Source organism: Pholcus phalangioides, unplaced genomic scaffold (genome assembly GCF_987345545.1).
Source record: "Pholcus phalangioides strain wild (caught in Gottingen) unplaced genomic scaffold, Ppha-v1.0 ptg000172l_1, whole genome shotgun sequence".
Taxonomy (NCBI): Eukaryota; Metazoa; Arthropoda; class Arachnida; order Araneae; family Pholcidae; genus Pholcus; species Pholcus phalangioides.
The window spans coordinates 2,526,901-2,591,261 of NW_028301637.1; the positions used below are offsets into that span (position 1 = coordinate 2,526,901).

Below are 64,361 nucleotides of genomic sequence, written 5' to 3' on the forward strand. Positions count from 1 at the left end.
ATCATTACACTTCAGTCATAGTTAGAAAAATTGATGGCAGTACTACATATAACAAAAAAAAGTATTACACAGAAACAAGCTTTGTTAGGTTCACAACATGTATACTCCATGTACCAGTTTGTTAGAAGTTCCGCAGATGAATATGGATGAGGTACATGTGTGGTGTAGTAGCAGTAGTAGCTCATGAAATGTTATGCTCAATGTTTGTCATAATCAAACTCAACACGGCATCAAATTTTTCTGCTGGATGTCTTGTGGGTGGTACTCACATCTTTGACCACTTTCCTGTCCATCATTGAACTTGAACAACCAGTGGAAGGCAGTTCACCTTGACTGCTTTTTCTCTGCACACCGACACCATATGACAATGGATATCACCTCCTGAAACCTCCTCTTCCACAAAATCTATAATATCCATCGCTGGCTGTGATAATCGCCTTCCATCTTTGCTGTCTATGCTTGCAATGATGGCGACAGGAAAAATGACCATGCTCTTTAATTGGTCCTCAGCTGGTAGCCCCATTTGTACATTCGGCATAGCTCACAACCCCCCTGGTGTCTATTTTTCAGTCTTTCGTTGTCATGTGGAGTTTGGCAAAAGCCCTCTCAAATCGTAAACAATCATTTCTGTATGACCCAAATATAATATCTGCTTGGGATTGGTTAACACATGGTTCGACATATTGAATTTTTGGCTTTAACTAGCTCTTTAATCCCCACCTGTAGGCTCTGGGCCTTTCATTTCCCCCTTTATTTTATGGAATCCACTTTTTATCTTTAGTTACTATGCTGTATATTTTACTCCCATGTTTACTTAATTTATTTAGATTGGAGTGGCCTGTCAGAACAATCAGCTTCAGTTGCGACGGCTGTATGCTTGCCTCAGCCTCGGAAGATCACTTCATCGATATTGCAGATATCGCAACAGGTTTGTACCTCTTTTTTTATACAAGGGAAAATTTTTTGTCTGTTAAAAAAAACTAAATGATCAATGTAATTGTAGACCCCTAAAGCAGAATGTTTTACATTGTTTTGCAACATGCCCTTTCTCTCCATATACATGGGACACACTTGAGTCCCATGTGTATGGGATGACTGGCAACTTTCAGTCACCCACCCTTCTTCTAATGTGTTCTTTCATGTTGGTGCCTCATCAGTTGGGTTTCCTGGATGCAGTCTTCTGGTATCTTAGCCAGTCACCATGATGGACCGCCATTGTTCGAATCCAGGTTTGAGCCCTGTTGACAGCATAGTGGTGGTCAACTGAAGTTGATTTCTGTAGTTTTCCAACTTGAGATTTTCAAATGGGAGACCGGCTTGCATTCTCACTTTAAAGTCCCTCTGGAGAGAGCAGGCAAACCATCAATACAATACTTACATGAAAATTCAGCTTTCAAAATGTGTATGGCAGATGGCAGCATCAGCAAAAACACTAATCATACTCTGATAGCATAAATACATTAGGGACCAAACGCACATTCCTGCAGGGGCATATTGTTAAAATTCTGCAGAGAAATGTGTACGAGGTGCATGTACTGGTAGTTTAAGATACTAATGTACAAATACAACGCCACAACAGGCAAATTGCCCAACGAGGTGGCTGACCCAAGAACATCATGGATCCCCGAGCCATTTTTTGGAGGCCCTACCTACTACTACTACACCACACATGCACCCCCTCCCCCGGAACCCCCCAACGAATCGGTACATGCGGGAATGTGCGTGTACATATAGTGAAACCTGACGTGAAGTTTTGTTGTTTCTCTGTAATGCTTGTTATGTGTAGTGCTGCCATCTGCCACTAGTTTTTCTAACTATGAGTGAAATGTTATGATTGAATGATTTATCTTTGTAGGACTGTTGCTCTCTGTGGCGAGACTTTTTAACGGGGAGATCGGCTCGCATTTGCGCCTTGAAGTTGGGAACCACAAAAAACCAACTTCAGCCGACCACCACTGTGAGGTTCGAACCCGGATCCTCGCATTGCGAGTCCGTCACTATAACCACTCGACCACCACAGTGGCAGTGTAAAAGTAGCCAAACCAGTGGTTCTCTCAAACTTTTATCACCAACAATATCTCTCCCCACGGTTCATCGGGGACTCCCCAGAATAGTTTAGATTTTTTCACGTATAAAACATCACTTTGTAACATAAATAGGCGCACAAATCAATATCTCCTGCTCGCCATGACATCTCTGACAAAGGTTGACAATGCACACTTTAAGAAACACTGATCTGAACAATATCAGATTCTCCTCTCTCACCCCCCCCCCCCCTTCCAATATCTGAACTATCAAATTACACTGCCTGGATAGTCTTCTGGTATCTAGGCAATGTCAGTATCTTCCTGTATTGCTAAAAACCTGCTGAAAAGTGGGAGCATTTTACTTGCTTTGTGAAATGGTCGAAGGAAGCTTGAACTAATAAATTAATTTTTTTTAATGCATAGGTGAAAAAATCACAGAAATTCCCTGCGAAGCTCCGACATTCACAGTCTCGTGGCATCCAAAGAGATACTTGTTGGCATTCGCTTGTGATGACAAAGACAAGCACATGAAGGAAAAAGATGCTGGAACCATCAAGTTATTCGGACTTCCGTCATCTTCCAGCGAAGCCATGCAGTCATAGCTTCGAGGATGAATGATGTTTGCATTTGTATAGATATCATTAAATAACATCATTTTCGTAAAAAGTTATTCAGTCACTTTTTTTAGCATCAACTGGAACTAATGACAATTTCGAGGACAGGGAGTCAGAGAAACTAAGCTTTGACAACAATGGAAATTAATTATGTAACTTCATCACTGGCTAGCAGTTGTCATGGTCCATGTCACAAACATATCAAATTCAAATTAAATCAAAACATACTCATTGAATACATTCTTACTCTTGCGTTATGTGCTGCTTCTATACTTTATTCAATTATTAACCATTCAAACAAATTTAAAATAATTAATTTAAACTCTTCAATCAAATCTCTTTAAACACTTAAACTGCTAACTTCGATTGTGGTACAGTAATTTAAACCAAGGCAAAATTCACAATACGAAAGAAAATTATCTTATAAGCTGCAGAGAAAATAGTAGTCATAGTAAAAGTTGTCAAGCAAAACTGAAAGATAATTTAGCCAAAAGCCACTCAAAATACAAAAAAAAAACCACAACAATCTCGCCTACCATCATCTTCTACAAGGGTTTTCTTGCCATGAGCAAGAAAATCTTTACTTCATTTTTTAAGCTGAACTTCAAAGCAACCCATGGTCATCAAAATTGTTGGTATTGCTACTTGCTCTGTGCGATGCTAAAGTGCAATACTGTAAACTTCACTGGGGCAATGCATCTCAATGAATTTCATTAATCAAGAACTTAGTTTTTTGTTGTGAATAAATACTTCAAAGCACGTTTTCTGAGAGTTGTTACAGATTTAGAAAATATGCCAAAAGCAGCATAAATTTTGGTGGCATAATGACAATGTTGCCTCTCGATATAATGATAATCCCTATACAACCATATTTTTTGTTGGCCTATTATTATATCAAAGTTTCACTATAATTAGTATCATACAGGGGGGAAAAAATAAGATTTACATGTCACTTTATATTTGAATTCATGATTTTTAACGTGAAGTACTGAGAAACATTTTTTTACATTTATTTTGAACTTGAACAACCCATGCTGCCATTGCATTTAATTAAGAATTCAATATTTCAAAATCTAATTATTTTTATAGTTATAAATATATACTGTGAAGAACGTCAGCTTTGATGATTTTATAAAAAATTTAAAAATATATATTTTAATAGCTTCTAATTCCCAAAGAAAGGGACACCACAGGTAGCACAGAGAAATTAATTGTCCAGGTGACTGGTTAATTCCAGCAAATGTAGCCAAACAAGCAGTCAGATATTGCTTCCCTATGAATTTTCTCTACTATATTGTTAAATAGCAAATCTTGATCCTCAGTTCTGAAACTTCGAATTTTGTTTTTTTAACTATTAACTCTACCTAAAATTAGTTTTTGCCAGCATATTGTCATGTGATGTGGAGATCCCATTTAAAAGATATTATTTTGATATGCCATGGGTGATGAAGGAAAATGGGTTGGAATTATAATATTTACATGTCACATTAAATTTCCTCAATCAACATGTGCCCCACATGGTTAGAAACACTATACATGTTGCCTTTGCATGCTTTTAATAGGTTTTTCTCATTTTTAAAATACTGTTTCTGGCACGTTTAACTTGCAAGTATAGTAATAAGTAGAGCCCGGATTATATGCACTAAAAAAGTGGCAAAATATGCTCTAAAAATATGCAAATATGCACTGAAAAATGAAAAAATATGCACTTAAAACTACAAAAATATGCACTTAAAACTACAAAAATATGCACTTAAAATACAAAATGTGCACTTAAAATACAAAAATAAGCACTTAAAATACAAAAATAAGCTCTTAAAATACAAAAATAAGCACTTAAAATGCCAAAATGTGCACTTAAAATGATAAAAAGGGGAACTCAAAATCCCAAAATATGCATTAAATACTCCAGAATATGCACTAGGAATCTTGAAAAAGTCAAAAATTCCGAAGTATGTACAAAAAATGAGAAAATATGCATTAAAAAAATTACCATGCAAAAAAAAAGCAGATGTGTTTTTAAAATGCATCTTTTCTACTTTTAGTTCGTTGTAGTTGCTCAATAACGAAAATACCAGTAACAAAAAATTTCGACACTATTTCTAAAAAAAATTTAACACTACGTATCTCTAGAAATAGCCTTACAATAAAACGGCTAATATTCGTAAAATACTTTATAAATATGTATTAATTCACTAAATTTCCCCTGCGGGAAAAAAATCGATATTATAAAAATATTTATTTGAACAATATATTATTTATATGAATAATATTTATTTGAAAAATTATAAAAAAAAATTGGATTAAATAAACCTTCAAAATATGCACTTATACTGAAAATTCTTTGATTTTATGCATTTATATGCATTAATGCTAAAAAAGGTCAAAATATGCAAAAGCATATGCACATATGCATTTGCATATAATCCGGGCTCTAGTAATAAGAAATACCATCTTAGGGTGTCCTTTTCTCTAAGTCATGGTTGACCTTCACACGTAGGCCAGTGTACTTTTCTATACAGATATTCATAATTCTTTCTGACCAATTTGCATGAACTCTTTTCCCTTAATTTTTCAAATTTTGAGTGCCCCTCTCTTTGTTTCAAAGCTCTTGGTTTTGGTAGGATGTAGTTGCTTCTGAGCAGCTTCCTCTGGGAGCCGGCTTGAGTACCACCCTTAAATTTTAGTTACTTTTTATATAATTCCCGTGTTATGATTTATTTCGAGTTAAATCTGTAAAGTTCAATCTAGTTTATCGAGAAAGTAGTTACGTGAACGTAATCTAGGCAGTTGACTCAAAGTCAAAAAAGACCTTCAATCCCAGCAAACTCAAGAAATCCTATACATGTTCAAGAAAAGGAAAAAAATGCCAAGACCCATTGGCTCACAAGAAGAGCCTGGCCAGCTTTCGGTTTCTACTCGATGACAGCGAGCTCGCCAAAGTTAGATCAGGTTGGTCCAGAACCAGGGCCTGGTGGTATCTACATCCTATCCGTCATCACGCAGGTCGTCAACCTTCATTCTCTCGCTCCCGGATTTGCCAGCCAACTCAAGGACTACGATTTCTCCCGATCGACCTCGTTCCTAAAGATCAGCTCCAGTCGTCCACTTCTCTCGCAACCATAAGTGAACTTGTTTAAAAACTAAATCATTTGTTTAATGAATTCTCACATCTAAATTAACACTTATTTTGATAAAAATCAAGATCTCTCCGAAGGGATGTTTTCAGTTCACCCCTACCATGCTCAAATCCCATTGTTCAATTGTTTCTTTTTTCACGTTAATATTTGTAGTCGAGTATTGTTTGATTTTCTTTCTTTCTTAATAGGGCCCCCCCCCCCCCTCAAGAGAGAGAATTCAGAATAATTAAATCTCTTAAAAATTTGTGATAACTGAAATGTGGTGTCAATCCATTTTGTCAAAGTTGTTGAGATCTTGATTTCTACTTAATAATGGTAAATTTTTGTGAACGTGAACCTAGGTAATGAAAATTTCCCCCTCTTTTCATGGGCTCCCCCTCCCAGTCTGAATTCTTAATTAAATTAATAAAATGTTTAAACGATAGCTAATTAAAAATAACATAATATAATTGAGAATCGATTTCTACAAAATTTTAACAAGACCTGTGATCATTGAATACATTTTGAAACAAAGTCCTAAACATACTTTGGATTTTCTTTTTTTGGCATCAGAGTTCAGCAACTAACTTTGAGAAAAAAGTTACAGGTGTTGATTTAAATTCCTAAAAAATGTCATCCGTTCCGAATGAGCTAAATAAAAGTGCTTGAGTTCGGATAATCAAAGGTGCTCAAATTTTGCAAAATTCCTTCTCAAACTACTCCCTTTTTGTTTTTTTACCAAGACCACACTTTATTTTGATTCTTACAATAAATGAGAGTAGATTAAATATTTATGAGTCTTGATCCATAAGCTGCTAGACTCCCATATTTTTCCACTCTAATATTATATAGGTTCAAGATACATGAAAACCATCTTTAACCTCCCTGATGAGGGCCATCAGTCTTGGCATTCCAAATCCTAATGAATTGAGTGGTTAAATTTAAAACAAAATATATAGGTAAGACTAAGTACTAGTACAAAAGTATAAGCCGCCCCCCCCCCCATAAAAGTCAATTTCTATTGTTTTTTCAATAATACAAGTTTTCAGTAAACTGAGGTACCTTTTTACCATGGATTATCCAGACTAATAAACACAGTGGAAATCACTAAACCCTATGTAAAATGCCACACCTTTTGCCAAGAAACTTTTTTTCCAATTCTCAGGGAATAATAACATATACCAAGGAAGAGAAGTACTCTCACATATTCCTAGACGCCACAAAGGGAAAGAGAAAAAATAGTCTTATCAAATTTTGAACAAATGCTGACTGCCAAAAGCTCCTCGTCAATGTCATTTTAAGAGTTAAAAGCATGGTTGAAAAGTTCTAGTGATGCCAGTACCAGAACAGTAGAATGTGATAGCTAAGAGATCTATTACAGTAAAACCCCTCTTAACGATCACCCCTCATTTACAGGCAAATAAGAAACTTTTTGTCAGGAATTTATTCCTGACAAAAAAGCTTATTTAAATACAGCAGACTCGATAATCTGACCCATCCAGTAATTTGGTGTTTTTCTTCAAGTGGAGAGGAAAAAATGTCAGAGGATGTCATTCTCCACTATCCAAAGGTTTTTAATAGCTTGCTGTGCAAAGATGAATTTAGAAAAGAATGAAAATTCAACTGCCCTTGCGGGGTACCAACCCCGTGTCGATTTACTTGCCAGGTGAGCACACTAGGTTACAAAAAGACAATGCATTTCAATCTTTACTTAAGAGCTTCGTATGCACTGAACAGTCAGTCTAGTGCGCTCACCCCGCAAGTGAGGATGTGGGTTCAAGGGCAGTTGAATTTTTATCCTTTCCTAAATTCATCTTTTCACACAGCCAGTTATTGAGCCTTTGTATATAAGAAAACATGTCGCTGCATGTCTGTACGCAGAAGTTTATATTAAATGGTATTTTTTTTCAATTGACTTCCATTAATCCGGCATACTTTGGTGTGATATGTGCTGTAATATATTTCTATATAATTCATTTAACCGGTCACTTTCAAACACGATCAGATACTATTGGTATCGTTCACCCCATTGGACTAAAACCACTGAACAGACAGATAGTTGCAATTTTATTTCAAATTGTATTCATTAGATGGCAGCACAAATTCTAATATTTGATCCACTACTTATAAATGAAATTTTCATTTACCTAAGTTTGTTAATGTTTTGCTAAGAAGTAGAGTGTAAGGAGCAAGAAAGTACTGTCAAAAATTATTCAGACATCTTTAAAGTACTGGGTGGAATGGATGATTACATTTTTCTGTGAACACAATGACCGAAAGACATATCATATTTAGTCTTGCAACGTAAAATACATTTTGAAGGAATTGAAACACTCAACAAAATACACCAAAATTTTAGGAATGTTCAAAAGCACAAAGCATTTTCTATTTGAAGGTTTTTTAACAACTGGCTGTTGCGAAGATATATTTTGGAAAGAGAAAAAATTCAAATGCCTCTGCTGGGAAACAAACCCACATCCTTTCACTTTCTGGGTGAATGCCCTAGACTACAGAGGCACAAAATCTCTCAATCTTTCCTTGGAGCTCGTGTACACTGGAAGGGACGGTCGGACCAGACTCAGGCCAAGCTCAACTGCTGACGCTGCCACCAGATGGCGACTTATACAAGGATGACGTCACTCTCCGCTACCATACGAAGGTTTTTTAACAACTGACTGTTGAATTTTCTCTTTCCAAAATATATCTTAGCAACAGCCAGTTGTTAAAAAATAGGGTGACCATACGTCCCGTATTTCCCGGGACAGTCCCGGTATTTCCTGTTTTTTTGGCCGTCCCGACTTTTTGGCAAAAGTGTCCCGGTTTTTCCCGTATTTTACACGAAGCCTACTTGAATTTTTATTCTTTATTGAAGTCAAAGATTGACATTATTTTTCAACTCATAAATTATTTTATGATAATTACAACTATATATGAGAATATTAATTAATAATATTAATATTATTAATCTCCCACATTTGCCTTGGTCAAAGTTTTTTTTTTCGTGGAATACATTTTGATCCACTGCAATTTGCAGTAATGCATCATTTCCCGCCATTGTAATTTCCCGTAATTTTCGCAATATTTGGCAACTTTGTTTGATTTTGGCGTCGTTTTTGGCGATAATTGGCGATGTCCCGTATTTTCCCGTATTTGGAATTCCAATGTCCCGTATTTCTCTCGAAGAAATATGGTCAGCCTATTAAAAAACCTTCGTATAGTGGCGGAGAGTGACGTCATCCTTGCATTTTCTATTGCTGTCAAAATTGAAAGTTGGTTAAGACAAAAAGTGTGGCATCACAGAAATTCAGAATTACACAAAATTTGTTATTCATGATTTTAAAGAGGAAGTGAAGAGAAATTCTAATTCAGAGAGAAGAATTTGATGGTGATCTAAACATATGTAAGAAGAGACTCAGAGGAGGAACTCGCAATGATTCAGAGGCAGCTCTTGCATTGTTTGAAAAAAGTGAGAACAAAATAATAGAACATATGCATAGTGACCTTACTAAAAGAAAAGACTTCACACTATGCGATAGGGTGGAACGAAAAAGGGTGTTTTTTTTCATTTTTCTTGGAAATTGATGTTGCCTTAGTAAGTTTAAGATGTTATACCAAAATCTAGGAAAATATTTTAATATCTTGAGGTTCCTCACGGATCCTAAAGGTCGAGCAAAAAGACTTTTCTAAGTGCACATTATAAAAATCTTTTTAAACATTATACATATATAAAATATACCTTTTTTTTGGGGGGGGGGGGGGACAAAACTATAACCATGTTCCAAATTATAAAAACAAACAAAAAAACCGTAGTTTGACGATATAGGTGTCAGGAGAATGCCTCCATTGCTTCCTCTATTATCACACTGTTATTACATTTCACTTTAATGCAAAATAGTCTGCTTTTTTTCAAACAATGGAAGAGTACTCCTTGATTTTATTCTGGCTTGAATGAAGCCTTCACGACTCTCAGTTGTTGATACAGCAAGAGATGCTTCAGCTATGAGTCGTACGCACCATTCAACTGCTTTTTTTTTACACGGAAAATTTCATATAGATGGAAAAGCAGATTCAGATCATTTTTGTGGGTCTAGTTCCTGATTTTTTATAATAGGTGGTTCAATCACTCGCACTTGATCACATGCAATTAGTTCCGAACAGTGCTTAGCAGAAAAGTTTATTTTCGGAACATGGAATGTACGGATTTCTGCTTCTGATAATCCTTCATTTCTAATTTTTAGAATTCTCTTGATTCCCAGTTCTTTGCCCGTACTATTTCCACAAGATATCTCTGATCTGCACTTAAATCACTGGAAGGTTATTAGAGATTGCCTATCGTGAAATTTAAACCAATCTTTCACAATTTTCCGATATCACCTTGAAGCCTGTGTGTGTGGACTCATCTAGATGCTTCACAAGATGCCTTAGAGATAACTCATTGAAGTGAAAAAGACAAATAACCCATTGCAAGGGAGATGGTCTATTTCTTTCTCTATTAATCTGAAAACACCATTTTTATAACCAGTTTGAAAGAATCACCTTCGTTGACATTAGATAAGGTTTTGTCTTTTCGACCATCAAAATATATTCCTTGCACATTTTGTTCTAGGAATTCTATCTTGCAAAAGAACTCTCTCTGATGCTCATTCACACCTTATTTTCATCCGGTCTATTGTCATATTTGGCTTCTCTTTTGTCAATAACCCAACATCTTCCAGCACAGCATTCGCAATAATTGCAGCTGATCGATCAAACCATAGACTTAAGATATAAATAGACCGTGCACGCTATTCATAAAACTTGTCGAACGTGAAGAAAAGATGAGCAGTATTGTCGGGGGAAGAACAGGTTCTGCGCTATTACATTTGGCTCGTTTTCGCAGAACATAGTGATTTCGTGTTAATGCTAGGATGTTGTTGTAACGAAATTTGACTCGATTGAGTTGATGAAAACTTTCCTTCATTTGTTCAATGAATTTCATTCATTATTTTGTAAAATATTTAGGGAATGTGGGATTTGAAAAAAAAAAAATCAATTCTATAATATAAACAAATATTGAAAAACGAATTTTTTTATATTCCTAATAATTTAAGACTTTTGAGTTTTTAAATATTATTATATATATAACCTATCTCTTATATATACAGCCTATTTCATTTATATTTTTAAGTATTCTCTTCTCATTCACTTTGTCACTTTTAATTTCGAAAATTTATTTTAACTAGGGGTTATTAAAACATAAAAATGATCTTCCAAGAACATTAAAATTACTCTAATCATACATTTATTTTGAGTATATAATTATAATGCATCATATTATGTTATGTAATGTAACACATTCACACTCGTACCATATTCATGAAATATTTAACTAATAAGCAAAAGTTTCATTTCCAACATTCCTGAAAAACCTTTTATAACCTTATCACACAAAAATATGAACACTTACATAATATTTCAGGAATAAAATGAATTTTTCAAGAAAATTGCAATACCTCATCGTTAGTACTTTTCTAAATTATAAGAAATGAAATTTCGTGTAGCGTATATATGTAATAATTTAGAGTACGTAAATGTATGTTACATGTGACATATGTGTAACCTCTTCGCTCCAGAAGTATACATATGTGAATCTTCATTTTTTTTAGGCATTAAGTAGTTTTTAGAATGATTCTTTCCTCAAGTTAACATCTGAGGTACACACGGTGACTTCAGATCTTAACTCAGACGGTCCTAATAAAGATATTGACTGAATATTAACTAATCAATTAATTGATTGATTTTTCTTGTTTGAGGGCAATTTCACACATACAACGCAAACACAAATTAATCAATAAAAAAATTTCTTTTCTGTAATAGTTTTATCTCAAGCGTGAAGAGAGGTAAAAATACTATTTTTAGAGGTAGTTATACATTTTTATGCAAAACTGCCATTGTCTAGAGGGTGAGTTTTCATTACATTCTATTTAAATAAAATATTTGCCATAAATTCCTCATTCTGAAAAGCATATTTTCTTCAAGTTGAGCGAAACTCGAATAAATTCACTAGCTCGCCAAATCTCGCCAAATCTTGCGGAGACGTACATTTCAGTTAAAAGTTAATAAAACTCATTATTTCAATCATCTATTACCAAAAATTATATTAAAACATTTAATAATGGCTCATGACATTTGAATTTTACCAAAACTTGGAACTTTAATTGAATTAAATCCAAAATGGAATCGTTAAAAACTGAGACTACGTGAGAAATCCATTGAATCGTCAATTTAATATTCCAATTTTTAATTTATAAGAAGGGGAATAAGCAAAAAAGTATTCCCTTGTGAAATGATACTGGCCCCTCCTTTCCTAAACCGTTCAGCACATCCGAAAGCTGCGCAAGTGTTGACCATTCTAATCAAAAATAAGACAGCACGTGTAGGTCGTCATACGAATAGCCATAAGGAAAGCATTGTTAGTGAGATTCCCTGACCAGCCTTTTGACCGGAGTCACGTGACTCCGGATCTTTGCTTCACATTGTAACCCCTCGCGCACGCTCTATATTATTCTTACTCTGTGGATCAAACACACCAGTTCTATCACAAGCAAGAGTAACATTTGGTAATTTAGTTCTCATCTGTGAGGATGATGGTAGAACTTCAAAAGTGAATGCAGTCCTTGCTTTGGCACTGATTGATAGACCAGCTACAGGTACTGGTAGATGGAAATGCTAACTTCAACTGCAAACAGTGTTTTTGCTCATATAGATCACTTTCCTCAGAATCGTTGGATATAGATTGTTTTCAGTGATTGATGAACTGGTTTCCGCAGTTTCTTCTTGAGATGACTTGAACAGGGTTCATACAAAATTTTCAACATGAAAAGTAAGGAGTTTTTGAGGACTTTTTAAGGAGTTTCAAGCAGTTTTTAAGGAGTCATGGCAAACTTCATAACTTACAAGTTTTACAGCAAAAAAAGGGCGGGCACATATGCAAATTTATTTTTAATTTGCAAACAAACTTTCCCTCTTCTCAAAAATATAGATGTAGAAGTGGTTCAAAAATTACAAGTTTTGATTTGTTACCCAGCATCATAAGAATTCATAAAATAATCAATCCACATGAATGCTTTCTGTTGTCAGCAAAGTGTTCTAAAACCTTCAAGTATTAGTCAAAAATATAACTCATAACAGCATCACATAAATTCTAAAAGTGATATTCATTCCCCCTCCAATTATTCAAAATAAAAACCACAGCCGACAAAGATTTTTCTTACAAAATTATTTATATTTGCAGCAACTCTTCAGGGTTCATACAAAATTTTCAAAATGAAAAGTAAGGAGTTTTTAAGGTGTCATGGGGCCACGCTCCCTCCGAAAAAAAAAAAATTGCACTCCTAGACAATAAAAGAAGCCCACACGTGAATTGATTTTCATTTAAATGTCTTTTTTCTTTCATTTCTATTTCAATGTTTCCAAGATTTCAACTTTCAGAATAAATGGGTAGGAATTTCAGCTGAAAAGGAAGAGATATACCGTGACTGTATGCGCGAGTAACAAGCGAACACAAATTCGAACAGTAACAGAGCATAATGATCAAGATTAGGTATTGAGAAGTGTAGTAAGAAAGAAGAGAGAGAGTTGCGGTAGTATATAGTATTAAAATGATTTAAAGAAATCGGAAGTGATGTACTGAGTTTGCAATAAATTTTGTTTTTATCTTGCTTGAGCTGTGGCCACTTCTGCCAGAGAGAGATACAAATACAACGCCACAACAGGCAAAATGCCCAACGAGGTGGCTGAGAAAAAGATGCCCATAAAAATATGGACGTCATATATTTCAAAAATACAGCAACCCAATCAAAAATGCAATTAATAAAAATTATAAACAATATATGCACGTGATAAAATATTATATAATGCCCATAAAGAATGGGTAGATGTTAACCAAATAAGAGTTAAATTAGTTTATGAACATAGCTATACTGGGAGGAGGGGCAAAGCCTTCCTGCACCCTTTGACGGCAACACCTTTTTCTCTTCACATCATATCTTGTTTATTTTGTCCCACTTCATCAGAGTGATATGAAAAGTGGCATTTGAAAGCACCAGCTTACTGTGGAATTTTACAATCTTAAAGCAACAAAAAAACCAATGAGATTCATCAAGCACCCTTCCAAAATGGGTCAACTTCCCTCACGAGGGTCCCCAGCCTGAAGTCCTCACCCCATAAGTACCACAAAAAATTTTAATTCATATTCATTTTACCAACGACTAAAATCCAAGAGCCCCCAACCAAGGAGCTGGAAGTCTATGCAGATTTTTTTATGGGCCCGATACATTGATTTATAGCAAACTTTTACTGCTAAAATTACAAAAGGTTGAAGTTGGTTTTCTGTGGTTCCCAACTTCAAGGCGCGAATGCGAGCTGATCTCCACTTTAAAAAGTCTCTCCATAGAGAGCAAGAGACCTACAAAGCAGGGGCGTAGCCAGAAATTTCGTTCGGGGGGGGGACCAAAGTGACATAACAATGGATTTGGCCATCTTTTTCCCTTTTTTCGGTCATTTTCTCACATTTCGGGGGGGGGGGGGCCAGACCCCCCAAGTCCCCCCCCCCAACCTCGCTACAAAGGAGTACAAATGTAATTCAATCATAACACATCACTAACTTCACTTCTGAAATATAGATGGCAGCACTGAAAAATCAAACACTACATATGCACTCAGACTGTTAAGCACACACACACTTCCAGCACAACTCCCTAGATAGTAAATTGCCCATAGATGGTAATGACCTGAGTTGTGCTTGGTTTGAAAGAAAGCCCCCCCCCCCTTCCCCCAGAAATCACTCTCAATCTGGGAATGTGCCGCAGGCCGCTCAATTGAAGTAAGAATTTGCCACGAGCCACTTAATTCATCTGTAAGTGTACCGGTGCCACTTGAGACAAGCCACATTTAGGCCATGTGTTGAGCACATGTATGCTTTAAAATAAGGGGCTGTTCAAATATTAGGTCAGCAAATTTTCAGCAATTTTTGACTCGCCCCTCTTGTCAGAAAAAATCAGCAAAATTCTCACCCTCCCCCTGTCAGCGCTCTGCCCCCTTCCTCCTAACGCTTATTGGTGGAATCTGAATCCGGAACTACCCCCCCCCCCCCCAGATGATCAAAAATTTATTTTTTTAATCCACAAAATATTTTCGAAACAAAATATCTTTATATGTTATTATAATCACTTTTTGTTAATTTCAATGCTATTTGAAGGCTAAGAACCCAAAATTGCGACCCTACCTTTCTAAGCCCTTGGTAACCCTTGACCCGCGGTAAACATTCGGCCTGTGCAGATCAAATGTGGCCCTGGCGTTATGATGTGGCCAGTCCCTAAATCTATTTTTGTAACAATGAACCAAGTGACACATTTACAGATCGCTTAAGTGACTCGTGGCACAATTCCAGACCATTTAAGTGATCTGTGGCACATTAAGCGATCCCTCGAGTGACATGTGACAAAGTTTTAGAGCATTGGTCCTGCCACCAGTGCGGTTCTACATCACTCAAGTTATCCGCGGCACATTCCCAGATTACTTAAGTGATCTGCGGCATAATCACGGATCACTTATATGACGCGCGGCACAGCTCCAGAGCATTTGGATCCGCTAAGTATTTGAAGATCACTATAGTGGCTCTGTAGGGGACTCGATAGGAAGAATGTTAGTTCAGGTGCCCACAAACTAGTGAAAAGTTTTACTCGTTTTTCGCGCACCGAGTAAGACGCCATTAAGACTATTTCATATTTTTTTATAAAGGGTGGTTGATGACGTAAGAATCATCCACCCCCCTCCACGTCATCAAGTCAGCAAATCGAAAATCCCCCCCATCCATGCTGACGTAATACTTAAATGACCCCTAACATAAAGATACCGGAAAGTTATTTTCTGAAGGTTAAAAAAAGTGCGTTCAGCTATAGCGGCTCATCGGCTCGTCCTTTCCCCCCCCCCTCCTGTAAAACCAGACGTGGCTCGGGCTGTCACTTTTAAAAGCCGGGTTTTACTAGCAGGTTTTCTATGCCGCACGCAACGTGAATCACCCAGCGCGACACGCCGTCTATTCATCAATATGAAAAGCAGTACGACTGTTTTCCTACAGAGCGCAATACGGCTCACGACAGCGCTTTACGTCGGGCGTGATTGGCAGACTGCTTCTGGAGGAGTTAAGCGTCGTGTGCCGCGCGTTTCAGCGATCTTCCCTTCATTTTCGTGTTGTCTCTTCCCTTTAAACCGGAGCATGCAGCCGATAGAGTAGATGACGCCAGGGTCATATACTATATAGCCGTCCTGAGCCGATGCGCCACGCTTGGAAAACGCAAATGCGTAACGCCATTATGTAACTCATTTCTGCCGACACGAAATGATCCAGTTAGGTTCACGCGGCGCAAAAAGCCTACTGCTAGGAAAACCTGGCTTCAGGGATGAACGCTCGTTACGGGATCCCAAGAGAGATAAACCCATTGTCTCTCTCATGGAATCTCTTGTGTCTCTTGTGTGTAAATAGAGCCTGTTCCTCTTTTTTTTTTTTTTGCGCAAAGCAGTGACATTTTGCGGTTTCTCGGAATTTTCGTAGTGAGATATTGGCTGTAAGCAAATGGGAAGGAGGGATAAAATAGGAATAATAGGAGAGAATTGCGGCGAAAGTAGGAAAATAGTAGGAAAAATAGGAAAGCTTCGAGGTCTGCACTCAGTATACTGCGTAATATAGGACGTTCGAGACATCGTTTCGCCGCATAAGTAAAAACTTAAAAAAACTTTCTCACCACTGGGCATGGGGGAATTTTCGGCTACTGGTTCCGCGGAGTGATGTCGTTCTACGGACAATCGATTTCCAACGCTGACCAGTTTGCGACATAGGCAGGAAAACACGTCAAAACTAGGGATTCGGTAAAAAATCGTATTTTTAGAAGCAAAAGCGTATAATAGTATTAATTTACTAAATACGACAAAATCGTAACGGTTGGCAGGTATGCACAACCATTGGATGTTCCAATCCCATCCCCTGCTTTCACATTTCCTATTACAAAGGGAGAGCGCGTTTTTTTTTCTCTTTTCTTCCTCTTTATATTCGGGGGAAGCTTCCTCTTATTTTTCTAGGCAATGCTATTCATCACCATGGGGAATGCCTATTCTAAGAAAGATCATCCCTTCAGAGAAAAAAAAAAAGGACTTTTTAGGAGTGGCTGCAAAAAGTAAGGAGCTATAAGGGCCATTCCAGAGGGAAATGAAAAGTTAGGAGTTTGTAAAGGCCGGTTTACACGCACCGTTTTGTCGTCTGTTTTGGGGAAAAGAGGGAGTGATACGTTTTTGGTGTCTGCGATAAGATCAGTGATGGTAAGCTCAAGTGAAATTTCCCTCGAAAATTTCCCTTTTGACTAAATTTTTCCCACACATTCCGAAATTCGTGCTGCCATCTATCGGTGGAAATATTTGGTCACTAGAAAAGCATTGTTTTGATTTATATTTTTTTTTTCAACAAAAATTCTTTTGTTTTATGACCTCTCAAAATTTCCCACAAACGCCAAGAAATTTCTCATGAGGACCAATTTTGGCCAATTTTTCCCACGAATATGGGAAATTTCCCACGAGTTACCATCACTGGATAAGATGGTGTCGTGTAGACGGAAAAAATCGAAGGTCAAGTGATTCAAGGTCGCGTCAAAAAATCTGGTGGCCGAGCAATAGTTTTCCGTGAAATCCTACGATAAAAGGGTGCGTGTAAACGCGTTTCCGTTTTGTCGTCAGTTTTTTCCCTCTTCGCACCCTTTTTGATGGAATGAATTTTCGTGTACAGTCGATCCCGGTTATAACGTTCCCATTTATAACGTTTTCCCGCTTGATGCAACTAATTTTGGGGGTCTAGGTAATTCTAATTGAGATTTCCCGTTAAAAGCGTTTTCCCGCTTACAACGTTTCCTCATGGCGGTTTTTTTAAAAACGTTATAAGCGGGCTCCACTGTATTTTATTTTAATTTCCTGAATTTATTTTTCCCAGTCAGACTTATTTATAACGATCGCGGTTTTAATGACAATTTTTCTATAACAACAATTCTTGGCGGAATGACTAATTCCCATACAGAAGAATTTTCATGAACGTTGCTTACAACGTTGAAGAAATTCAACGCCCTCGGTTACAACGATTCATTTTTTTGTCACTCTTTCTTTTGTTTTTATGGCATGTCTTTTTAAGAAAATTCCCCATTTTTCCCAATTTTCGATAATTCTACCTACAATCGGTTATATTTTTAGCAAAAATTGGTGATGTCTCGTATTTATGATCCCAATTCACCGTACTGTTCTAGATCAATTATGGTCAATGAACACTTTATTTACATTATATTTGATTTCATCTGATTACATTTTTGATCCAAAAAATAAGTACGTCAGTCTCGCTTGTAATGACTAGAGCCCGGAAGTTTAGGCACTAAAGATGGTCGAAATAGGCAGGCAAAAAGGCACTAAAAATGAATAAAATAGGCACAAAAAAAAGACAATTTTAATGAAAAAAAAAACTACAAATAACTAAAAACTAAGGTATTGAGGGCCCAAAAAATAACTGAAAAATCGATTGTACTTAATCTGTCTATTATTTTAATTACAATGTATAATAACTGCATTATTATTTAAGTTAAATGGATTTCAAGTAAAAAATATAATGTTACTAGACCGTCAGGATTAGGCCAATTCCAGGGCCACGATTACCAGACGCGGGGTCGGTAGGGATAATGATCTGTGGAGCTATCTCGAGTTGCGAATGATTCTCGTTTATTTGTCGTATCATTTTGAATAATCATTATCATTTCTATAGTTGAAGTATGGCTATCGTGTTCTATTTTTGTAAAAAGAAAAAAATATTTTTTATATTACTACGTATACAAGACTACTTCAAGCGTGGGGCCCTGCATGACAGCATCTGTCACACACCCATGAGGGGGAACTCTTGTCAATTTAATCGATTTTAAATGTGCATGTTTAATAACCATGGTTGTTTGCTGCGCATTTATGGTGCAAAAAATTAAGCCAAACAACATGGGCCCCAGAGCCCTGTTTGCTCCTATTCCGCCTTCCGTAAGCCATGTTGCCAATTCAAGACCTTTTCGGACAATCATCGGTCCACTATACACATACAACGCAGTCCAATGCCTGAGCGAGACATATTATATGAACCCTTGAGGAGAAACAAATTTCTAACTTTCCTCCGCTTTTCTAACACGGACTGCGTTCATCTGAAACAAAATCATTCACGGCTAATATCATCCGGTAAAAGCAAAATTAATACATGCCAACACCAATCTCTCAGATCACTTAGTTGTGTCTAAATGGGGCTGGGGAGACTTTTTGCACATCTCTCGGCGACCCCCGAAAGTTAAAAAGGTCTGCGTCCATTCAAAAGGAGTCTATAAAATCCACGTATCAGAAGACATATTTCAGGGCACTTTTTGCCTTTTACCAACCTCAGTTGTACGTATTTTTCTTACCCTGCGCATAGGCGGTGTTAGACTTTGAAGTCTGGGGGAGAAGGGACATGATGATAATGTCAATTCATATATACGCATATACATTATATCTGTCGACTTCAATTTTGACGCTGGGGGGGGGGGGGGGGGGAGTGCATTCCCCCCCAGGCGTATCTCCACCCATGGCAGTGCGGCAACATTTTTTTATTGGGTAATTTTCGTTTTTTGTGAATAGTTTTTTTTTTTTTTGTATTTTGATTTTATATTATGTTCCCTCCACTTCATCGATTCTTTAATATAGTAAATTATGTCTCTGACCTGCGATTTCTTTTATTTTTCTTCCTGCTCTTCTGCAACTGATATAATTGGTAAAGAGTGAATAGCAAGAGCGCATCTTCCATTGTGGACATCCATCAACAGTCACAAGCTGGATCGCAAGATAAAACGGTTGAAAAATTGTTGCGTGTAGACACCCCCAAAAAACGACACGATTTTCAGACCGGTTTGGTCCCCCCCAGAACGTACGATAAAACGGTGTGTGTAAACGGGCCTTAAGGATGTACGAACCCTGTTGAAATGGGATACCATTCCCATTTTCCCTTGTTCATTGTTTTTCAATTTCTTTGTTGTTAGGACATTACTCGACCAATCGCCGTCTTGCATGTACTTTGATCTTGCAAGAAATCTCGCTCTAAATTTGGGACCTTCCTCAACTTGTCACACAGTCTTCAAAATCACATTTGCATGCTGCAATGTCGAACAATTTCTGTGCTTCGTACTGAAAAGATTTCAAGTTCAACTTGAAAGTTTGAGAGTCTTTCCTTGCTTTCATATTTTTCTGAAGCTTCTTGTATTTACAGTAAAGTCTGAAAATTTTACATATCCGTTGGTGAGAAACCGTAGGAATTAAAGACGTTTTCCAAATATTTTCTATCCTTGGCACGATAATTTCAAGAATGTCTGCAATAGCTGGATTTTTTCTTGATTGTTGTGCCTTCATATTGCGTTGAATCAGCAAATAACAAAGTATAACATCGCCATAGGTGGGCAAGATCCGAGAATCCCACTCTTTAGGATTTCCTAAAATGTCACAACGATAAAAGCTTCTGGTCATCATTTTGACTGCTATACACCCTCTCAGTTAAGGGGTAAGATTGCAAATGAATACTGAAATAAGGGAATAAGGTCGAGGTCACTGAACGAATCATGTGTTCAGGGGAATGGGAAAGCCTCCTCCGCGGTGTCATGTTACAGAATTAAGAATGGCATTTCTTCACATAAAGCCATATTTTAAATTCTATTACGATGGCAATTTCAAAAAAAAAAAATTTCGTTCCACTCTACTATGCAATTATGTTTTTAACACAAAACATTCAACATCCAAAATCATATCAAGGAAAAATAAACTAGTAACGATTAACATTTTTGTTCACCTATTCAATTACGTAAAATTTCATTTTTTTTAAAAAAAATTCAGAATTAATTTTTATAACGTACTTATATTATTAAAAAATGGGCATGTGCTTGTAAATTATGTTTAATTTTACATAATCGTACCATTTTCCAAACCAGTAGGGATATAACTAAGTTTGCTTATAATGAACAAATTCTGTTATTTTCGACTTCATTATAAGCGGGTAAGACTTTCTTTTGTAATTTTAATTGCATAAATCTGCGCGCACGCACAATATCTATGTACTTTCATGATTTAAATGCATCTTAGATTGTTGGAGAGAATTCCTTTCATTTTCAAATATTCAACCATTTCAGTTGTTTTAATACTGGATTTTACAATTTAAACAGAAACCTCATCAGATACGGTCACCCCCTCTTTCACAGACAAATTAGTGTCCACAGAAGACTGGTTTTACTGTAACTAATTTTCTGGGAATATTGATTGTGTTGACTTTTGAAGTCATTTTACAAATCCAGTATAGATGGCGAATAATTCAAACTCTTTTTACTGTGAATGGACTTCAAATTAACCAACAATACAAATGTTTGTCAAATACACACAGTATTAAAAAAGGAAATGACTTTCAGAAATGAAAGCTACACAATGGAAAGAAAAAAACACGTGAGCCATGTTCACTCAATTTATTGTACATGGTATGTTGCAAAAAAAAAATATCTGTTCACCTAAGATTTCTCAAGAGTGATATTACCTACTTAATTTAATTTCTTGTTCGACAAATGTCCCTTCACTGTTTACACATCCTAATTTTTTTTAATAATTTTATATGATTAACTCTTGTGTGCAAAGTCTTCACCTTTCTTGATGCTGGCTTTCAGTTCCGGTATAGCTTTTTCCACCAAATCTTTTTCGTAAGAAGATAATTTTCCTAATCCCAAATTCTTGGCTAAACCATTGGGCTGGTGAAAGAAAAAATGTGAAAATGTCTATGTTGAGTGAGAAAATATAAAGTATTTATGAAAGTATCACAGAAAATCTGAGTATGAAGCAGGAATTTGTTTTTTAACCGTGTTCTCGCCCAACAACAGGGTTTTGGTATATTCGCAAATTTTACTTGAGATAATATGACAATCATAGTAATTAAATTAACTAAAATTAATCATACTTACTCCTAACTGAATTGGAGTGGCGAAATATGGCGACTCTGTCTCTGATGATTTCACAAAAGCACATTCCACAACATTCTTGCCCTGCATAGCATTCAGCAGCTGAATCGAAAAAGAGGAAAATTCATACAATTCCATTAATCTCTGATATACACTGTGTAAAGTTCATGTGTGTGCGCTCTGAGTTTTTCCCAAAAACTGCTTATCCAAATACAACCAAATTTTCAGGATATCTTAATGAGACCATAGGGGAGAGAGAGATGTAATAAATTTTTATTAACAGGTGAAAAAAAAAGTGGCACTTTATTAATTTCATTTTTTCCATATAGTGTATATACCACGTTTCAATGAGATATGTCCACTAGAACAGGTGCTACATAGGCCTGAGTATTGTCAGTATACTGATGGGCGCTACATTGGTGTGAGCAGTTTCAGATACTAAAACTACTCAGACCTTTATTGCATCCTTTCTGGTGGATGCATCCCATTGAAACTATCATGGACCAAGGAAAATGCAATTAAAAAAATGTAATTTTTTCACCTGGCAGTCAAAAATTTGACTTTTTTCATAAATTTCTCTCCCATGGTTTCATTAAGATATCCTGAAAATTTGGCTGTGTTTGGATGAGCAAGTTTTGAGAAAACTATTCAGAGTAAAGGAACTTCAATTATAATCACCCTGTATGTATTTTTGAAAAAAATTAACTCTAATGAAACAAATATAGTGAACTGCTTAATGTGATCACATCTGGACAAAGGGTTGTAACGATAATGGTAATGGAACATTTACTTATTGCACTAATTCAATTATTTCAAACCTACTTATAAAACATATTTGGTGCAGTTTTCTGCTTGTTCACCAATTGATAAAATATGCTGCTACTTTTGTATCACATCATCATGTTTGGCCCCAGGCAAAGAAAATCCTTTAATATTTTTTGCTGTGCTAATTCTAATCTTACATGATCAAGGAATATAAAAATGTGTTTGGTAATCTGACATTTCTATTTTACTCACCTAATTTGTGCGAATAAATATGCTTATTATCTGGCATTTTTATTAAACTAAGATTTGTGGTATATATATAGCAAAAGCAAACATAAAACTATCTGAATGTAGTTCGTGGAAACAGTCTTGAAATAGTTGCCAGCTTTAGAGAGTAAATTCAGGAAGATTTTCACAGATCTAGGATGCCGTACAAAAAAATATGGATGTCATAAACAAAAGTAAAATCATAGGGATTAATTTTCCCTTGAAGCAGCATGGCATTGTGAAAAGTTGCCAATCATCACACAAAATGCTAAATTACCTGGCATTACTGCACTCAAATTATGCCAACAAAAAAAATTACAGCGGCTACAGACTTAATGAGACAAATTTTATTTGCGATAGCATTGTATCTTCCCAACTTCAATGAAACGCTGAACTGATACTGACTGTTTGATGAATTGTCTTTTTTCTCCACAATCTGAGATAATAGCAACAACTTACATCACACTTGTGCCATCATTTTGAGTTTGAAAAAAAGCAAGCAATGGTCCTAATAAATTTGCCTGCAAATGCATTAGGAATTCCCCCCCCCCCCAAAAAAAAAGGGATATTTTTTTGCAATCATGAGATCAATATTTGGGAAATATAAAAAATTTTCAAGCGTGCAGCTATATAAAATACAGAAAGATAAGGTTTAAATCAGCCAATGTAATTGATTATCAAGAATCCAGAGGGCCTTACAATCTTCTAATGCTTATAAAGAATAATCAGAGAGACATGGATCAGATTATGATCAGTGCTATGTCTATTTCTGAGAATTATGCTTGAGACCACGTGACATGGAGAAAAATACAAGGGAAAATATCTTTCCTATCATCTAAAACCAATACACATTCAAGATACAATTTTTTTTCCTTTTTGATGGCATTGTTATCTTTTTTCTAGTGCTTTCATTATTTTTAGTACTGTACGCGCGTGTGTGTGCGTGAACGGGACTATTTTTATATGAATTTTGTAATTAAATACACATATTCAAGCACAAATTTCATTATTCGTGATGATATTTCAGCATGATCATTCAGTGAAGTTAAGTAAGCATACCTTGATTCCTGTAAAAGCACGAAATAATTGGAATAATGTTTGCTTTACAGCTCTGATTATACATATAATCTTTGCAGTGGTTTGTCTAAATATCAATTTCCTGTAGCGTAATATTATTCAATCACTGATTGCAATCGATCAAGGTAAATAGTTTCAAGAATTTAACAAATCATACCTCATCTTGTACATATTTTTCTTCTGACTTAACACCTATATTTGAGGTAGGACCATCTGCAATGAATTTACAACTTTTTTCAAGCACATTTTAATATATGAATTTGAAATAGAGTTTGACCAATTATGAAATGCAAATGAATTCCTTATTTGGAGAGCAAAAACCTTGACTGGCCATTTATTTCACAAGAAAAATTACTGCTTGTATAATAAAATGAAGATCAATTTCATGATTGCATTGTAATTATTTTTCATAAAATAAAATGAATTTTTCACAAACAAAGCCATCACGAGTGTAAAATACCATAATCTGAATCTCAGTGAGTGATTCGCTCCACTCCTTGTCACACAGAGCAAAAATGATGCTTCATTAAGCTTTGAGCTAATACCAAAATTTCCCTTTTCTCCTAGAATAACGTGGATTATTCTTGTCTCTCTGATTATTCTTTGTAAGCATTAGGAGATTTATTTATTCATACAATATTGTTGACCCTGGAGCCTATAGAAGAGGATGCAATTGAAAATAGCAAAGATATTGTTTGATAAAGTTTTTCACTAGTTTTTGACAAAAACTAGTGATAGTGGGGGTTTTGACAATACAGCTTGGGAGTTTGTTTCATTCGCAAATGGTACAAGGAAAAACTATTTAAAAAGTCAGTAGGAGCAAAAATAGGTTTCATTTTAAAGGAATGGTCGAGTCTTCTGGAGATGTAGGATGGTTTGGCTAGGATACCAGAAGTAGCAAAGTTGAAATGACCATGGAAAATCTTATATAACAAGGTTGATCGAGAAATGAGACGAAGCATGGAGAGAGGGGAGGAGATTAAGTTTGGACATGGAAACAAAAGATGACCAGCAGTCATGAGCAAATTGAGTGCATTTATTTTGGATTGGATTGCATTGAATAGATTGAGGACATGGTAGGCCTCCAAATATTTAAGAATTATCAGGAATCTTCAACTCAAATTACTCAGCATGTCAGAAAATATGAGTATTTGCACATTAGGCATGATATTCACTAATGTGAGGGAATATGTGTTATAATATTAGTACTGCGAGAATGTGAAACTAATTAAAAGCAACTTAATTATTTTAAATCGGAAAGCTGGCTAAAAAATAAGAGTAAATTTCAGGAACAATTTAAATTTTCTAACTCAGAGTACATAGCTAATCTTAATCAACAGAGATGCATTTGACACACTCACCGAAAATGTGAAACGAGCACCAGCAAATGCCATGGATAAAGTAGCTGAACCCTGGAAAGAGTAAAGTATATTGGTAATAAAAGAAATACTTGTTCAAGATTTTAATGCAATATTTCATTCACCAAAATACTGTTGTAATCCTATAGCTCTTCTTTCATTTAAACCCCCAGAAAAATAGATATTAAATTTAAGAGCTATAATAAAAAATTGAATTTCCAACAAACTTACAAGTGCCAATGCTGGACAAAAAAATCTGTAGTTTATCACATGACAAAATATTTCACTGCTGAAGAAAGCATGTCACTCAAAAATAAAATTTGGAACCTTCTTGGCAATCCTATAAGATCCCATATGACCTGTTTTCCAGGACATTCCCCCATTTTTGCCATCTAGACCAGTGGTTCTCAACCTTTTTTTGTCCATGGCCCCCTTTCAACCATTTCTCATTCCTGTGGCCCCCTTGCGAACATGAATAATTTTCAACTCCCCCTTCCTTTCTCCCCCCCCCCCCCCCCGTTTTCCCATTAGAAGATAATTATTCAAAAATTGTCTGAAGTGTAAATCTTTTTGAATTTAATTTGATTAATTTTTAATTTATGAAAATAACGAAAAAGCAAAATAAACACAATAGAATACAGTAAAAATAGAATAAATCCCTTGGGGTCACAAAGGGTCTGTATCATCGTAATGTTACATTTTGTGAAGTTTATTGTTTTGTGTTTTTCTCAGTTTGATTTGCATGTTTTATGTGTTGTGTCAGTCCAATTAAAAAAAAAATATTTTTAATCAATGCGCTTGAAGACAGCACAATGTTATCAAGTTACTGTACTGGATGAAATTTTTATTATTTCCAAATTAGTTTTTTTTTGTGTGTAAATGATTATGGTTTCATTGAGAAATGTCAGTTGTACCAAAATACGCATTTTTATAATGATAAAAATCGCAAAAAGTGGTAGAAAACAGTTTTATTAATTTTATTCTCTTCGTGCGGATAAAAGTAGTAATGAGGGAGTAGCCACACAAATGAATCACAATTCAAAAGTTCAACCTTTCACATCGTTTCAACAATAAGACATGTATCAAGGATATAGGTTCATGTTGTAGCCATGCTATGAATTTAAAAAAATGAACTAAAATATGTGTGAAATTTTTTTAAATATTTGTTTGAACCATTCATTTCAGAGAAATCATGTACGCAGTGACAAAACTGTTCGTGTGAACATAATAATGATTCATTATCAGTATTTCAAGCCCATCGGAAAATATAATCAGATTTTCAAATAAGAAAATTATCAGTTTGTTTATTTCGATACGGTGAAAATCTTATATTTCATTGGATGACAAGCTACCTTCAAGTGGCTTTTTGGTTCATAATGTGACCGCTCTCTCACAGGCAAACGAAGCAACGTGCTAGTTGGCTTAAACATAACACAATATTTCACATAACAGTCCGTACTATATTTAATATACAGGGCGCATAGGTAACTGGGCATATGGCATTTTTTACTGACGAACCATTGGTCCTAGAGGCATACGTCCAGTTGGAAAAAGTACCCGAATAATGTGTAGTACTCAGATATTTGATTCATGTTGTCAGGGGTTACATAGTTATTAAAATAAAAATGTTAACTTTTTATACGGACACCCTGTGCCCCAAAACCCAATTGGAAAGTTGTTTCCCGGTCTCCCACAAAAAAATTCAACGTGTCTAAGTTCATATTTTCACTGAGATATTCGAAGAAAGTTGGAAAAAAACGGCATTAATTGAGGGGAAACCATTTTACCCGCATTTAATGCTGTTTTTTCCCGAATTTCCTCATTTTTTCGAATTCGCATATCTAGGTGAATATTTCACTTAGAAACGTGAAATTATTTTAGTTGGCATTGGGAAAGACAGAGCAACAACTTCTTAATTGGGTTCTTTGGCACACGGGGACGGTACAAAAAGTTGTTTTTATTTTACTTTATAGCTATACAACCCCTTACAACATGAATGACATATCTGAGTTGGGCACGTGATTTGGATACTTTTCCTAGTTGGTTATGTCTTTAAGACTAATGGCTCACCAGTAAAGTGTCATACGCCCTGTTACCCCTGCAGCCTCCACATACACGTAAAAGAATAGTTTGAGACGAAATACAGTCAACTCTCATTTTAACATACCATTATAACAGGAAAAATATCGTTTTAACGAAAACTTTTCTAATCCCTCGGATAGGTTTACATAGGAACAATATAAAAATCTGGAATTCCTTTGTAACGAAATTTCGTTATTATGAAGGGATTTCTCGGGTCTCTTGGAGTTCCGGTCTAATGGGGTTTGACCAAAACGTATTAATAAAGGGCCTTTAATATGCTTTGGGTTTGATATGCTGGGTTTTCCCCCCAAAAAAATCTGACATTTTTGCACTAAAGTAATTGAACTTCGGCAATTTTATCTGAAAACAGTCCTTTTTATAATGATTAAGTCCTTTTTACTTTTATAAATTTAGGAAGGAAACAAAAATGGCCAAGACGGGCTCGGTTGTGCGTAAATGCCACGAAATTCCACTCGAGCTTACATGCCGCCCGGGTGCAAAGCCTCATGTGCCGCCCCTACTGGCGACCCTGCCAGGAGGCTGATAGGGCTTCAATGAAGGGCACCTGGAGATAAACCTTTTTTTTTTTCAGAAGAAAGCCGCACATCGTTTACAGTGCAAAATGTGCGTGACCATACGTCCCGCTTTTGAAGTAAAACATTTTTTATTCTTTGGTAAAATAATTCTAGAACAAAAAACATTCTTAATAAATGCCAGATAACTTAATCCGTGAAAGAACACTTATTTTTGTGAGCCATCATCACTTATCCTCTAAAGATGATATTTAACGGAGTAATTTTTATTAAGAAAATTTTTTCAAAGGTGTTTCTGGTATTCCAGGGGCCGGACAAGTGAAAAACCAAATTTTTCCTTTGCCTTCATTTGACTATCGTGGATCAAATCCTGAGTGAGGGTATGGACCTCTAGGCTGGGATCTTTTCCAGGCCTCCTCCCAGTCAGATTTCTCACGGCCCCTTCTATAGTTAATTTATAGCCTGAAAAAACCAAAAAATTACGAGAATTATCCCGAACTCTTGTGGGGGCCAGGGGTGAGGGAACCAAGATGCACACATGGCTTTTGTAATAGAGTACAGGGGTGGCGCTTGGCCATGCGACCCATTGGCCACATGGGGCACCGCTTAAGAGGATGCTAAATCCGAGGTGAATGGGTAAAAAAAAATTCCATTGGCCAAAAAAAACCAAACTGTCGGCTCTGGAGGGGCGCAAAATCCGAAATGAAGGGCCGAAAAAAATGTTTTGTTAGGAATTGTTTGGATAAATTGTGTGGGAGGGGCATGACCTTCTAAGGGTAGGGCTGACCGGGCTCCAGCTTTTGGCCCGGGACAAAATCCTTATAACTTTTCTTTTTTCACTCTATAAATTAACTGTAGAAGGGGCCCCGTGGAATATCGGGCATGGGCCGCACGAAAGATTCCCTGACGCAGGAGGTAGGGGTTATGGAGGGAGCAATAGGTAGGAGGCGCAAAAAATAAGTCCCACACGGGTACAGATTTTGTCTCGAGCCGCCCAGGTAGCTTACATTCTAGTTTCTGGTATTACGATCAGATGCCTTGTCTATTTTCTCAACGTTTCCGTTGACGAGGTATAGTATGACTCAAAAGCGTGATGTCGTGAATTTTTACTGTGTTAAATTTTGTTGCCTTAAGTAAAGTCTACGCTGCCGCCCCTTACAACCTTCCGCCCGAGTGCGCCGCACCTCTTGCACCCTCACTTAAACTGCCCCTGTCCCAATACATTATCACAGCAATGTAGTTCTAAAAAATTAAATTTCGCGGGTATTTTTCCTCATGTATGATTTGGTCTCTTGGAGTTCGTTATAACTGAGTTCGACTTTATTTCTTTTCAGCAGAGGCAATGGATTGGCACCCCCTTCCAAAATTCATAAAAAATACCCCAGAGAAATCATTCTCTATTCGATTTTTATAAATACATTCCCCATCAGACCACTCAGTGCTGGCTGAAGATAGCTTTGTGCTAAACTAGATGGCTATCCGTCTGTAATTGCATGAAAACGATGGGTTTTTTACATGCTTTCATTTTCCACCCATCTACTTCTTGGATTAAATTTACTACCAGCACTCAAAAAAATGTCAATGAATGGTCAGTAAATCTTTGCCTGCTTTCTTTATGGCAGCCCTCTTTGAATGAAAAGTCTGAACACACAATTTTCTGTCTTCACAGTTATTCCATTTTGCTTAAACCTCTTCCATCGTTTGCGTCAGGGCCTACTATCACCCCCAAGTCGTAAACCCACCGAGATTACACGCAACGCTTTTTTGTATTTCCTTCCTCATGTTAATGTTACTTGAATGGGGAAAAATTACGAAAAAGATATTCTATGCATTTTGTTTGAAATTAAATTTTTTTAGTCAGAGTGACTAAAAAAAATTTAATGTCACAAATTTCTTCGTGGCCCCCGTATCAGTAGCCATGGCTCAACTTTTGCAAGATTTTCATCCGTGCCCCCCCCCCCTGGAATATCCTAGGGCCCCCGGTTGAGAACCACTGATCTAGACTATTTTTTATTATAATAAATGCCCCCCTTCCCTGTATGCTTAACTTGAGGTATCTCCACCCTCCCCCATGCTTAACTGAAATCAAGGATTGAAATTATTTTGTCAACTTATAAATTATGTTAAGAATATAAATATTTGTCCCACCTGTCTTCTTTTTTTGTAAATTTCATTTTATAATCCAGCTGATTTAAAATAGTGCTCCATTTTCTGTGTTTAGCTGTTTTAACAATTGACAAATTCACTTACTTTTGGCATCATACTTGGCGATATTTTGCTATGCCTGAGATTGTGGGATTTTCAAGAGATTTTTCATTTATGTGAAGCACAATGAGGATTTTTATGGGTTTTTCTATTAAGATAGGAAAAATCGGAAGAATCTGGTGTCCAATCGGAAGATTTTGAAGGTTAAAAAATTGGAAGGCTTTTGAATAAATTGGAAGCAGTGATTCTCAACCTGGTGTCATGTGCTTCCCCCCCCCAATCCTGTGATATTCTAAGGGGGCCATGGATGAAAACAAAGTTCAAGCCATAAACTTGTCATGGCTTTCCCCCCCCCCCCGGATATAATTTCATTGGGGAGGGAAACACAGACAAAAAAAATGGGTAAAAAATAGATTTTAAGAAACAGCTTTTAAGTGAAACATTGTGAGGGGAAATGTGACCACTGTACTTTCAGAATCCAGCAGAACTGCCCATAGAACCGAATCTGCCGTAATGCATCTGCCCATATAGATATGGCCCAGGGCCTTCATGCCCATAGGAAGCCATGACGTGATCAGATACAAAACCTATTTTTGAGAGTGTATTCATGTGTAACTGTACTTCTAAGTACAGGCCCCAGAATAATATCATTTTGCCCGGGGAGAGGGGATTGGGGATGATGTGGAGAGGCCATGTCTACATACAACTCATACAAGAGGAAAGCTAACTGAAATTTAAGAGAGGTGATCAAGAGGTTACCCTTGCCTATAGTTTCCGTTCCCTTTAAATTTGTTAAAAAAATCAATTAAATAAGTAAAAATAGCCTCGCTCATAGATGAGGATCAAGAGCACTGTATAACATGGGGGGGGGGGGGGGACCTCCCACACACAAGAGAAAATATGGTCCAAAGGAGTGGTGAAAAAAAAAATTTAAGAAGCACTGTTAGAACAGGAAACAATACCATGTTTATAGAGAGAAATGATGTCACTCTCCGCTGTTCATACGAAGTACAAAAGCCTAGATAACCAAGCGGAGATAGAGATATAGTTCGGAAAGAAAATACACATTCCTTTGTGGGGAATCGAACCACCAATCTCACTGTCTGGGCGAGTTATCTAATCCATATGGGGGGATAACGTCATAAGAGCTATTAGCTGAGCTAGGAGGCTGTTCATACGCAGTCCCATACAGCATTCATACATATGTTCTAAGAAAGGAAAATGTCTGTCCTCTGTAGTCCCTGTTAGAACAATTGCCCGGACAGTGAGAGATTGGTGGTTCGATTCCCCGCACAGGAAGGTGAATTTTCCGAACTACATCTCGATCTCTGCTTGGTTATCCAGGCTTTCGTAATACCATGCTTGTTTGCATCAGAATTTTTTTTTAAAGCCTTTCAACTATGTTATATGAGATTAGTAATATTAGTTTTTCTTCCTTCACTCAAAATTATCTTACCTAAAATTATGTATCCAAAGTCATAGGAGGCATGATCCATATAATGATGAAATGTGGAGATACGTAGCAGGGGTCTGTCTATACTTTTTTAGATGGTTCTGGTTTTGTGAAAATAAAAAAATAATCCGATTCTGCACAAAAGAAAGTTTAAATTTATGGTTTTGTCAATTTGTATTTTGTAAAGGATCTGTTTCCAGGACCCGTGATTTTGTGGTAGCTCAGGAAAAAATTGAGCCAAATTTTAACTGGACTGACACCTGAATAAGGAACCTTAAAATAATAATTTCCACTTACAGCTCCAGCTTTAGCTTTGACAACTTCTGTGCCAGCATCTTGAATTCTTTTGGTCATTGCATCTAACTGGTCATTGGGAAATGAAACATTAGGTGTTGCCTGTGAAATGAGTGGCACAATGGTGATACCAGCATGGCCACCTACTACTGGACAATTCACTTGAGCTGGATCTAGTCCCTAAAAACAAATAAAAAATTAACAAGGAAAAATATTTTTTAAAAACAAAATGCAATTAAAATTTTGAACTATTGATACAAGCCTATATTATAATTAACCAGAACACAAGAAAACCAGAAAGAAGGCAACAAACTTGAGAAATGTGCAATTTCTTAACCCTTAAATGTGTAAATTTGTATTTGTGCAAAACATTTTTTAAGAGCAGATTTATATACACAGTCAAACTGTTAAAGACATTCAATAAAAAATTTTATCGTCGTTTTCAAAAACTTTTCAATGAGAAATTTCCATCAGAAAAATTTAATACCAGCGAGGCATGAAGTTATTATTTCATTATAATCACAAAAACAATATGTTAGAGAAAAATAGGTCCTCACTGGAAATACTATTAACTGTCTTCTAAATAGCCAATTATTGTTTAAAATAATTAATCTCTGACAAGTTAGAGGAATTCAAAGTCATTGGAATTCCACTATGACCTCATTCTAAACTTGCAAAAATCCATAGATGACCTGAAAAAAACCAACTCCAATCTGCGACTCGAAAATAGCCAGATCAAACTAGAAGTACAGAATCTGGCGGAATCAGTTTGTGATCTTCAACAGTACTCTAGGAGCAATAACCTACAAATTTTGGGATTGCCTGGAGCTGAAAATGAAAATCTGCTAAACGTCATGAAGAAAATCGAGGACATCAATTGAATGTGAATTCAAGGACAATATTTGTGCTATTCACAGAGTTCCGACTACAAGAAAAGATTGCAGAAAAATATTGTTACAATTTGAATCAAAATCACAGAGATAGAGTTTTTAAGTTGGCCAAGGTAAAAACTTTAATTCTAGATTGGTGGATATTCCAGTTTACATAAACAAACATACGACTCCTGATCTCAAAAAGTTATTGTATACTGTTAAGCAATTTAAAATAGAGAACAATTTTAGTTTTTGTTGGTTCAAAGAGAGAAAGATTTTCTTACATAAAGGTGAAGAGTCTAAAATATATAGAATAGCAAACTCAATGATCTTGAAAACGTTGATAGAAACTGAAAATGAATTGAACTGCTTTTCCGTTAATGTTCACCCAAATCAAACTATTGTCTCTAGATGACTTTCAAATTTTTTTTAAACCTTTCCCTCTCATCCACGTGCTAATTTAAATTTGCTACATTTAAATATTAGAAGTATCAGAATGAATTTTGATTACTTGCTTACACTACACTTCACAAACATCTGATTGAAATATATATTTTAATTTTATCTGAAGTATAGATATTTGACAACGAGATTGATGTATATAACATTGAAGATTTTGATAAATCTTATTGTTGCAAAGATGAATCTAGATCAGGAGGTGCATTAGTTTTTCATAGGAAAGGGATAAATTTTAACAAGATTGAAATGTGGTTATAGCAAACTGCCAAATACGTATTGTTACACACACACAGTAATCATTTCAATCTCTCTATTTTGGCCGTTTATCGTTTGCATGCTTACACAATCGAGTATTTCAATAATGAATTCATGAGTTTGATTCAACACATTACTGCTGATAATCTAATACTAATAGGTGACCTGATTGTTGATATTTTATCGGATCAAGGTTAGATAATCATTATTGATTATCTAACCAATCCCTCTGAAAATAGATTGATCTCTATACAGTGAACCAACTACAGTCACTGCAACATGCATTGATTATTTATTTATTCGTTATTCTCCAAAACATATGGGTGATTTATCAGGCATTTTTAAATGTGATGTTACTGATCAGTATGCAGTTGTGTATAAGGTTGTTTACTAGTCTGCATAATTTAAATCTCAAGAAGGCACTCATTCACGCAACTCGTTCAATAAACTATAAAGCGGTTTATAATTTTCTCTTGAACTATAAATTATTTTGTTCTTCTGATAATCTGGACACTCAATATAATAGTTTTGTGTGTGCTATAGATTCTATTAAGCAAAATTTTAGTTTCAATGAAAAACCAAAAGGTTTAAATACAGAAACCTTGGGTCGATAATCAGGTTTATGAATTAATTCTTCGCAAAGAAAAATTTTGGAAAAAGTGCTGTAGGCATCATTTTGATGAAATTTATAAATTTGAATATAAATCAGTTGCTTGAAATCTTAAATTAAAAATCATTACTGCAAAAAATAAATATCTCCACTGAATTTAAAAAAAGCACCACAAGTAGAAAACAATGGTCTTTCATAAATAATTCACCTGGTAGTATTTCTAAGAATGTGTTGCCTGATAGCACTGATGATAACATTTTAGCTGACGACTTTAATTCTCATTTCAATAATATAGGCTGTAATACCTTGATTGATATAAATACTGTTGATTTTAAAAAGTTCTTAACCCAATCTTCAACTTCGTTTTTCTTTTATCCACCTAAGGGCTCTAAAACACTAGGGGTTGTAAATTTAATCTGTAGAAAAAATACTTCAGATTATGATGGGATTAATACTAAGATACAAATACAAATACAACGCCACAACAGGCAAATTGTCCAACGAGGTGGCTGACTTAAGAACATCATGGATCCCCGAGCCCCTACCTACTACTGCTACACCACACATGCACCCCCTCCCCCGGAACCCCCCAACGAATCGGTACATGCGGGAATGTGCATGTACGTGTAGTGCAACCTGACGTAAAGTTTTTTGTTTCTGTGTAATGCTTGTTATGTGTAGTGCTGTCATCTGCCCCCAGTTTTACTAACTATGAGTGAAGTGTTATGATTGAATGATTTATCATTGTAGGACTGTTGCTCTCTGTGGCGAGACTTTTTAACGGGGAGATCGGCTCGCATTTGCGCCTTGAAGTTGGGAACCACAGAAAACCAACTTCAGCCGACCACCACTGTGGGGTTCGAACCCGGATCCTCGCATCACGAGTCCGGCATTATAACCACTCGATCACCACAGCGGCTAAGATTTTCAAATCTTTGTTTTAAAAACGTACAATTTCTCACAAATTTTAAAAATAATTCCATCACTCATAATAGCTTTCCTTGTTCATTAAAATGTGCTACTGTGATTCCCACTTTCAAATCTGGAGATAAAAATAACTCAAGCAACTATTGTCCTATTTTGGTTTTACCAATTTTTTCTAAACTAATAGAATCCGCAATGAAAATCACTTTTTAGTTTTTACTTAAAAACTGTTTCTTTGCTCCTAATCAATATGGATTTTTGCGGGGACGCAATACCGAATATGCTTTACTAAACTTCTGCAAATATATTTACAGAAGCGTTGATACAAATAAGCAAACTCTACCTATTTTTCTTGATATCGCTAAGGCATTTGACTCTGTAAATCCTGAAGTTTTACTTAGTAAACTGTATTATACTGGTGTCAGAGGTGAACAGCTTCTTTTGTTCAGATCACTTAAGAAATAGAACACAAAATGTTAAAATTAACAATTCATTCAGTTCTTACTGGAATATTGGTAGAGGAGTTCCTCAGGGATTCATTTTGGGTCCATTGCTTTTCATCAATGATTTTTGTACTTAAAAACTTTTCAGAAAAATTATTACATACAACGATGATTTTGTAGTTCTTTATTCATTTGACAATCAATTTACACCGATAACTCAAATTGAGTAAGATCTTCTATTAAAAATTAATTTGCTCAGAACGATATGAGGTTAAACTCCAACAAAATGAAATTTATACACTTTTGCCTCAGGGAAATCTTGTTCTCAAATCTCATGCAACAGGTTGTTCACGTCGCGCTTGTAATTGTCAATATCTAGGAGAGGTCTCATGGAAATATCTCCGTACCTATGTTCATTCTAATTTGAAATTTCATGATCTTTTGATTCTATTTTCTTATATAGGTTTTACCATTTGTGAAAAATTGTTCATTACACTTTCTTGCGCTCTGTTTATTATGCCTGGGTTCACATTCATCATTACAATATGGTCTACTTACTTGGGGCTATGATTTATATATGACTAACTTATTACCCCAATTATAATTATTCAATTCAAATTTCTCAAGTTTTTAGGATACTCAACTTCAAATGACATTTCTTTATATAATAAATATATCCTAAGCCTATGACAACTTGTCTTCTATAAAGCACTAATTTTTCTGCACAAAAACAAAAATCTTTGCCCACCCAAAATGAATGTTTCCTTGAGACAATCTCATGTGGTCTTTGAGATTCTCTCACATAGAAAAAATATTTTTTTACATTGCTCCTAAAATTTATAACACTTTACCTATTGGATTGAAAATATAACACTGTTTCCTGTTTTTAAATGAATTCAACAATACATTGCTTTAACATACCAAAGATTGAAACTGTTTTTAATACTCAAACATAACTTTATACATTTTGATTGTGTTTAACCGAAGCGACTTGCCTACTTTTTTTACAAATAAATACCTGTCTGCTACCTCTATTTTTTAAACTCAGTACATATATTTCCTTGATTCGCCCACATATATGTATATTTTTCATACATGTCTTTTTTCCTTTTTTATTTTCACGCATTAAACAGAGCAATACTAATTTCACTAGTGACTTTTAGATTTAGCTTCATTGTATGTTGTCAGTGCGGGTAACCAAGTTACCCCTTGTCAACTCTTATGTAACTCAGTGTATCAATAATTACGTCAGTCTGTAATATGTTGTGCATGTATGTATATATGTGTGTGTGTGTATAATTCCCCCCCCCCCCATCTTGTATAAGTGAAAGTGAATAAATTTCTTCTTGGGGGAAAAAGTTAAAAAAAATAAAATTGTAGGAAAATGCAGAGCACATCAACAACAAAGTAGGAGCCTCAAACATGTAATATTTCACTTCCATCACAACAAAGTTTGCATACATTTATATAAAAATTTAAAATCACAAGCATCTGAGCATGTTTGAGCTCTGTGAATCTATCAAAAATGACATTCAAGCCTCAAAACACACACCAAATCGATAACCCAGTTACAGGAATATTTGTTACTTACAAAAATAAAAAACTGATTACCTTTGCCTCTGCAATGAATGCATTAGCTCTAACTACATCCAAAGTAGTCACGCCGAATATCCTGTTGGGATCATATGCATTGTGCTTCTTATAAATTTCAGATGCAATCGGAACAGTTGAATTAACCTGGGTGAGATAATTAGAAAATGTGATTGCATTATCCATTCAACTAATAATAAAAGAACTTCATTCAAATTTTTCAATGTCTTCAAAGTGAATATTGAAAAAATACAAATGGGAACGATGGTTAAAAATCACTGGATTAGTGTCAAATTACTTAATAAAACACAAAATTTTATTTAAATATAGTAAAACCCCTGCAGACATTCGTGAGACAAAAAAATTCCCGTAAAAGAGGGATGACAATAGATCTGAAAGGATTCCTGTTGATGCAGTAATAACAATAACTGAAATGGTTCATTATATGAAAATGAATGACATTCTGACAAGATGTGTTTAAAGTCATGGAAGTGCTCAATTGTAGCGCAGATACCTAATAAAAATTTTAAAAAGAAATATTATACAAAGTTTGAATACTGAATTTACATCTTCTGGGAAAAATTAATCAATCAATGTTTCGTGGGATTTGCTGAGTGCAACTCCTCAAAAATTGGGCTGCGAGACTAAATCCAATGCCTTTCCGTCATTGTGTTTACAGGAAAATGTATTTAATCTGTTCATTGCTTTAACCCAGACAGCTGCAATCCCAAGATATCTCAGATTCTTAAAACCCTCTCAAAACGGTAATCTTAAAATATCTTGGGTTCTTAAAACTCTCTCAAAACAACCACCAACAACTGAAAGTTGTATTTTTCTCCAGATAAGATGTTTTAGAATCATTACTTACAACATAAACAGAAAAAAAGTTTTATTTTCTCTTCCCTTTTTTTATTACTACAGTCGAACTCACTTATAACAAAATTTTTCCATGTCCCAAGATTTTCGAAGTGCTTTTCTGTGTTATTTTAATTGCTTATTAAGAACACAGATTTCATCAAAGTACACCTATAATGAATTTTCAACCGGTTTTCAAGTACGAATTTTCTGGAATTTCTTTGTAAATATATCTAAATCTTGTTATAGGTAGATCTTTTTACAATGTGTAGCTGCAACTGAATAGATGTCGCCATTTTTTCTTGGAAGGCATTTTATCACTATCAGTGTTATTGACTACCATTTAAACCCGTTTCCTTTTTTTTCTTGGTCAAATCTTATTGTCTGCAGAAAACCTAGTTAGAAATAAAAAAATTAAGGTTTTTATTCCCAACTATTCTAACACCTTTCATGCACTTGTGTCACTAAGTAGCTAGAGTCTGAAGCGATGGCGTCATCTCGTGTTAGAGTTAATTTTTGAAAATGTCCAAGTGCAAAACGATATCTATTGCTTAAAAAATTGAAGCCATACAGTTGGTAGCAAGTGAAAAATGGGAAAAAAGTGAGGTTTCAAAGAAATTCAGCATTCCTTCAAGTTTGCTATCCCCAATTTTGAAGACAAAATAATTCAAAATCAAGTTTTCAGATGGTGAGCTGAATATCTCTAAGAAGAGATTCAGAGAAAGAACTCATACTGATGTTGAAGCAACTCTTATGAAATGGTTTGAAGAATAGAGATGGAAAAATGTTCCTGTGACCAGCCTCTTGCTGAAAGAAAAAATGTTACATTTTGCATGCTTGAGGCAAAAATGACTAACGCAAATAATGTGGATGGTTAGGCCTATAAAGATTTAAAGATTGCCATAGCATCGCATGTAAATCTATTTCTGGTGAAAGTGCTTTGGTTGACAACGAAGGTGTTGAAAAATGGTTAAAAACCAGTAAAGGACTCATTTCTTGTTACAAACCTGCAGATGTACGTAATACAGATGAGACTGGAGTATTTTATCAGTTGCTCCCCCAGAAAACTATGGCTTTCAAAGGAGAATAGTGTAGCAGTAATAAAAATTCCAAACTTTGTCTGCTTGTTATGGTATGTACCTGTACGAACATATATGGCAGTGATTAGAGATGTAAAATCCTCGAGAATAATCTTTTGGAGAATAGTAGTCCTAGCAGAGAATATTCTCCTCGATGAGAATATTCTCTGCTAGGACTACTATTATAAATAACTTGAGAATATTCTCCTCTTATTTATAATATAGTTACATATAATATCCTTGAGAATATTCTCTGGAAGGACTACTTTCATAAATTACTGGGGAATATTCTTATAGAAAATAATAAGAATTATTGTGAAGTTATTAATAATAGTCCTTCCAGAGAAGGATATTCTCATCTCCTTGATGAGAATATTCTTCAGTTACCGAAATCTTTCCAGAGTATTATCAAGAATATATGTAATAACATGTATTATAATAGTCTCGATAAATAACTTGAGAATAATAATTATTTTTGTATAATTATCATTTTTGTATAATAATTATTTTGTATAATTATCATTTTTGTATAATAATTATTTTTGATGAGAATATTCTCTAGTAATTTATAATAGTAGTCCTTTGAGAGAATATTCTCTGTCCCTGTCTCTCTTCCAGTCAAGAAAATGAGTATATTGAAATTAGTAGACCACAATATAAAAGTTTGAAAGCAAGAAAATTAAACCAACAGGGCTGAATTACACAGCTTTTAAAAAAAAGGGTGTTTGATACAGAATTTAAGTGTATTGTGCATTGAAAAAATGACAGTTCTGTATCTTCTTAGAATGAAGGTGATTGTGTAATTGCTTCCTTCATCAATCAACTTTGATTTAATTTCTTTTGTGTTGTGAACTTATTTCTGAAAATTTATCTAATTTTAAAATAATGTTTTAATTTAATGGTTTCTAAAATCTTTACAACCAAACTTTTAAAAGCTCTCATCATGACCTGGAGAATATTCTCGAACTAAAGTTGTCACATTGGGGGTGATTATACCAAAAATTGTTTTGTTGTAAATGTTTCAGGCAATGAAAACTGATTTATATTTCACAATATAAACAAAATTAGTAAAAAAATTTAAATTTAAAAGAAAAATGAATATTTTTGATCATTCTCTAATTTTTACATCCAAGAGAATATTCTCATCTCGCATCTCTAGCAGTGATAAAAGATTTTCGTCATAGGAAAATCTAAAACAATGCTTTATAAAGAGGGAAAAACTTTCTGTATCATACACAGCAAACAAAAAAAAACATGGATTTGAGATTTTTTTCTGAATGGTTGAGAGAATTTGATGAGGTGATGAGCCTAAGCAAGGAAAGATTTTGCTTTTAATAGACAACTGTACACCTCGCAATACCAAGGTGATTTTAAAATCTATCACTGTACGTCATCTGATGTGTCCAGTGGCGTGATGGTTAAGATGACGGACCCAAATCCTGTACATCATCTGCTACCAAATTGCTTGAGTAAGTTACAGCCTTTGGATCAAGGCATAACAAAGAGCCTTAAAGTAATATACAGAAGTGTAATCCAAAACGTTTTAAATAGTGTGGAAAAAAAATGAAGCAGCAATAGTTGATTGGCTAATGCTTGGAATAATGTTTCGGAAGTAACAGAATTATTGGAGGCATGCAGGTTTTGGACAAAATAGTCACAGAAATGGTGAAAATCAATTGAGTATTCATGGTTCTGCCGTTCAGGAAGATGAAGATAATGATGAAACTTTTGGATTCACCTAAAGGGAAAAAAAATTGCTTCTGAATTTTCTTTTCAAGGTTATATAAATGTTTATGAGGAAATACTGGTGGCAACCCAGATGACAGAAGCGGACATTATCAATGAAATCCAAAATATTCCAAATCAGGTAGCCATTCTGAGTTTGGAAAATCTTAGAAATTATTTCGCATTCTGAGGCATAGCTATTCCAGCATTAGATGCAGTGGAAAAGCGTTTGATGTCTATGATCATATCAAGAAAAAACAGTGTGTGACACATATTTTCTTTGATGTTTGCTAATGTAATTACGTATGATTTTTTAAATTATATTTTTTACTTTCAAATTATTTTAATCTCTATTTTAAAATTCTTAGATTATCAAAAATTGTGTGTCGTTACATGTAAATGATGTTTCATTTTGTTTATGTATTGTTTTTCAAGCCGGCACGGATATAACTAAGTGTAACGGGAGGGATCAGGATATCCTTCTCCGTCACTTTAGTTTTTTTTATATATGGGAAATAATCATAATGTTTAGGCCCCAGGGACCTCTCAGCTACTGGAAACCATCCGGAAGTTCCGCTGGCGTACCATCACGAGCCAGAAGTCTGCTTAGTCTTATGGCCGTAGGGTGGGGTCTTGCAGTCATTTGACGAGGACAGAATCAAGGTCGGGCGGCTGATGTCCCACCAAAATTTATTTCTCATATAACATACATTTAATTATTATTTTGCGTGGGGATTCTCTCGGGGAGATATTACATGATCTTGTGTTGTTATAATTCTTTACTTACCTGTTTCGGCAGTTGGCTGCAGACTTCCGCCGGAATAATTGTTTGTTGTATTTAATATGAAGGGCATAATCGAAGAGCCTCGCCAGCTCCCCCGATAATGTTTAGTGTTACCACTTAAAATTTTGAAATACTTTTGAACTTGTTTTTGTATGCAAATTAATTTTTGTGTGATTTTTTGAATTTTTATTGAGATGGAATGTTGCCTTTGTACGAATGGTCCTAAATTAAAACCAGTTTAAGATGTATAAAAGCGTGTCTCTCGTTCTCACTAATCGCATTCAAGTATTGACTTCTTGCTTCAGCTACTTGAGTAACTAACTCTCGTTATTCTTGGCTTCAGTCGTGAAACTTCAAAATAATGTTGTGAAACGAATAACTAGTTTTCTTGTTCCCGGCGGGTCTGGGGAAGATGTTTTTATGAAAGCTTAATAATTATATAACGAGTCTTGCAGTTCATCCCGTGACTGGTTGCCCTCTCTAGCTGATGATATGTAATGGTGGTGCCTACGACGGCTACACACAGACTTTTTCACATAGATATGATGAAATAATTTGTCATACATGTGCTGCCATCTGTACACCCATCCTTCTACTTTATTATCTCATCACTAGATGGAGTTCAACAATTATATTTCAAGGTCTGAGATTATTATTACTATTATCTTTGTCATGTATTGCAAAGCTGCATCTGTAACATGACGTCCTCCGGGTCATGTCTCCTTAATTAATGTCAAGAGAGTTCTTACCTTTAGAGTTCTTAATCTGTTGGTGTCTACCGGGAGAGATGTCACCTAGTCTCATTGGAGGTTGTTTTCCTTATGTTGTATGTTCTAAATTTTATGTTAACATAGTATCTTGTTTGCCGGCGGATGGCCGCGGACCTCCGTTGGTAAACTTTCCCAATTGTCGTTGGTCGTGTTGGGTAAACCTGGCCAGTTCGCCTGACATGTTGCCAAACGGTAATTTAATGTTTATACTAATATTTCAAAATTATATGCAACTTATACCGATGTTCTTATTATTGTGACGTAATATTTTTCATGATGCGACTGAGTATTTCCGCGGTCCAAGTGGACCAAAATACTTGTTTCCCACTAGTGTATATATACAAGTTGTGGTTATTGAATGATCGCATTACATCTCATCACATCTCGTTACATTTCTCTTCACCCCACTCATTTAACAAGTTCGGTGTTCCGATGTTATAGTACAGTGGTGCTAATCTTCTAGTCAGGTCTAATGTAACGTGACATCATCTAAACTTAGGCTTGGAATCGTATCCTATCATGAGTATTGAATTTTATATTTGTGTCTCGGCAGGTCCGAACTTTTTAATAGTAGCTTTACATAAGAGCAACGGCTTGGTTCTTCTAACGCTAACCGGGTGTTGTCGAAAGGTCTCTACCCAGGGTTCCTGGTCTAGTTGGTATCGCCAACTGTGCGAAATAGATGTGTCGATAATGGCTGTTCTCAACATCTGCCTCATCGCCGCCTGATTCCCGATCTCCTGCAGCTCTAGCTCTTCGGCACCCGCTGGACTAACATTCGACGATCGTCTCTTCTACAGATTCACATCTGTTGCTTCGCCAGACTCTTGGTTCTGATGTTGTGCTAATTCGAAACAGTGCACCCTAAAATGGGAAACACGGCTCCCAGCCGACTTCACCGATCTCGGGGCCAGTGAGAATCTGCCTCTGACGGGTCTCATCTCCGCAGACATCCACTTCAAAACCGGACTTAATGTCTCTCTTATAACCACATGCCGAAGTTCCGGACCTTCCCCAGATAAGTGCAATATATGAAAAAGTCTGTGATACGATTATATTTTAAATTTAACGTTAAACTAATTTTTTAATATCGTTGGAAGATTTCTGAATTAATATTGTAACTGTGGTTTGTTTATATAATTGAATAAATGTCTTGATTTGAACTCTGTTGTCGTCTTATTTCCTTGTGCTGTCAAAAAACTTGAGGATAAAAAATATAATAAAATGTGTTAGAGAGGAAAATATTTATCTGCTCGCAATCAGGAAGAAAAAAATCTTGAAAGTCAGGTGCCAATTTCTAGAAGGTTTAGTGATTTCCAATGTAGCAGTTATAACAAGGACCAGGAAAATTTCAGAAACTGCTTAAAGGAAAAAAAATGTCCAAATGGTATTTGACACACTGCTTTCTTACTCTATTCTATTTCTTCCACATCGTCTTCTTAGGATGACCGAAACTACTCATTTCTTATGTCAGACAATTTGGTGGTATGATCTCCTATTCTCATACATTATCTTTCAAGCATAATCTTCCGCTGATACTGCCATGAATCATTGCACTCAATGACATTTTTTTTCCTCTTTGTGATAGAGAGCAATGATTACTAGAGCTGGTCATATTAAACGGCGTGCAATCATATGTAAAATATATGATCACAACTAACGACACATGATTTTAGATTCTAAACTGACACAAAAGTTGCATTAAACATTAACAAAAGAACTTCAAATCAAATTAACTTCTTTAAAAAATAACTTTTTTCTTTTCCCTTACATTTGGACCTACTTTACATTTCAAATTAACTTTTCCCTACAATCGAAATATCACCACATGCCTGTAGCCACCATGACCTATCAAGTTATATTGTGTTTAGTTTTTTTTTCTGTTCACTTACGTTCTGTTAATTATTTTTAATCTTTTTATTTGATATGCTTATACGATTCATATCAAATTGTAATTTGTGATTGCCAGTAAGGGCCATTTGGCTCCTTGGTAATTTTTTTTTTCTCCCCTTTTTTCTGTATTCCGCATTTCTCACTATGTATTTAGTTTACAAAAAAAAAATTCAAAAGTATCCAAAAAAAGTGGATCAAATATTAGAACTTGTGCTGCCATCTAATGAGCATAGTTTGAACCAAAATCCAAACTATTGTTGTTCATACACAGGGGTTTTATTTAATCCAACGAAAGAAATGATGAAAATTGCATGTGTTACTGTATCTGTGGTTGACTGTTAAGTAGGGGTTCGAAATACATTATTTAAATAAGCCCAGCCACGAGCTGGGCGCATGGGCAGAGATATGGGGGGCGCATTGCCCCCCCCCCAGGGTCAACGGTGGAGTCAACTGATCTAATATATGAATTGACATTACGCCTCCAGCAATAATGACTGTGCCCCCCCCCCCCCAGACTTACAAGTTTATCTCCACCTATGGCTGGGCAGGAGGGTAGCAATTTGATTCTGGTCTGGTTATTTAAATTAGCTTTCAGCTGAGAAATTTTTATTACACCATAAAACAGGGATAACAGTTTAGAAGGGTTTTACTGTAAAATGTCATGATTTTGCTTCTTACTCACTTATCTATTCATTTCATCATACATTAATGCTTAGTTTTTTTATACATTTTTTAACCAAAAAGTATTTAAATACAGCTTACTGGATTGGCAATAATGCAGATCATTGCCTTCGGGCAAACTCTAGCACAAGCATCTGCAAGGTCACGGACGATAGATGCATTTGTGTTGAAGAGGTCATCTCTAGTCATACCTGGTTTACGAGGTACTCCAGCAGGAATAACCACTACATCACATTTATCCAGACAAGCCTACAGGAAAGTATTTCAATCAACATAAGAACTTATTTAACATAAGAATATTTATTTAAAAAAGCACCTGCATAGAACTAGAAAATGAAGGAAATAATTATTTTCAGGATATTATGCTGAGGTGAACTATGAAAGAAAAGTCATCATGTCTTTGCCGGGACTCGAGCCCAGGCCCTCTTGCATACTGGGCAAGCATGCTACAATCTACACCACTGGAGACATAACTTTGCCTTCTTTATTTCACACACTGTGCCATGAGGCACTGAAGTAGAGACATTAGTAGCCTCTCTAATGGTGGGACGGTTTAGAAAGAGATATATGGCTTTTGTCCGAGTCCCAACGGAGACATGATGATTTTTCTTTCCAAATTCACCTCAGCATAATATCTGGAAAATAACTATTTCCTTGATATCTTGGGCTGAGAAAAAGCCATCTCTCTCTCTCTAAACCGTCCCACCTGGAAACCATTTCCTAAAGATAAGAGAGGCTACTAATGTCTCTACTTCAGCGCCCCACGCCACAGTGCATGAAATAAGGAAGGCAGGGTTATGTCTCCAGTGGTGTAGATGGTAGCATGCGTGCCCAGTATGCAAGAGGGCCTGGGTTCAAGTCCCGGCAGAGACACAATGACTTTCCTTTCCAAGTTCATCTCAGCATAATATCCGGAAAATAACTATTTCCTTGATATCTTGGGCTGAGAAAAAGCCATCCCCCCCCCCCAAAGCAGAATATTTTGCATTGTTCTGCAACCAGCCCTCAGGTGAATGGAAATGTGTGTGCATTATATATATATATATATATATATTCTATAATATAAAATCACAAACAAACTCGAAAAGGGCCTGTTGCTAAGCAACCGAGTGACGGAAGTGGGTGAAATTTTTGAGTGACGGAAACTCTGTTACGGAAGTGGGTTCGATTCATATATCGATATTCACATTCATATATCGATATTGGGTCGATATTCACATATCGGGACCCATTTGACCCATCGGGACCATGTTATGTGCATGTACCAAGAGGCTCCTACATCCTACAGCAGAGCCCTTAGGCTGGAATTTAGATTTCGAGCCCCCAAACCAGCTTTTCAGGGGCCCCTCTGTGATTAATTTATAGTGTGAAAAATCAAAAAGTGATAAGAATCGTTGTGGCCCCTGTCAGCCCTTCCTTTGTGGGGGGGGGGGGAGAGGTCCATGCCGAGAGGTATATATATGTATAATATACACACACAACAGCAGTGCTCCCAACACAGGGTCGGGGTACCCGGGGAAGATTTCACGTATAAGTAAAAAGTTTTCATTTCCAGGGGCCCTTGATGGATCTCATTGTTTTCTTGCTGCTTTAACGTTGAAAAATTTCGATACCGGAAGCAAAAGATATATCCAGTCTGGGGCCCCACCAAAAGTATGCGAATTGGTGTCCCGGGTAATTGGTTGGGGGGTCCTGGATTTTATTCGTTGGTAAAACGAATACAAATGAAAATTTTTCATGGCACTCGCTCCGGGGGATGACCGACAAGCTTCCAAGTCGGGGGCCCCATGTTTACAGGTTTCATTTTGGGTGCCCTGGATTTTATTTGTTGGTAAAACGAATACAAATGAAAATTTTTCATAGCACTCGCACCGGGGGATGACCGACAAGCTTCCAAGTCGGGGGCCCCATGTTTACAGGTTTCATTTTGGGGCCCTGGACGAATCTCATTCTTTTCTGTTGTAGAATTCGCAACAGCGGAAGCCCGAGATAAAGCCAGTCCGGGGCCCCACCAAAAGTATGCGAATTGGTGTCCCGGGTAATTGGTTGGGGGCCCTGGATTTTATTCGTTGGTAAAACGAATACAAATGAAAATTTTTCATGGCACTCGCTCCGGGGGATGACAGACAAGCTTCCAAGTCGGGGGCCCCATGTTTACAGGTTTCATTTTGGGGGCCCTGGATTTTATTCGTTAGTAAAACGAATACAAATGAAAATTTTTCATGGCACTCGCTCCGGGGGATGACCGACAAGCTTCCAAGTCGGGGCCCCATGTTTACAGGTTTCATTTTGGGGGCCCTGGATGAATCTCATTCTTTTCTGTTGTAGAATTTGCAACAGCGGAAGCCCGAGATAAAGCCAGTCTGGGGCCCCACCAAAAGTATGCGAATTGGTGTCCCGGGTAATTGGTTGGGGGCCCTGGATTTTATTCGTTGGTAAAACGAATACAAATGAAAATTTTTCATGGCACTCGCTCCGGGGGACGACCGACAAGCTTCCAAGTCGGGGGCCCTATGTTTACAGGTTTCATTTTGGGGGCCCTGGATTTTATTCGTTGGTAAAACGAATACAAATGGAAATTTTTCATAGCACTCGCACCGGGGGATGACCGACAAGCTTCCAAGTCGGGGGCCCCATGTTTACAGGTTTCATTTTGGGGGCCCTGGATTTTATTCGTTGGTAAAACGAATACAAATGAAAATTTTTCATGGCACTCGCACTGGGGGATGACCGACAAGCTTCCAAGTCGGGGGCCCTATGTTTACAGGTTTCATTTTGGGGGCCCTGGATTTTATTCGTTGGTAAAACGAATACAAATGGAAATTTTTCATGGCACTCGCTCCGGGGGATGACCGACAAGCTTCCAAGTCGGGGGCCCCCATGTTTACAGGTTTCATTTTGGGGCCCTGGACGAATCTCATTCTTTTCTGTTGTAGAATTTGCCACAGCCGAAACCCGAGATATAGCCAGTCTGGGGCCCCACTAAAAATCTGCGTATTGTGTCCCCGCTACTGGATGTGGGGCCCTGGATTTTATTCGTTGTAAAATTGATAAAAATGAAAAATTCTCACAGGGGGGTGTCCGACAAGCTTGCAGGTCAGGGTTTCATGGAAATGTTGGCAGGTTGTAATTCGGTGCCCCTGAATGTATCTCATTGATTTTTGTGGTTTAACATTGTAAAATTTGCAACACATCGGTAGCCCAAGATATATCCAGTGTGGGGCCCCACTGAAATTCAGCGAATTGAATCTGGGGACCCCCATGGGGAAGTTTTCTGGGGATACTTGATGAATCTCATTTGTTTTTTGTTGCTTTATTATTATTTTCATTAAAATTCGCTTCTTCAGTAGGCTGGTGCTTTCACACGTCCCTTTCCCCTTTTCCATAGCACGCTGATGAAGTGGGACGAAATAAACAAGATATGTCCGGGAGAGAAGTGGGGGGGGGGGGGGTTTGGCCGCCAAAGGCGGCAGGGGGGCAGAGCCCCCCTAGTATATATATATATATATATATAAAGCCACCATAAAACAGCGTTTTCTACACCTTTCCTTAAAACTCTTCCAGGTTGTTCTGCAGTATCACTGATTATTCTATGATGTACGCCGCACATTTCGGCATATTCCGCTTTGGGGAAGCCATCCATATCTCTAATTAGAAAACGAGTACGTTTTTCCTGTCCTGTCATACTTTTCCTGTCCTGTCATACTTTTCCTGTCCTACTCAGACAGAAAACCTTTTTTCCCTACTCAGGGAAAAAAAAGGTGAGAAATCTACAAAAAAAAATGTTTTTGTTTTAAAATCAAGCAAATCCACATAAGGCTCGACTTTTACTTTATTGTCAATTGATGATTGTTCTGATAATGAATAAAAACTGATTTTTTCAGATTCAAATGGGCATTGGACAGAATTACAGTATTGCATGGAATACCCGCCATTTTTTGAAATGGTAATTTTTGAGAAATTGAATTTTCTGGATGTTAATGCCGAAACTGATATTTGGAAAGAAGTGATTTACCTCCTCCGGGAATTGAACCCGGGTCCCGCTGCATTTTGAGTTGGCAACCATTACATTCATTTCACTCTAATTTTCGAATGAGGTAACAGTAAAATAATTACTGTTTTGCAGACTCTACGGTTTACAGAGGAAAGTCCTCTGGCTGAGAAGGCGCAAGGGTACATTTTTTCCCCCGCGTGCGAGAGTAAGGTTTGCCTTACATAAAACGTGCATAACACTGCAGTCTGTCGTATTATTTATAAGCCATCTCTAATGGAGAAATTTTCATTTCAAAGTACATGTGAAAAAACGCACACAAAACACTTAAAATAATTAATCTGAAAAAAATCCAAAATACATTACCGCCAACTGATCGGGTCCAAGATGACCGGTCACTTTGGCTCTCGAATTGATATGGCCGAGGTCTGCAGCAACACCGGGTGTGTGAGCAATATCATACAATGAGAGATGAGACACCAGAGGGTTTTGCTTCAAAAGTAATGACATGGGCTGCCCAATACCTCCGCTGGCACCCAAGACAGCAACTTTTGCATGATTCTATACACATTACATAGAAATATAGAAATACAATAATTATCAGAAATGTAAAAAAATAAATACCCATTCAATACAGAGATTTGTTACAACACATTGTAACCCTCAGAGTGTGTGGCTTGCCATTTAAGGATTAGTGAGAAATAGAACAGCAATGGCAAAGTCAATAACGTAATGAAAAGTTTAAAACAGTTACTCAACCTTATTTTTACCAACTTCCTTCATCTTCGCAGCATCATTATCATCGAGGCCTGTCTGCCTCAGAAATGCACTAAACCCCCAAACAAGTTAAAAACGATAATGCAGTAGTGTCTATAATCCAGCTTCATGCTAGTCTGGCCTGTCCAGTAATCCTGCATTTTTAGACAATTTTCTTCAAGTATGGAAGAGGAAAACATTACTGCAGGTCTGTGCATAGAAGTTTAGGTATATCATTTAAATGAGCTTTTTCAATTAACTTCCAGCAATCCTGCAAACACTTGTCTGATATATGCCAGATTAGCAAGAGTCTACTGTAATTGCTATACAAGGTCATTGACAAAAATGTAGTTAGCGCCAACTACAGTGCGACTACTTTTTTCTGCGGCAAGCAATCACAACTATCAATTCAAGATGGCAGACAAAGAACAAATGCAATTAAATAAAAAATGAAATTTATTGCATGAATCAATCTAATATGTGGCAATATACAATAATAAATAGATATATGGTTGAAAATATGGAAAAATAAAAAATAAATCGATGAAATATGAAGTTGAATATGGTTGAGAAAAGGGTTATCAAAACTAGCAAACTAGTGCTGCTGTCAGAGTTGGCAATTTTGGTGGAAAAAAAAAGTGGCCATGCTAATGGAAAATTGGCCTGGTCTGTTCGCACGCATCACATAATTTAGCAAACCAAATAGTCAACACTCCATATAACGACTCCCCCCTTCTGTCCTATCAGAAACAGACTTATATTGGGAGGGTCATTATATCGAAAGTAAAACATAGGATAGTTCAATGGAAACATTAGGAAATTATCCTACCAGTCACTGTAATGGAATGGTTGTTATAATGTACGGTCCTTATAACGAACGTCAACTGTATCAAGCCATCTGTTGCTGACGTTAAGGGCTGTTTATGTGGGTCAAGTTATTGAGTTGTCAAGTAGAATAGTATTGGGTTTGTTTTGGTTTTTTTTCGATTAATTAGGCCCTATGCACATACATCAGTGGGCGTGGCCTTGTATTATCGAATGATCATTCACTACTTCATTACTTGCATTAGGACAGATTTCAAAGCACTTGAAGATTCAAAATTTTACTTACTACCAGATCACGAAAGTTGTGTAAACTAGCCTTAAGACAGAGGGTGTACAATCAGGGCCATAACTAAATGCTTACTCAACCAGGACACCCACACATTTTGGCACTTCCTTGCTGCAAAAAAGAGTGGTTAAAGGGTGAAATTTACACCCCTCTGATCCAGCGACATAGGCACCAGATCCGCCTGCTTCCCACCAGTTGTGGGCCTGTGTACAATATCCAACATGTGAAGACATCTAAGATACAGAGTACTGTAGACATTCAGTCCCATTCGCAACTATCCAATACAGGGAGTTATCCAAAATGACAGGTTATATCGTGCTTTTACAAGGCGTAGATTTTCAAGGTGTAGTACACTTTAGTGACTGCCTTTTATTCTGGGCCCCCTAAATTACAGGAGAGGGCAGGAAAATGTCCCACTCGCCCGAGAGGAATCGGATTCATCCTCTCTCACAAGGCCACAACCAGGGAGGAGCAGGCGGGTCTGGTGCCTGAGGTGGTGGCACCGAATATCAGGGGGCGCAAATTTCACCCTTCAACCTCTTTCAACATTACAAGGGGTGCGCCAAAATGCATGCTTGCCACAGGTGACCCAGCATCTAGTTGCAGCCCCATTTTCACTAGTCCTGGTAACAAATAGGATTTGAAAGCAATTCAACTAATTCGAAACACTGGAGAGCACATTACGTTTAGAAAACTAATCCATAACATAAATTTCGTATATATTATTCAAAACAGAGGCTTACTTTGGCGGTGGATGAGAAACTGCGAGCCAAACAACCGGCCGACGCAGTCTTCGTGAGAGTCGAGTACATAATTCAATTAACCCTCTCAAATTCACAATTAAACAAAACTCGATCTACACACACACCACAGCAGGGATTTAACTGCAACACCGCAACAGAAGGAAGGTTACGGGTACAGTTAAGTTCACGCCGATATGCACACATGGGGAAAAAAATCGTCTGTTACGGAGTCGACGAATCACAAAGACTGTCTCATAATCCATAGACACTGAGCTATAAGTAAAATTTACTTATAGTTCAGTGTCCATAGAGCAAAGTAAGCTTCCACATTATTTGAATGCCATATTTTAGTAAAACAAAAGCAGGACATGGCTACCTTTCCTATGGAAGAAAACTAATTTCAAACAACCGTTTTCACGCATGGGCAAACCCAGGCACGGTCGGGGTGGGGGTTCCCCATAATCATCACATCTGCATCAATTTTCGAGAGCAATTTAAGTAAATTGGAGGTAGGAGGGTCGATTGCCACCTCCCCCCCCCCCACTCGGCTTTAGAAAAATACAATAAAAATAGACAAACAAGGTGAAATAATATACAGGGGGAATCCGACCTATTCTGACGAACGAGGGTGAGGGGGGAATAGACGATCCCAAGTGGATCATGCAACACCTCACCAATCCTGTCCTATCTCACTGTTTTCGAGTTATATTGGATCGATTATGAAAAAAATATGTCGTCTAAAAAAAGTGCTTTTGTGAAGTTTCTAAAGAGACCTACGCGCACATTCGGCACATATTTCGAAAGAATGGAAAAAACCATATAAAATGACATCATTTTCATCGAAATATCTGGATTTATTAGCGAGCTACAAGCGCCAAAAGATTGGCTAAGTTCAAAATCGAATTGTCAAAACTTTTCATCGCTAATTACGCAAAAACCCTTCTGCTACAATCGGACAAATTTACTGTTGTGTTTTCTTTAACACTTTGTGAGCCGAGTGGATAACACATGGGTATTTATTTTGATGAGTATTTATTATTACGTTAACTTAGATAGATTACATATATATATATATATATATATAGGAAGAATTTATAAAGCGGAAAGAGCAGAACATATAGACGTCTTATCTACTTGTCCTACATGTCCGAGGTGGAACTCACTAGTTCCCCTTACACAACACTAGGTGACGTTGTATGTTCTTTTAGTCATTTCTTATAAGGACACCACATTCTTCCCCGCTAATTTAAAGATGCGACCGGACAGGAGCTTTCCTGGTTCGTTGGGAACGTCGCAAAGGAACGGGAGTACTGGACATCCTGGTGACTTGCTGGACGTCGCTGGTGCCTTAGCTGGTGTTGGCAGATCGCCGTTGATCTCTGCCGGAGTTGTCTGTTCCTCTGGAGCAATCTGCACCCCGGAGTCAGAAGCGACAGGAGCCGATGAATGTTTGCCTGGAACTCTGGATATCACCAAGGTTGGATGAACTTGATTGCCAGCTGCTCTCATCTGATCGATGTGACGTCCGAAGAGAGTTCCATTTACATCTACAATGTAGTGTAGAACTCCTTCTTTGTTGAGAACAGTTCCGAACTTCCACTTGTTATTGGCGGATCTGTAATCTCGCACAACCACACGATCTCCTGACCCGTTGCTTGATGGTTTGAAGGGAGCACACGTTTTGTGCTTTATTCCATTATTCCTCATGGATATTTCAAACTCGTGTGATATGAACTGAGGACCATTGTCACTCACTAACACTAAAGGCAGTCCAAATCGAGAGAAACAGTCCCGTAGGCATTCAACTGTCTTGAACGTGTTTGTTGATTTCATCGGGTATACTTCCATCCATTTAAAATGAGCATCGACTACGATCAAAAACATATGCTCGAATATGGGACCTGCGAAATCTACGTGAATTCTCTCCCATGGAGCACTCGGGTATTTCCAATGGTATACCCTTGCTTTCACCGGATCGGACTTGAATCTGGAGCAATGTGGACAGGTTTTAGCAGCTTCTTCTATGTCGCTATCAATGTCCCTCCAGTAGACGTAGGATCGAGCAATTACTTTCATTTTAACAATGCCCAGATGGCCTTGATGGAGTTCATCAAGAATTTGATTTCTAAATTTCTTCGGAATAAAAACTCTTTGGCCATGCATTATATATCCGTCCTGCAAGGTGTACTCGGCTTCCTTCCCTCCTAAAGGTTCACCGAATTTCAATTTCCTCAGCAATGGACCCAACTCTTCATCATTTTGTGTCTCTTTTGCTAAATGTTGAGCTTTCACTGGTAGTGTTTTGATTTGATTCAACTGGAAGAGTTCTAGGTCATCCTTGACAACTAAGTCTTCCGACCTTAAAGGTAATCGGGAAAGACAATCTGCATTACCATGGTTCTGTGTGTTACGATAGATGATAACGAACTGATATGCTTGTAAGATCAAGGCATAATGCAGAAGTCGAGTAGTCGTCAACACTGGTAGACCTTTCTTCAAGCTGAATATCGCTACCAAAGGTTTGTGGTCTGTTATGAGAGTAAATCTTCGGCCTTTCAAGTAAAGCATAAATTTCTTTACTGCCCAGATAATTGCCAAAGCTTCTTTGTCAATCTGGGAGTATCTCTGTTCCGTTTTTGTCAGCGTACGAGAAGCGAAGACAATTGGTCTTTCTGTTCCATCTGGTAAGACATGTGATAGAACTGTTCCTATTCCCACTGGAGAAGCGTCCGAAGCAAGAGTAAGAGGTAGTGTAGGATCATAGTGCATCAAGATTCGCTTTGAGCAAATTTCCTTTTTGATCTTCTTGAATGCAGTCTCACACTTTTTAGACCAACGCCACGGAACGTCCTTTTTTGTCAGCTCATTGAGAGGATAGGCAATGGTTGCCAGAATTGGACAAAATTTCCCGTAGAAATTTACCAGGCCCAGAAAACTTTTTATTTCTTGAACGTTTTTCGGTGCGAGAACTTTCAAAATTGCTTTAGTTTTCTCATTTGTTTCACTTAGGCCATTTTCATCAATTTTGTGAACTAAGAAATTTATTTATTTTTGAAAAAATGTGCTCTTTTTCAAATTTAACAATGCAGTCCATGCTCCTGACATTTTTTGAAAATTTTTTCCAAAGCCCTGAGATGTGACTCGTCATTCGTTCCGGTCATTCTGGCGTCATCCATAAAAACTTTTACACCATCTATCCCTTGGAATAACCCATCAATGTTGTGGTGTCCTTATAAGAAATGGCTAAAAGAACTAAACTGATAAGAACATACAACGCCACCTAGTGTTGTGTAAGGGGAACTAGTGAGTTCCACCTCGGACATCAAGTAGACAAGATGTCTAAATGTTCTGCTCTTTCCGCTTTATAAATTCTTCCTATCTATATGTATGTAATCTATCTAAGTCTAACGTAATAATAAATACTCATCAAAATAAATACCCATGTGTTATCCACTCCGCTAACAAAGTGTTAAAGAAAACACAACAAGTGGCGACGAGGCCCATCTTAAAAGTTGGATAGAGTATTTACTGGAAGACTGCAAAAGGTAGGAGAAAAAGTTTTTCATACATCTCTGACGATGGAAAATTTAGTTGAAGAGTTGATAAGACAAAATCAAGCTCTAATGGTAGCTCTCAAAGAGCAACGAGGCTCAACGTCAACAAACCAAAAAGTGACGGTTTCGTTTGATAAATACGATGAAGCTTCAGAGACTTTCGAGTGAAAGCGGGGAAGAGGAAAACGAAACTGCCCAGGCAAAACAGAAATTACTCTGCCGCGGCTGTCACATATCCGCCGTGTATACGATGCACAGGGACAAATCACGATAAAGACTCCTGCAGATTTATTGCTAGCAAATGTCGCTTCTGTAAAAAAATCGGGCATATAGAAAAAGCCTGCTACGCGGCAAAGAAGACTCAATCGGCACCTAACAAACAGAAACAGATTTCAGTTGAGGAAAACGAAAATGTTTCCATGTTTGGGTTAGAGTGGGTATTGAGTGAAGAGCCGAAAAAGCCTCCGATGATGGTTACTGTCAACATAGACAATAAACCAGTGAGTATGGAAGTTGATACGGGTGGAACAGTATCAGTAATGAGCTTACAGAGATTCAGAAAAATCTCGAAGAAAAAAGTTCAACCTACGAATTTAGTATTCCGGACATACAATGGAGAAAAAATTGTCCCAGCGGGATATGTCACTGTGAAAGTGGAGTACGGAAAACAAAAAATGCACTTGAACTTAGGCCCCTTTCACACGGAGCGGATGCGGACGCGGGTCCGCATACCCTTTCAAACGAGCACTGAAGATGCGGACGAATCGCCCGCATCTTTAGTTCGAAATTCGTGCATAAAAACTGTTTTTTCGCAATTTTTGTAATTATTTTTCTCCTTCACCCCTGATTCAGTGCCCATAGGCAGCCTAGAGGCATTCTTTGGTGGTTTTTATCATTGAGCCTAAAGATGCCTCCATTCCGATCCTCACAAGTAGTCGATGGGAGAAAATATCTTAAAATATTTTCAAAAAATTTTGAAAAAAAATCTGTCTTTTCGGAAAAATATGAAAGAAAATTCCAAAAACACATCCAATGTTCGAAAAATCTAATCCAAAAACATCCAAAACATTCGATGATCCATAAAAAAAAAAGAAATTCAGCAAATATCAAAGAATTTGCAAGTATAAAAAAAGGGAGGGGTTGGGACTTTCAAAATGTCTGTGCTTAGAAATATTCACATCACAATTCTGTCTCAGGCCGGGATTACACTATAAAAGTTTTGTAATAGCTCTTTGATAAAACGTGAAAAATTCAACCATTAAGATCACCGGTTGCATTTGCTTGAATGCAACCGATGCGCCTATTGGTTGAATTTTTCAACTTTTATAAAAGATCTTTAACAAAACCTTATAGTATAATCCCGGCCTCAAGTATGGATTACACTATAAAAATTTTATAATAATTCTTTTAAAAAAGCAACTAATATATTTATCGGTTGCACTTGCAATTTATTAGTTGCTTTTTTCAAGTTTTATAAAATAACTTTCATAAACCTGAAATCCCATCCTTAGATTAGTCACTTCTGAAATATAAAATTTAATTTTTTTAAGTTTATAGACTAAATATTGAGTAAAATATACTTGTGGGTATCGAGGGAACCACCAACAATATTCAAGCGCTAGGGTCTTCAAACGACTTAATCCGGCCCTGGGTGAACACCGTACGTGGATAACGTTGTTTAATAAAAGTATTTTTTTAAAGTTTAAAAAAATTAAGATTAAAATTTTAAAAAATAACAAATATTTAAAATAATATTTCAGATATTTATATTTTTTTAAATAATTTTAAAAATTTAAAAAGAAAATTTTTAAATTAAATTTAAAAGTTATTAAAGTATGTAGTCAATTAAATATTCGTAATGGCTTATAATTTTGGTCCCGTCAGTGGCCGTTGTTGGCAGGTTTTATTGTATAAAATTGTGAAATATGGACAAAAGGCAGTTGAAGTTTCTATATCTCAATCTCAGAAGGAAACGAAGGGATACACGTATGTAGGTACATTATATTAATGAGCAGGGACCATCATATGGTGTTTTTAAGGGTATTTATGGCAAATAATTAAAAAAATTCCGTGAAAAATCACCTTCAAAAAGTAGCCAAAGATGCGGACGAATTCGCTCCGCATCCGCATCGTCTGAATAGCTCCGAATAAACCTATTGTCAAAACTTCTATACACCAGTTGTTCCCGTGGTGAAACCAGACGGATCCATAAGGTTATGTGCAGATTATTCTGTCACATTAAATCCTAAGCTAGAGGTGCCTCAGCATCCCTTACCAACGTTTGAAGAAATATTCTCATGTTTAAGTGGGGGTAAACGATTTTCAAAATTGGATTTCAGTCATGCATATTTGCAAATGAAAGTGCACCCTGACAGTCAACGACTTCTAACCATAAACACTCATAAGGGGTTATACGCCTGTAAAAGATTAATGTACGGCCTAAATGCAGCTCCAGCAATATGGCAGAGGTACATTGATGGGTTATTCCAAGGAATAGATGGTGTAAAAGTTTTTATGGATGACGCCAGAGTGACCGGAACAAATGACGAGTCACATCTCAGGGCTTTGGAAAATTTTTTCAAAAAATGTCAGGAGCATGGGCTGAAGTTAAATTTGAAAAAGAGCACATTGTTTCAAAAAGAAATAAACTTCTTAGGTCACAAAATTGATGAAAATGGCCTAAGTGAAACAAATCAGAAAACTGAAGCAATTTTGAAAGTTCCCGCACTGAAAAACGTTCAGGAAATAAAAAGTTTTCTGGGCATGGTAAATTTCTACGGGAAATTTTGTCCTAATCTGGCAACCATTGCCTATCCTCTCAATGAGCTGACAAAAAAGGACGTTCCGTGGCGTTGGTCTAAAAAGTGTGAGACTGCATTCAAGAAGATCAAAAAGGAAATTTGCTCAAAGCGAATCTTGATGCACTATGATCCTACACTACCTCTTACTCTTGCTTCGGATGCTTCTCCAGTGGGAATAGGAACAGTTCTATCACATGTCTTACCAGATGGAACAGAAAGACCAATTGTCTTCGCTTCTCGTACGCTGACAAAAACGGAACAGAGATACTCCCAGATTGACAAAGAAGCTTTGGCAATTATCTGGGCAGTAAAGAAATTTATGCTTTACTTGAAAGGCCGAAGATTTACTCTCATAACAGACCACAAACCTTTGGTAGCGATATTCAGCTTGAAGAAAGGTCTACCAGTGTTGACGACTACTCGACTTCTGCATTATGCCTTGATCTTACAAGCATATCAATTCGATATCATTTATCGTAACACACAGAACCATGGTAATGCAGATTATCTTTCCCGATTACCTTTAAGGTCGGAAGACTTAGTTGTCAAGGATGACCTAGAACTCTTCCAGTTGAATCAAATCAAAACACTACCAGTGAAAGCTCAACATTTAGCAAAAGAGACACAAAATGATGAAGAGTTGGGTCCATTGCTGAGGAAATTGAAATTCGGTGAACCTTTAGGAGGGAAGGAAGCCGAGTACACCTTGCAGGACGGATGTATAATGCATGGCCAAAGAGTTTTTATTCCGAAGAAATTTAGAAATCAAATTCTTGATGAACTCCATCAAGACCATCTGGGCATTGTTAAAATGAAAGCAATTGCTCGATCCTACGTCTACTGGAGGGACATTGATAGCGACATAGAAAAAGCTGCTAAAAACTGTCCAGATTGCTCCAGATTCAAGTCCGATCCGGTGAAAGCAAGGGTACACCATTGGGAATACCCGAGTGCTCCGTGGGAGAGAATTCACGTAGATTTCGCAGGTCCCATATTCGAGCATATGTTTTTGATCGTAGTCGATGCTCATTCTAAATGGATGGAAGTATACCCGATGAAATCAACAAACACGTTCAAGACAGTTGAATGCCTACGGGACTGTTTCTCTCGATTTGGACTGCCTTTAGTGTTAGTGAGTGACAATGGTCCTCAGTTCACATCGCACGAATTTGAAATATTCATGAGGAATAACGGAATAAAGCACAAAACGTGTGCTCCCTTCAAACCATCAAGCAACGGGCAGGCAGAGCGATACGTTCACACCTTAAAACAATCCCTTCGGGCGATGCAAAGATTTCCCGGAAACATCTACCAAAAAGTGAGCACGTTTCTGTTGAATTACAGAAAAGCGCCAAATGCGACTACCATGCAAAGCCCAGGAATGTTATTCCTAAAAAGAGAAATCCGAACTAGGATAGACCTAGTCTTGCCAAATATCAAGAACAGGGTTCAAAAAAGAGATCAGCAGCGATCTACCAACACCAGCTAAGGCACCAGCGACGTCCAGCAAGCCACCAGCGATGTCCAGTATCTAGTGAGTTCCACCTCGGATATCAAGTAGACAAGATGTCTAAATGTTCTGCTCTTTCCGCTTTATAAATTCTTTCTATTTATATGTATGTAATCTATCTAAGTCTAACGTAATAATAAATACTCATCAAAATAAATACCCATGTGTTATCCACTCCGCTAACAAAGTGTTAAAGAAAACACAACAAATGTATCTCTGCCATATTCAAGGGTGCAAGTGCCCCTCATTCATTTCGGAGCAGCAAATTTAATTTTTGGAGCAGAAATTTTGAAAATGGAGCAGAACTAAACACGAACTATATCTGCAATATAAGGAGTAATTTTTCTGTGAAACGTGAAAAGTTTTGCCACAAATGGTTGAAACAAATAATTCTAAATAAATTCCATTCACAAATTAAAAGCCATTTAAATTTTTTCTGAATTATCTCATCTGTCATTAATAAAACGTGTATTACTGAAATGACGAATACAAATTATTACTCTTTTCAAATTAAGCAACATGCATACTGAAAACCTAGGCAGCAAGAATTTCTGCTGCTTGAACACCAAAATCTTATTCCTCCTGATATAGCAAAAAAAGTGCGTGCAGAATATAATAAGAGTTTCCGTGAAAACAAAAAAAAAATTGGCCTCTCACAGAATTTAAAGGAATTATTAAATTTAAAAGCAAAATGCAAAAAAATGAGAAAAATATAAATACCTTATTTACTTAAAGAATTTCTCAACCTAATAGCATGTTAATAGATTACAAATCACGATTCGCTTTCAGAAGTACAGCATCTCAATGAATATTTTTTTCCAATTTTTTATGCCCTAGAACATAAGAGTATGTATGTCTTATTACATTAAAGCATTGCATGGACAGATTTTTCAATGTTCGAACAGACTTTTATTTATTTGTTAACAATGAACTCTTTTTCACTGTCTGCGTTACCATGTGCTGAAGATAAAAAAGTCTTCACCAAAACTGGCAAAATTTTGAACTTTGGGCAGCTTTCAAAGTTACAAAGTTTGAATATGTCTGCCCAATATCTATCTATCTATTCTCTGAACTCATTTCACTTCTTGTAATTGTTTGGATTGTAGTGCAACCCATTTATCACACATAATCAATAGTTCTGTTGGTGATACAATGTTAAACAACATCCCAGCAATACGTGAGGGAGTAATGTACCATCCCAGCAATGCACGAGAGGGAGTGCAAACGTTTCATTCTCTCCAGCATGTTTTGGAAAAGTAGGACATTAATATATATTAGGTATCTCACAGAAGTTATGTAAAATGAGCATGCCCTAGTACAAACTCCTTCCTCTGACTATTGTTAAGAGCATGCTCCTCCCCCACCAATGCAGTGGCGGACCGTGCGGCCATATTGGGCGCCGCTCAAGGAGGGCTGCCAAATGGAGTTGAAAGGGTGAAAAAGGTTTGTCGACCAAAAAAAACGTGGTCAGTAGCGCCAAAAAAAAAAGGTTCTGCATGGGTAGAGATTTTTTTCCCTCGAGCCGGCCCCGTTCGCCAAATCCGGATTTTCGCGATGTGAAATTGTTACGATCGGCAACCGCCGACGATAACCACATGCCCGCATAGTGGCTAGATGACAAAACTATGAATATTTTAGATGGAGTTTTTACAGATTCTATTTTTTCCCAACGATCTCCGAAAAATTTCGGTAATTTAAACGAGTAAACCAATCCTCTTTTCGATGCATGCCGTCTTAGAACGCAGGTTGGCAGCCGCGAAATTACCGTTATTTTCAGTATATAACCTATAACCAGCAGGAGAAAAAACGGTCTCCGAAATCGGAAAATTCGGCATATTTATTCAGGGACTTTGATAGCCCACCAGTTATACCAATAACAGTACAGGACTTTATACTTCAAGGTAGTATAACTACTTTCCAAGGTCACGAGATAACGCGATTGTGGTAGATGGTGGGAAGTGAAAATAAAATTGAAGTTTCTCCCCCCCCCCCCCCGTATCTTTTTCCGTGTCTCGGAAAGAACGCGTCCCGTGAACAACATTTTCATGCGAATTTTTGCTTAATTAAGGGTATTTGACGTACTACAGTGCATTAGCGGTACCTCCGCGAACCACAAACAAGAATTGGCGCAAATGCGCAGGGATTCGGCGCCTTGGCGCACCATGTAGCAAGAGAACCGTTTCGGCGCAGTTTGGCGCAGCTCTTGCACCCCTGCATATTGCTGGAGCTGCATTTAGGCCGTACATCAATCTTTTACAGGCGTATAACCCCTTATGAGTGTTTATGGTTAGGAGTCATTGACTGTCAGGGTGCACTTTCATTTGCAAATATGCATGACTGAAATCCAATTTTGAAAATCGTTTACCCCCACTTAAACATGAGAATATTTCCTCAAACGTTGGTAATGGATGCTGAGGCACCTGTAGTTTAGGATTTAATGTGACCAAATAATCTGCACATAACCTTATGGACCCGTCTGGTTTCACCACGAGAACAACTGGTGTAGCCCAATCTGAAGTTTCAACTCACTCAATAATGCCTTCTCTTTCAACCCGGTCTTTTAATGCGAAGGGCACAGTTCTCGCTCTACGAAACTCTGGAGTAACATCTGGTTTTAGCTTTAGTTCCACTTCATGGTTATTTATCTCACCTAATTTGTTGTCGAAAATTTCTTTATAATCATCCAACAATTTTTTCAGATCCATGTCATTAGCGGTCCTCACAGCCTTAAGAGAGTTCCAGTCTAGATTGATTTTGTTTAGCCATTCACGGCCAAAAATCGTGTCTAAATTTTGCCTCACCAAGTATAATTTCAAGTGCAACTTTTGCTTTCCGTACTCCACTTTCACAGTGACATATCCCGCTGGGACAATTTTTTCTCCATTGTATGTCCGGAATACTAAAATCTGTTTCTGTTTGTTAGGTGTCGATTGATTCTTCTTTGCCGCGTAGCAGGCTTTTTCTATATGCCCGATTTTTTTACAGAAGCGACATTTGCTAGCAATAAATCTTCAAGAGTCTTTATCGTGATTTGTCCCTGTGCATCGTATACACGGCGGATATGTGACAGCCGCGGCAGAGTAATTTCTGTTTTGCCTGGGCAGTTTCGTTTTCCTCTTCCCCGCTTCCCGATAATCTCATTCGCCCCCTGAACAGCTTTCTCCATCGCCAGCGCGATCTTTATTGTTTTGTCTAGCTCGATGTCGTCTTCCTCAAATAAGCGATCGAGGATTGCTCTATCTCGGAGCCCACTAACGAAAACATCCCAAAGCATGGTGTCAACATCTCTTGTTTATAATCGCACGCGATTGCGAGATGTCACAATTCGGCTATATACGAACTACGAACTGATGCTTTCACCTTCGTTCTGCTTTCTGTTTATAAACATATGCCTACTCGGTATAATCAATGCTTTAGGATCCAAATGGTTCTTCAAAACATTCTTTAAAATGGCGAATTCTTTCTCTGATGGATTGTCCGGAGACAATAAATTTTTTAACAAGTTGTAGAGCTTTGCAGAAATGCTCGAAATTAAGAATTTAGCACGTTTTTCTTCTGGGACATTTTGAATGCCTAAAAACGCCTCGAAACGTTCTATAAACGAATCGAAAGTCTGAAGCTTCATCGTATTTATCAAACGAAACCGTCACTTTTTCGTTGTATGTTCTTTTAGTCATTTCTTATAAGAACACCACATTTACCATAAATTTTTCTTTGCACCAGCTTTTGAAAGAGCCTACAGTAAACCATATCGGTGTTCTGGTTCGGGAGAAATTTAGCCTTTTGTTCGTAATACAGTCAAACCTCGTTAGTGCGTCACCCGGTTAACACGTCACTCCGCTTACTGGGTCACTTTTTAGAACTCCCAATTGGAATTGGCACAGCTATGGCTTACTCCGCTTACTAAGTCATATTTTTGCGCTCCCAAGAGTGACTCATTAACGAGGTTTGACTGTACATCACTGAAATCTGCGTTCGTCTAATTTTAGTGGGTTTTGGCGATACAATTGGATTTTTCACTTCACCAATCTCTCACCGATTGAAGCTCGCTATTAAATACAAATATACTGTAAATTTCGATGATCCTGTAATTTTTTCTGCAAAATCAAATTGTCGCCACAATCTGTAGCCGCCAATTCCGAATTTTCGTCGAATATCTACTTCGAGAAAAGTTGATTTCAGTGGTATTACGAACAAAAGGCTAAATTTCTCCTGGCCGCTGTGGTGGTCGAGTGGTCATAGTGACGGACTCGCATCGCGGGGTCGAGCCCCCACCGTCGCCACAGTGGTGGTCGGCTGAAGTTGGTTTTCTGTGGTTCCCAACTTCGAAGCGCAAATGCGAGCCGATCTCCCCGTTAAAAGGTCTCGCCACAGAGAGCAGCAGTCCTACAAACAGTACAAATATTCAGTCACTACACATCACTCACTTCACTTCTGAGATATAGATGGCAGCACTGAAAAATCAAACACAACACTAGATACACACTCAGACTGTTAGGTACACACCCTTACAATTCCGGCACTTCTCACTAGGTAGTAAATTGCCTATGGCAATAGACCTGAGTTGTGCTCGGTTTGGAAAAAAAAAAAAAATTCTCCTGAACCAGCATTAGAGAAGCAGGCCTTGGACAAACTTGCGTGTATATAGGATCCAATGTCACCTATTTCACAAAAAATTTACAAGCTTTTTCCGTTTTCTGTTGAAATTAGCGGAGAAAAAAAAAGGCAGACGCCCGACATTTATTTCTAGGCAGAACAGTGATATTGAAATATTGAAGAAGTGATATTGAAACCATATGGGTTGAACTTGAGAACAAAAGACGTCATAAGCTTATTGTTGGGGTTTGTTACAATCCACCGAATAGGGATCAAAACTACATCGCCAAAATGCATGATGAAATTTCCTACATGTGTAAGCGAAAGAGGGTTCTCATACTAGGGGATTTCAATTACCCGGGTATTGATTGGGAGAACCTTTCATCTGGAAATCAGTATGAAAGAGACTTTCTTAAGTTGGTGCTCGAAAATTTTTTGTATCAGCATGTATCAGAAGCCACTAGGGGTACTGCTATTTTGGATTTAGTTCTTACTAGTTCTGAGGAT

The 64,361-nt window shown here is 37.0% G+C and overlaps 2 protein-coding genes across 2 annotated transcripts in view; one reads left to right on the forward strand and one right to left on the reverse strand.

Annotated features, from left to right (window-relative positions):
• The window catches only part of tex (THO complex 3 homolog tex), a 16,694-nt gene extending 13,997 nt beyond the window's left edge, over positions 1-2,697 (forward strand). The window contains exons 5-6 of the mRNA XM_089255829.1: positions 828-928; positions 2,451-2,697. Coding sequence (XP_089111955.1) covers positions 828-928; positions 2,451-2,629 — 280 coding nt within the window. The 3' untranslated portion in view covers positions 2,630-2,697. The remainder of the gene's footprint in view (positions 1-827; positions 929-2,450) is intronic.
• An 18,623-nt stretch (positions 2,698-21,320) lies between these two features.
• On the reverse strand, positions 21,321-51,686 carry Mdh2 (malate dehydrogenase 2). The gene is made up of 8 exons (XM_089255782.1): positions 51,394-51,686; positions 49,150-49,344; positions 44,874-45,041; positions 37,027-37,152; positions 31,856-32,032; positions 25,289-25,339; positions 21,822-21,920; positions 21,321-21,611 (listed from the first exon to the last, which is right to left on the reverse strand). The coding sequence occupies exons 1-8, from the start codon at positions 51,460-51,462 to the stop codon at positions 21,483-21,485; spliced, it is 1,014 nt and encodes a 337-aa protein (XP_089111908.1). The 5' UTR covers positions 51,463-51,686; the 3' UTR covers positions 21,321-21,482.
• Between the last annotated feature and the right edge of the window lie 12,675 nt (positions 51,687-64,361).

Coding starts and splice junctions, on each gene's coding strand:
- Mdh2 (XM_089255782.1), bottom strand. CDS start 51,462: ATGTACTCGACTCTCACGAAGACTGCGTCGGCCGGTTGTTTGGCTCGC. Junction 37,153..44,873: donor TCTGCATTATTGCCAATCCA/GTAAGCTGTATT, acceptor TATCTCACCCAG/GTTAATTCAACTGTTCCGAT. Junction 32,033..37,026: donor CATTCATTGCAGAGGCAAAG/GTAATCAGTTTT, acceptor ATTTGTTTTTAG/GGACTAGATCCAGCTCAAGT.